At 35.5% G+C, this 72089-nt stretch overlaps 4 protein-coding genes across 6 annotated transcripts in view; 1 reads left to right on the top strand and 3 right to left on the bottom strand.

Moving 5' to 3' along the window:
* The first annotated feature begins 14686 nt into the window (after positions 1 to 14686).
* On the top strand, positions 14687 to 15352 carry LOC145675392 (uncharacterized). The gene has a single exon (XM_081745795.1). The coding sequence runs from the start codon at positions 14687 to 14689 to the stop codon at positions 15350 to 15352; it is 666 nt and encodes a 221-aa protein (XP_081601921.1).
* Positions 15353 to 20708: 5356 nt separating this feature from the next.
* LOC145676188 (uncharacterized) lies at positions 20709 to 33629 on the bottom strand. 3 transcript variants are annotated; one of them, XM_081747099.1, is made up of 3 exons: positions 27012 to 33629; positions 25700 to 25984; positions 20709 to 24175 (listed from the first exon to the last, which is right to left on the bottom strand). In XM_081747099.1, the coding sequence occupies exon 3, from the start codon at positions 23144 to 23146 to the stop codon at positions 22550 to 22552; it is 597 nt and encodes a 198-aa protein (XP_081603225.1). In that variant the 5' UTR covers positions 23147 to 24175; positions 25700 to 25984; positions 27012 to 33629; the 3' UTR covers positions 20709 to 22549. The 3 variants fall into 2 exon arrangements, with proteins under 3 accessions (XP_081603225.1, XP_081603224.1, XP_081603227.1); XM_081747098.1 differs by lacking the exon at positions 27012 to 33629 and having other exon boundaries at positions 25700 to 26761.
* Positions 33630 to 33695: 66 nt separating this feature from the next.
* On the bottom strand, positions 33696 to 47715 carry LOC145674763 (uncharacterized). Its single transcript, XM_081744952.1, has 2 exons — positions 46922 to 47715; positions 33696 to 38165 (listed from the first exon to the last, which is right to left on the bottom strand). The coding sequence occupies exons 1-2, from the start codon at positions 47284 to 47286 to the stop codon at positions 37706 to 37708; spliced, it is 825 nt and encodes a 274-aa protein (XP_081601078.1). The 5' UTR covers positions 47287 to 47715; the 3' UTR covers positions 33696 to 37705.
* A 24180-nt stretch (positions 47716 to 71895) lies between these two features.
* Positions 71896 to 72089, bottom strand: part of LOC145675393 (protein GVQW3-like) — a 375-nt gene continuing 181 nt past the window's right edge. Inside the window, exon 1 of the mRNA XM_081745796.1 lies at positions 71896 to 72089. This exon is cut by the window's right edge and continues 181 nt beyond it. Within this exon, the coding sequence (XP_081601922.1) occupies positions 71896 to 72089 (194 nt within the window).

Raw genomic sequence — 72089 nt, forward strand, 5'->3', positions numbered from 1 at the left:
TGGCATCTTTTGTACCTTCTACGTCTGCTGTCCCATTGCATCGGCGGTAAAGACGTTGAATCCGCTCCCTGAGGTACTCGGTTCAATAGAGTTGTTTACTGTACTGCTACAGGTTATAAATGGATGTGGAGAGACTGTAGTTCGGTGTAGAGACTGAAATCTTAAGAATCCGAATGAGGGAAATAAGCGCGAATGAACAGAATGAGTCAGAGTGAACAAAATGAACCAGAATGAGCCCCTGTGTGTCCTTTTCAGGGATTTTAATAATTTCTTTGTGGTGGACAACACTGTCGTGTGTTATCTTCGTCACCTATTGTTACTTCTCCGAGTCTTGTATTCTTGAAATGTTCAGTTTAAGAAACCTAAACGTGACTTCATGAATGTCCAGTCAGCTTACTATATTCTTTCTCTTCAAACAATCACCTATTCTCAAGTGTGTTTCCGTTTCATTCTTACAAATTGATAAAAGAGGTCCTGTTTGTTACTTTTGTTTCTAAATTCAATTCTAAATAAGACACCTGTATGACCATCTTGTACTTCAGTACTACACTCCGACTTCATCATCTTTCTGAATCTAGCTGGTACACTCGAGGACAAAACTTGGGTCCTCGACAATATTTTAAACAGATTTACTGGGTATCTAATCAGCCCTCGAGCCATTCAACGAATCAGCTTAAAGAAGCGAAACGCATAACTTTTACTACAAAGCAGAAGTACGTATTACCCTTATATGATATTTGACAATTATTAAAGATTTATTTAAGTGTGTAATAAAGGGCTGCATTATAGGTGGCATTTGCGTTATAATACAGGGACCTATCATTCGCTGACGCGATTAAGAAATCTATTAAATATCCAGTCTAGTTTCCTTTTACGAAACTCAAAATCTAGTTTTCATTTACAAACCCATCAATTATAAAATTGCATACTACTTACAGCCTAATCAACCTAGTTTTAGCTTGGTGCAGCCAATTGCCTATGTTTTCTTTCACTTTCTCATCAGTAGTACTAATGTACACTTTCTTACACGCATGTCAAAACAGAAATAATTAATTTTATAAAATTGTATTTGAGTATACACAGCAATGCAAGACACTGGTAAGGACGAAGTTTTATGAACAAGTCTACATCAATATATTCACATTTTTTCGTAAGGACAGAAAGATCTGGAATTATTTATTCATATTGTAAAAAGCAGCTTGGACATGGAGTTAATTCCATCCCTTTGTTTTTCTCATTTTAAATGAAAAATACAAGGTAAACACCACGGACATTGCTGCAGAGTTTACAAACTGTAAACTATAGCGCGAAAAAATATATATATATAAAATTTATTCATACAATATGTAGTTCTATTGGCTGTGAGAATTAAAAACTAAATTCTTACAAACAACTATGCAAAACAAGTTTAAAAATAAAATAAAAATTAAAAAAAAACTTTCGAAAAGAAAAGCGTGGAGAGCATTATCATTAGCATATAAATATTTATTATTTCATTTATATGAGAGCGCCTCCCACGATTCTATCTTTCAAAGAAAGATCAAATTTGAAATTCTAAAAGCGAGAAAAACTCGCAAGTTTTTTCTCGAATTTCGATAATCGGACCTTCTTTGATATATATATATATATATATATATATATATATATATATATATATATATATATATATATATATATATTCTCTCAAATTCGTATTTTCGAGTTAGAAGCGGATGTGTTTACGTCTTCGTTAGTGACAATATTGAAGCGCCTCTAAAGGCAAACAAAGCCTCGAATCAAGGTAAGTTACCGGATCATTGTTGTACATGGGAGAAAGCACTTCCCAACCCTAACGTCACCGCAGGCGACAAGCGAATATTTCAGCAGTAAATTAGCCTCGAAAACTTATTTAAACGGCAACAGACAACTTCTAAGAGCCAAAGGTCGTCTTACGTATAAAGTAACAAAAAAGAATAGGAAAAATGTAAACTTCCAACGACACATTTTGTTGAAAGAAACTCGGACTCGTCTTACAGGTTTGTCATTTGTTAAAAATTACGACTAAAAAATCAGGCCCGATATTGATAGCTACACAAATTTGCAGAGATTTCCACATTTCTGGTAAACAGACAATATATAGGTAAAACTGAAAAATGTCTTCCTTCTGGTGAGTAAAGCGCAATCCTATATAAATATTTTAAAACTACATTTAAAATTTTTAAGGAACCTCTTTTCATACTAGGGTTAAGTCATAAGTCATGACAACTATTTCAATATTTATTTAAAATGAAATCACGCTAAACAGCTGCCTAATTCAATAATTCGGATATAGCGTCAAAAATCACCGATGTTCCAAAGTTAATTTACTCCCAGCAATTATTTCAGTTTCTTTCAGCAACACCTACCTGACATCTTAATGAAGAATTGCCATGTTGGTGTCTTGCTGCAATATACGATGTGGGTGATAGCATAACAAAGTTGCAAAATCTTTCAAAAATTTTAAAATGCATATTATTTATAGCTTACTGCCCTCACCTTTTAAAATCTTAGACATATTCACAAACTAAACTTGAAAGAATGTATTTCTACCTCTTGGGCATCTACGGGTCAGGCCGGGATAAGGGAAGGGAAGGATGGGGACAGGCAGAGTCCCAGAATCTACCATCCCATCATTCGTCTGCTGGAACTGAAGACATAAGGGGAAACCTCATCAGGTAGTCCGATCGGAGCAGTGAGATTTATAGGTATCAGTATAAAGAAAATTTTATATAAAGTACTTACGTAATACAATATTCCCAATTTGTGTCCCAATGAACGCTTTCTTATCCAATTTCTTCGTCGATCTCCCACTTAACGTGAACATCTGGGCCAATTCATCATGTAAGAGGCGTCGGAGCATATTATTGATGAGCGTCTTCTCATCACGACCACCAGTACTGATTAACATTTAAACCTGAAAAAATGCAGATATTTAATGATTCTATTTTTCACAATAAGCAACTACAAGCTTACATATTACATGTAAGAGACTAAAGTTGTCTTATTAAGAACTATCTTTTTCCTCTAAAACGTGTTTTTCCCACTCACATTAAACAAAAGTGGCTATTACAAATTAAAACATAGAGAGTATAAGCTTGCAAAGAAGGCTGTTCCTATTCACATAAACGATTTCATGCGTGGCGCATTGTGATTTTCTATTTTGTTCATTCCTGCAACAATTTCACTGTTGAATTATTTGCTAATCACGAATCAGTCAACTGATTTTAACAGTGGAGAATATGGAAAATAAATAGAACCCTTTGCATGGTTATGAGCTTCCTTCTCTGAAATTTTGAACCAAGTTAAAAAAAATACAGAGAGGTTTCTGTCATCTATTCGTAGAGCCATCTGGTATATAAGCTCTCTTTTTTGGTGCACAAATAAAATCATTACGAGTGAAGGCCATCAGCAGAAACTGAAAATCGGAGATAGTTCCTTGCCCTTTTCAAGCAACAGTAAAGGAACTGGAGCTCGGTAATGTAATAAAAATTTTCAATAGAGAAATTATTTCCGAATAAGCTTCTGCAGGTTTTGCAAGCATGCAACAGAAGCAGCTAGATCATTAACCTATTTAAGAAAGACTATACAGAGATTTCAACTATTAGTTATCTTTTCACTTTTCTCGTAAACTAAAAATATCTACAGAAATAAAATATCGTATTTGCCTAAAAATAAGCATGATCCAATTCTATTCGTAAAAATCTAGTACGCAGCTTACATGACATGACCAAACTTTCAAACAATCATCATCATCATCATCATCATATACAATACTTATGTCAACAATATGGTGCTTGTTGCTCATGATATCACTAGCATCTACCAAAGAAAGATAGAAGTATTCCATAATGTATTAGGCACTAATAAATTTGATTGGATAATTCCCACGTGCCAATCTTTGCCCTTCTGTTTTTCAAGCTATAGAGGAAACTGTCGAACTCAAAAAAATCTTGGGTTTACTAACCCCCGTCTCTCCTCAATGATGCACTTAGGAAATGTCTACGTGGAACTATATAAAAACTTTAAAAAAAATCAGGATGACTATAAACGTAATTAGAACTCACAACCTAGCGAATGATTACCCAACGCTCCACACCTTCTAAAATTAACTTTCAATCGATTCCGTCGACTGTTTAAGGGTAACATTGCTTCAAAAAGAAATTAAGCGAAATGAAACGAAATATTTAGTTTAGCTCCCCATGGTTGTGCCAGCTTAGGGTGAAGGAGACGACAAAGGATGGATGAAAGAAATGGTGGAATGAGAAAGTAGAAGGAAATGGGAAAGCCCCGATAAATCCCACGAGCACGACGTTGGCAGGGGCTGCGATCGAACACGGATCCTTGAAACTAGAAGTGAGCACTCTACTACAGAGCCACCATGCGCAACTGGTTCGAACAGGCCCACGTAAACAGTACTTTGAGGAATACGGTTTACCATACAGCATTAGATGGGAAGCACATAATGTATGTGCCAAGTAGTTTCAAACTGTATGAGAGAACGAAATATCGGGGAGGTTCCCCATGACTTCTATCAGTGAATAAAAAAACATAGATCAAAGAAAGTAGCATTCACTACAAGCTAGAAAGGTATAACCTATAAATATAAAATAAAAAGCAACGCCTGACATATCGATGAACAGGTGAATACCTGTAGAATTAGGATCTCAGAATAAACTCCAACTACAATATAATATACACACAGCTACATTCAAAGAAAAATGTTGCTTACCAATTTCAATCTGAGTTTAGAGTTGTCCTTCAACTGTTGTTCAAACTTATGGAAGTCTTTCAATGTTTTCAACGGTAGCACGCCCAAAGAAGCAAAATGGTCGTCATTCTCGTCTTCTTCTGATACATCCTTACTGCCTAGAATATTATTCACCTTTTTATCCAGATTGTTTACACTGTTTGATAAATCTATCATCCACTGTTGTAGAATACTCCACTGTCGATTCGAAAACGATTCATGTACTGCAACAGGTAATTTCATTTACGTCAGTGTAAAGTTGAATAAATCGTAACGTTCACAAAGCGTATACATTCCGTGAAATTATATGAGCTACCACTACCCTTTTCCTTTTTAGATTTCTAAGGTATATATATACTGTATATATAGAATAATCTTAGTTTACAATAAAAGTTACACCAGCAACAAAAAGCTTGGTGAATGTAATTACGTTGAGAAAAAAGGGAACTAACAATAAAGAGAATGTATACAACTTTTTATAGAGTGGAATTTATGTGGTTGAGAAGTGGATCGATTGGCTGCGCAGATGGCAGCACATCGGACGTATGCTCGAAGGTCCCAGGTTTGATCCCCGGTTCATCACGTAACTTACACTCCTTAAAAAAATAATTTGCACCTACAGGGATTTGGCATATCAAAATCGGAAGGTTAACCGTTATTACGAGAAAAAAACATTATGGCTCTTATTCACCCACATTTTACCACGCCTATTTTAATGGAGCTGACAGGAAAATGACTGAACCATCTGAGTGGCAACAGCTAATAAAGATACTGTAGCAAGGCAAACACAATAGGGCCCTTCAGAAATATGTCAGCCAAACTTGCCCGTTAGAGATTACCAATTAAGGGTCGAATTCGACCAACTGAAGTCCAGCAGAATTCCCCAATACAATGTAACAGTTCAATTTTTACACTATACGAAAAACAAACAAACGTTCTTTGGTTGACCCAGCATAATATGTAATGTGTTCTGTTGAGATTTAGCCACTGTATGTGCTTTAAATCTCCAAGTTAGAGAGAGAAACACTAAACTTGAGTGACAGAGTGATGGCCATATTAGATTTAGTTGACATTTTTGCCACACCTGGGAACTTGAAGACATATCAAGAAGTCATTCGGCCCAACTAAAGATTACAAATCAAAGATCAGCTCCGACAATTTTTTTCCCACATCTCCTCTGGTCCCAATATATAAATAATTGAGATAGTAATAATAAATTGAATAAAATTTCTCTAGTCCTTTACGCATACAATCCTTAGGGAAAGGGGAAGGTCAAGGATCGTGAGATGCAGCAGCCATGGCCTTATAAAAGGTACTATTTTGGCATTTGCCTGGTGGCACTGAGAAAGTAGGAAAACTTCAGTCAAGACGGCTGCCCGGAGCAAGCTTGGTGCCCACGCTCAACCTACCGAACGATGCTTGGGAACCAGACACACTATCCCTACATCATCAGCTGAGTAGTAGTAATAATGAAAGAGATCAGGCTATATAACTTTAAATACGAATGAAACGAACTTTTAATAAGAATGAAAGTAACAAATCGATTAATGGCAGATAATGTATTCTACTATTCCGTTTTCCTTTTTTTTTTTAAAAAAAAAAGCTGTCCACACTAGTATTGAAGAAAATGCTACAGTTCAATAGTACCGATTCTCGTATAACGTTGCGGAAGTTGTTTCGATTATTAACTTTCAGATATCAACAAAAAATGGTACTTCAGTACCCGAAGTATTTAAGCAAAGACTCCTGTACTCAGAGAATGAAATTAAATATTGAGTTTAACGTCCCAAAACTTTTCTCCGAGGCTGAGAGAGACGGTGATGATAAGAATGAAATGGTGAAATGAAGAAAGTGGGAGGAAACGGGAGAACCAAGAGAAAACCCTTACACATGGTGTTTGTTCACCACAAAGCCCACTTAACGCAAGCTGGAATAGAACCAGACCCCACGCACAAGAGGTGAACACTATCGCTGAGCCACCGCGGCCCCGTACTCAGAGAAGAATATGGCAGTATTATATCCCATAAGCCTGTAAGGGTCTGATGAGACAGTCCACAAAATTAACTTTAAAAAAGATGGGTTTATGCGGAGGCGGCTCCGCGTCCTAGATAGGTGCTAGTATAGAGGGTTATAAGGTATTTGTTTCAGACTTCCTTTAATTCTTTTCAAATGAAAGTAAAGCTTTTTTTTAAAAAAATATAACATATTAATAAATTGTAAAACCACAAGCGCATATTAGAATGCCATTCTGTGTCAAACGATACGATGCTTGCCGAACTACTTGAACGCGTCAGATTATGTCACTGTCAAACAGTATGTTCGTATCAGGAATGCCATCGAATTGATGGCGGAAAGACAGGGTCACCCTATGCGACAAAATAGATGAAAACTTGTAACTAATACACAGGGTTTGCCCAAGTGGGCGCAGCCCGAAAAAACCAGGTGGGTTTTTTCGGGTTGGACCCACCTGGAAAAACCACTTTAAAACCCACCTGGGTTTTTGACCTGTTTGTTAGTATATTATTGGTACAACTAAGGTGATCACATTGTAAGTGATTTTCATCAGATTTTAGACCTTCCTTGGGCGAATTAGAGGCTTTCACGTTAAGGTATACAATAACCTTCAACATAAGACCTTTATAAAGTTCTGAATGCACTAAAGGATTTTTTTTCAAACTTACCTTAGCTTGAGATAGTTATACAACAAATTAATGTATGGGTTATGCTTATAGCCTATTTGAAGTAAAATAAGCGATTTTGTACTTTCAAAAATATTTTCCGTGAATAGTATGCTCGTCGACTTGGCGACACCGAGGGACATTATCACTCATACGTTTGACGGGTTTACGGTCATAGGTGCCGGTACTATTAGTACACATGTAAATACATTAGTAAAACTACTAGTATTATTTCTTACTTTTGATGTAAAACACAAGTTTGTTCAACTAAAATTTGGTTCTCCAACAATAACAGTTTAGTTAAGTCATTTGTTGCTACTCTTCAAATAAGCATTCTGTAGAATCAACACCAGCAATAGCGTAAAAATTCTTGTCAAATTTAAGAAGCTTAATGCTCGGGGTTTCGAAGACTATGTACCGCTTACTATTTCAAGTGCTGAGTTCAAATTTCCGTACTAATGGAAGTTTTGATGTACACGCCGTGAAAGAAGTGCTCGGGAAATTAAACGCAGAAGGATGGGAAATGAATACTTCAACAATAAAACTATTTATTTTACGCTTAAGCCTGCCATACGTCCCATAAAAAACGGGACAGTCCCGTTTTTGGGCCCGAGTGTCTCGCGTCCCCGTAAATTTAGTCGTGAGAGGAAATGTCCTGTATTTTAACTCCGTTCCATTTCTGCTATCAATATCAGCTTATTCGAAAAGTGAAAAAAAAAATTCTGACTTGCTGGAAATCCTGTAATTAGTGAATGAACAGTGGGCTGTTGCAGGTAACAGTTTCGAGGAAGTTATTACACCACCCTAATAGCAGGCGAAATCCGACTTGATAGCGAGCGAAATTTGCAATGCTACTTTTTCCATTGCATTTTATGGAAACTCGGATAATTTCCGGAACATTAAAAAAAAAAAAAGATACCAACGTAAAATATCAAAATGGCGGCCATTTTTTCAAAACAGCGAGTATCAACGATACGAAGCGCAATTTTCAGTCTTTTAAGTTGAAATTTCGACAGTAAAAGCACGAGTTAAGCTAAATTTGCTGTACAGATTTTCTCGGGAATCTAATGTAAAATTTCAAAATGACGGCAATTTTTTCAAAAGAGCAGTGAGTAGAAAATTGTTGCAAGTAGTGACAATGACAATCTTGAAATATAAATTACACTTTAACACTTTTAGCCCAAAGACATTGAAAAATTTCGAAAAAACCTGACAACCCCCAATTAAACCCGATAAACCCATATGGGCCCAGTTGGGTTGGGCTTTTTCAAAAAAGCCCGGTTTTTTTTGAAACCCTGCTAATACATAGCATATTAGTTATTTATTTAAATGTGCTGTGTAAATAGATGTGATAAGAGTTGTTGTAGCTAAAATAACTCACTATGATTATTTACCCTGTATTTTGGAAAATACAAATAGTTCACCTTTTGCTGGACCTCGTTCAATATCTGTTAGATTTAACAAACCCGGTGTCGTTCTTAAATATTAGCACGTACCGCTCGGAAACTTCCCACAATCCAACGATGCTGTAACATTCCGCTAAGTAATTCCATCACCACTTATGAAACAAATACATCTTCTCGTATTTCAAGCATACAAACGACAAATTCTCCATTTCGCACGGTAATTTTCTCAAAACTTTGACTAAAATTAACACATGTCCCCTTTCCCGGTTTCCTATGGTGACTCGATCATATTGTGCTTCTGTTTGACCTCGGGTAATTTGGAAGCGAATCCATCGTTCCCAAACAAATTATGAGCTTCAGTTAGCTTAGTTCGGGGAAGGTTTTAGAACACTGATCCTCTCACTTGAGTCAGATTCACTGCTTTCTGTACAACAAATCAATACTTAATCCACACGCGCTATTGCCGAGCGAGTGAAAGCGCGTTTGAAGCCCCGCAGGGTACGTTGCTTCTACGTTTATTACAACTCAATGGAGAGGGAGTGTGTTCTAGAACCTTGCTTCTCGCCCCAGAGCAAGCAGGATGGGGAATGGTGGCTTCGGCACTTTTGTGGCAATATATGTCGGCGTTCCGGGCAGGCGGTTAATACACTTATGTCGTTTGGGTGATAAAGAGTGTCATATTATAAAGTTTTTGCAGCGTCATGGTGTGTTAAAACGTAAAATCAACTATGTGACGTGTGGAAAAGAAGTAAAAATGCAAAACAAACGAATTTCTCCTCGCAGCGGGCCATTTGTACCCGGGAAACCAGCGAAGCCACTTTGAAAGTAAGAGTTATTACAATTATTTGTTTTTGAAGATGAAAATTATTGCGGATGTCTTATGTATTTTTCCACTATCCTTGTTTATGCGTATGCCCCCGTCGCTGACGCGCCTGCTCCCTACGGACGCACCCCTCGGTACCCCTGCTGCGTTCCTGCCCTGACTCGGATAGGTAGCATTCGTGCTTTTAGTGGCCACCTAGCACAAATTAGTTCATGGTTTATGCATTAGCTTCTCATTTAGTGCATGCCCTGCAAGAAGAAACCGGAAAACGCAATAAATGTGTGAAAATTTGGTAGAGCCGTCTGCTCGAGTAATGCCGCAGCTTTTTGCACAGTGAAACTGGAGGGGCGTTCCTAGACTTCTCCATTATTTTGGATTAACTTTAGCTACTCCCCTTCATTTTGACAAGACATCTGCGAAATTTGTAGAAGAAATGAGATAAGGAATGGTAATTTCGAGTTCTTACTACTACTACTACTACTACCACGGTAATGAATTTCAAGAACACAAGGAGCGTTGCGGGGCTACTAACCCACCTTCGTTCGCTCGGCAATACTGTGTGAATTGAGTAGGCTATTGAAGTTTTTCGTAGGTTTGATAGATCAGGGATACATCTAAAAGGTAATAGTACTCTGTGAATTAAGTATTTCGATTTTTTGATAGTGGAGGGGAATAATTAAAATTAAGCGATTATTTGCAATTATCATCGGTATCTTTCCCCGTTCTCGATTTTAATGGAGTGGAAATCAGGATCAAAAAGCTACATTTACATAAGTATTCAATTAACTATCAATGTACACAAGGGCAAGGTTCTAGATTACTGGTCCCCCTTCCCATTGAGCAGTAATAAAGACAGAAAACAACGTGCCCTGCGGGACTCTAACCCGCCTTCACTCGCTGACGCTCGCTCGGCAATAGCCTACTGTATAAGTTAAATGTATAAACTTTAGTACAGAAAAAAACCTACCCAGCTACTAATCTACATGGGGGACCAGTAATCTAGAACCCTCCCGTACACAAGTAAACTTCACATCAAATCTTCACTTGCAGTAGCACACACTCTGTGAATTATGTATTTCGATTTTTTTTTCTAGGTTTGATAGTGGAGGAGAATAATTAAAGTTGAGCCATTATTTGCAATTACCATCGGTATCTATCCCCCGTTCTAAATTTTAATGGAGTGGAAATCAGGATCAAAAAGCTACAATTACATAAGTATTCAATTAACTATCAATGTACACAAGGGTATTATGCAAGTAAACTTCACAGCAAATCTTGACTGCAGTAGCACGAAATTGCAGTAGCACAGTATTTAAACATCAGTTCGAACACAATTCACATTGCGGCCAATGTTACAAAACATATTTTTACATTGGTTTTATTAACCAATATATAGTAACATCGAATGATAGAGATGGACCAGTGATAAGTTATTTTGAATTTTTTTTTTTTTTTTTTTTTTTGTCCTGACTGTCCAGTTCATAGTAACAACTGAAAATAGACAGTAGGAATTACGGCTCATATCAGATAATTAAGATATGCGTGTGTGTTTTTACGCATATAAAGACATATTCTGCTGTACAAACTGATTAATTTTGTATGCCATTTACAAACCCATCATTCACTGTAGCTATACTAAAATACAATCAGTATATTTTTCTCAACAACTTAGTCAAACATTACACGTTTAAAATATAAATTATCTCTACATCTGGATACTTACGTAATTATCTTAATTATTCACTTCTACCTTCACTTAGCACCTGTACAAATGGCGACCTGTCGGGCAGATTTCTAAGATTAGATTTTGTGCCACCTCTTGGTAGAAACTAGAACTGATACATTTGCTACAAAGTTCCATCAAACCTCCGAGGCTAGTAAAATCTAGCAAGTGAAAATCAAATTACGACATTTGCGGGTAACTCTTTCAAAAAGCCTGCAGCAGGTGTACAGTGCACGGAAAGTCTAGCAAGTTAAAATCAAATATAATGAAAGACTTGCTGCAAACCAACATGCTATTAGGGTATATGCCTTTTTGTTGATGTCCTGGACATAGTCTTCCATCTGAGGTATCTATCTATGGTGTGTCTTAAGTATTAACAGTTTTGGAGATTGTAAGACGATTGTCGTTAACAGCGATGGAAGTAAGTGTGAATTACTGTGAAATCTGGAGCGCTTCTTAGGAGCCAGAATTACTATAGTTTCGGTTTTAGCAGCATTGGATTTCAGTTGACGTTTATTGCACCACAGAACAAACGTGTGTATTATTTGTTGTAAGGCTTTGTTTACTTAGTGAATAATACGGCAAACTGCAAGAAAAGCTGTATCATCAGCGTATGGATATAACAATAGTTTGTGGGGGAAGAGGCATGTCAACAACATAAAGTAGATATAAAGAGGGTGAAAGTAAAGAGCCTTAGATATGCCTGAGTGCATAAATATTGTTTGATATGACTGTTGATTAATGTATTCGTAAGTTCGGTGGCCAAACAAGAAATTGTAAACAAAACGGATATATGCGATTAGAAGGCAAAAATGTAGCAGTTTTGAAAGCAAATCCTAACGCTACACGTCAAAAAATGCCTTCTCTAAATTAAAGAGTACCAGACAGGATGACTTGGTGGTATTATACTGCTTATGGATGCAGTTGAGGAGATGCAGAAGCTGATCGTTGATGCTAATTTGTGGGCGGGAGCCTGCTTGATGGTGTGGTAAAGATGGTAATGAGAAAGATGAACATAAAGTCATTTGACGATATTTTTTTTCCTAAAATTTTGGTGAAGATTCTGTTGAGCTGTATTGGACGGTATTCTTGATTTTAAAAAAACAAGAGAAATTTGGATGATTTCTAAGATTGAGCAGTATTGGTGGACTTTGTCTTACATGTCGATAGATGTTATTGATTTCAGGGTCATTATAACATTTATGATAGATGACATTAGTCATTTGCGTGGTAGATATGAAGGTAGTGAGTGCTTTGTGAGTAGATATATTGGGTTGAAGATGAATATGTGGTGAATTGAAGTTGAAATGGTCTACAGGATGATAATTAAAATGCTAAGTGAATGATAGAGGTATGAAAATCTCCTATAATTAGGAAGCAAAGGTTTTAGCTTCTTCTTGGTCTTTGTGCAATTCCTGATCGTGATGTAAGAGAGGATAAAAGGTTTGAATAAATTTGCCAGCTAATGCGTTGAAACGCATCTAATATTGCGAAGGGTATGATATGGCAGAAATTGTGTATCAAATTTTAATCCATTGTCGTATACGTTAAGATAATTAAACACTGTTCGGTGGAGGGCCCTATGATGCTAAAGAGCTTCGTGGTTGCCAGTGCAAACATATTCTGTATAGATTTGACGTGAGTGTTTAACTAGACGAAAGTATCGCGGAGGAATTTTAGGATGATGAGGTGATATATATGCGGTTTGAGAGATGAACTGCTCAGTTGCGAGTTGAATGATTGGTGGTAAAGATTAGAGTGGATTAACTCTTAGAATACCAAGCTTACAATGTTAGGTAAAGTGAGTTATTTTGACCCATTCCTGCCTCTTGTAAAAAATATATATGAAGTTTCATTCAGGGAGTTAAAATTTCTAACGTACAATGGAAAGGGCAATGTACCTGATCGTTCTTTATATTACAGTACATTTTATGCGCAGTATACACTGTCAGTGGTGGCTCGTGATTCTTTCAAACAATACTTGAATTATAGTACGGTAACATTAGAAATTTATACATAGAAATACGCTGTCTTTGTTAGGAATAAATTCTGTCACACATTGTATTTTGATTACACCTGACAGTCCTTGCAGAGCGGTTTGCTGGTGCAGTGCGCTTTGAAAGCAAGCATGTGACAGATTACATACTTTTGAGGAGTAAAGAATCACGTAGCTTGCGGAATGGTTAATGGAGGAATACCTAAAACATTAGCCCACTACCTCTCTTTGATATTGTAGTATTTCTTTATAAAACATCATCTGGGCCAAATTGATCCAGTCTTGGTATTCGAAGGGTTAAATTCATTTTCAGTAAAAGGAGGATATGTCGCTGACATTGTATGAGATTAGTAAGTTTAGTAGCGATCTACATTCCAGAGGATCTAGAATGTAGATGAAAAATCTGTGGGCGGGAGATCATGTGATCACTATGTCAGGAGTAGTATTAGATCAGGAACGGATTGGTTTTGGTAATGGGTGAATCAAGCCTGTAGTGGAGGCAGTGATAGAATTGTTAAAAGCAATTTCTCTTGGTCTGAGCGGCTATGGATGTTAATATTGGAAGAGATCAGGTAATGTCGGAAATTATTAGAAATATATTGGAATGGGAGGGGAATAGGACGACCTGGTAGAACATACATGAATGTCACTGTGACACATAAAAATTTGTAATAAATAGTTGTGATTAGATGCTCTGGAATATTAGATGGAGAGTCAATGCTATACCATGTGTATACCAGTTAAAAAGTGACATTAGTGATAGTTTGTTGATATTTACTGGGGATATAGTTATGAAGAGGCTTGAAGTGTGGGAAGAGGAATTTAATATGAAAGTGAAGAAAATATTAATGGAAAAGGGAAGGCGGTTAGGGTGGAAGTCAAATCAGGAGGAGGACATTGAAAAAAATGTGGTAGTAATAGGTGATGTGACGTTGCCGGATGATGAGAAGAAAGTGTTAAGTTTAGGCTATAAGTTTAAAGTGAAAGAACAAAGATTGGACGCAGAAGAGGTTATATACTCGGTAGAGCAAGCCATAGTTCAAGTTCAGGACAAGGAGATAAGGGATGAGATAAGGAGAAAGGCTAAGGTGATTGTGGAAAGGAACATAAAGAAGCCAAAGGGGAACCTTTCAAAACACGAGTACAGTGTGTTGAAGGATATAAAGAAGCGAAAAGACATATGTGTGCAACAAGTGGACAAAGGTGGTGCCAATGGGGTGATGGAAAAACAATGATACAAAGAAACATTGAATGATATCTGTGATGATACTTACGAGGTGATAGGTGAAAGATCTATGTGTGAGGAAATTAAAGAAAAAGTTTTAGTATCACTAACAAAAGCAGGTTTTGAAAGAGGTCTTAATAAAGAAGGTAGGATACCGGTAATGAAAGGTTTTTCAAAAGTACATAAGGAGGAGGTAAAACTGAGACCAGTATTAGATTGCCGAGGAAATATATTTGAATCATTGAAGGAGGAGTTAAAGAAGGTTGTGGAAATGTTAAGGAAGCAACAGGACAGTAGCAGTGTGAAAAACTCGGTTGAATTTAGAAGAAGGTTGGAGGAAGTAGGACAGAGCAAAGCTAAAACAATCATTTTCAGTGTCGATGTGAAGGCTATGTTTCCAAGTCTAAGAAGAAACAACGTTGTTAAAGTCATCACTGAATTGATGAAGGATAGAAAGATCAATGGTTGGAGTGGAGAAGGACTGAAGGAGGCCCTGAAGATTATATGGAATAACAGTTATTGTGTTATAGGTGATAATTTATTGAAAATCAAGGAAGGACTAAGCATAGGTTCCAGGTTGAGTCCAGTGCTAGCAGAAATTACTATGAACGACTGGGAGAAGAAAGAAAGGATGAAAGGAAGTGACAGATTAGTATTTTTTGCTAGATATATGGACGATTGCTTGGGGATTCGGAAAGGAACTGTAAGGCAATTGGAAAAGTTTGTAAGAAATTGAGGATATAGAGAAAGGCATACAACTGGAGCTAGAGGTAGAAAAGGAAGAGGCTATAGTTTTCCTGCATATGAGAATAAGGAGGGAACGGGGAGTGATATACACAGAATGGTATCAAAACAGTTGCGCGTCGGGAAACTATTGCCACGCCCGAACTGATGTAGATTACTCGACCAACAGGAATTTCATCATTAACATTTAGAATAGAATTAAGAAAATAACCAGTGAAAGAGACAAGGCGGAACAGAGTATACAGTCATTCCATAAGCAGGTGGAGAGTAATGGATACGATAGAAAGAGGCTAAAATACAGAAGGAGATGGGAGAAGATAAACTAAGAAAAAGAAATAAGCCGAGAAGGAGAGCAAAGTGAAGGAGGAATAGAAGAAAGAAGAAAAATGTGGTGGGGGATAGAAAGTTTGGGAGAAGAAACAGAAATCATTAAAAGAATGCTTAAGAAGATGGGGGCATCTCAACTTATAGAAAAGGGAGCAAGAGGCTTCTGGATGTAATAAGGGAAAAAAGAAGGAAGAAGACAGAAGAAGAACAAGGGGTAATGATGGAGAAAAAAGGCTTGATTTTTAAAATTCAGTGCGGTGAGTGTGATATGTGTTATATTGGGGAAGCTGGAAAGAGACTAAGAGAGCGTATAAGACAACATAAGGATGACGTTAGGCTAGAAAGGTACAAAAATGCGGTCTACAAACACGTAAGGGACACGAGACATTCAGTTAATTAAAATGAAGTAAAAATTTTAGGCCAGGAAGAAAGAGGCATAGTTAGGAAATGGAAGGAGGCACAGTTTATAGAAATTGAGGGTAATAAAGCTATGAACTGGAACTCAGGACTGATCATCGACCAACAGTGGAATAGGTTTTTGAAAAAGCTTAAAGTATAAGATATGAATACACATATCTATTATATTGTGGTATATATATTGATTGTCTTACACGTGTTTATGTATTTATTAGTCCATATTAGTTATTTCTATATACGTGTGTGTGTATATGTATATATGTTATAGTATATATATTTATATATAGATATATATGTGGTTGTATAGTATACGAGTATATTATAGAGATAGGCAAAACCGGTTTTAATAAAAACCGGAAACCGGTTTCTAAAAAACCGAAATCCGAAAAACCGACATTACGGCTTTTCACCGAAACCGGCTTCGGTTTTCTACAAAACCGGTTCGTTTTTTAGGAATCTGTTTCGGTTTTTTCCAAACATCGGTACGGTTTTTTCCCCAAAAGCGGTTCGGATTTCTAAAAAAACGGTTCGGATTTAAGCGAAACTGGTCTCAAGTTTCTTCAAACCCAGTTTCGTTTCTCTCCAGAGTGGAGTTTCGTTGTTCTCCGTAAACCGGATCCGTTTACAACAAAAGCAGTTTTTTTAAGGTATTGGTTTTTAAGCCTTTTCTGTGTTCTTCAAGTTATGTTAAAAAACCATGCCTCAAAATGGCATGAGGTTTGAAATCAGTATTACTACGAGTAGAATCCAACCCGCGGCTACAGATAGACGTTATGTATGCTAGCTTAAGCCTTCAGTTCACTGATCAGGAATATTAATTGCACTACCTAAAATAAATATACAATTAATATATATATATATATATATATATATATATATATATATATATATATATAGAGAGAGAGAGAGAGAGAGAGAGAATTTAATTTATTAGACAGTACATACTACATGAATATGTTACTTCAAGTTATCGGGTAAAGAGAAAGATAAAATGCAGTATATGTTGGTTTGAGTTGGCTTCCGCCAAGTAAATCATTTATCTAGAAAAAAAAATATAAGAATGCTTTACACTAAGAGTTGAAATGACGAAGGCAAGTACAGTTGGAAGGAAGTTTGACAGAGATATTGCTTTTCACCAACTTCTACAGGGTTTTCAAACCAACACCGACAACGTTTGGGAGATGACTCCTGACATCAAGATGAGACGAATAGTAGACCAACCTGGGTGCACAAATGCTTCCTTTCGGAGTTATAGGCTGCCGAAAACATGAACTTTAAAGGCCCATAGCTCCTAAACTATGGGCCGTCCTGTAGTCGTGTCAAGACTTCACTTAGGAACTAATATGTGGCCTATCCAAATATCCATGTTTCAGAATCCTGGGGCATTTCCGCAACAATTTTTATAGAGGTAATTGGTGAGTACTTGAACTTATATGCCTCTAGCCAAACTCTCTCTATAAAAATTATTGGTTGAGTACCTTAGGATTTTGAAACATGCATTTTTGCATAGGGCACATATTAGTGCCTAAGTAAAGTCTTGACCCGACAACCGTACGTCCCATAGTTTAGGACCTATGGACCTTTAAAGTTCATTTTTTCATGTTTTCGGTAGCCTATAACTCCGAAAGGAAGCATCTGTGCACCCAGGTTGATCTATACTTTTCGTCTCATCTTTGTGTCAGGAATCACCTCCCAAATGTTATCGATGTTGTTTTGAAACACCCTGTATATTTAGAAGAAACACCAAAAAAGTATTTCACCAAAGATGACATTTTCTAGTAGCTAGTAGGCAGGAAATTTAATTATATTCGCTTTGCAGATGCTATGGCAAATAAAGTAGTGATGTTACCGAGACCAAGACTTTTATATACCGAGACGAGACAGAGACCGAGATAAACCTCTATAAATCGAGACGAGACTTAGGTCAGTCTCGGAAAATCGGTATCGTCTCGAATATTGATAGCTATTAAAATTGCTTTTACTCAAAATTTGTTTCGTTGCTGCTAGATAATATGGGAACAGTTGACTCATGTACAGTAGCGTATTTAGGAGTGGTTATCGGATTCAACCCCCTCCCGAAAAAAAATTGTGATTATTTTTTCGCATTACACTTACAACACAAATATTTTTACCCGTTCCTTAAGCCTCTCTCCAAACAAAATTCACTGCTGATGTAAATAGACTTCTCTCTCTCTCTCTATCTCTCTCTCTCTCTCCCTATATATATATATATATATATATATATATATATATATATATATATATATATATATATATACCTCAATACCATGACCACTCCCTTTACTTGTTTCCGCAAATTCTTTGCATTGCTTGCATTGTTTGTCATCAACATTTCTACTGGAATGGGATGTTTCATTTTGGCAAGTACATCGATTTTCCTGGGAAATTTGTTGCCGAAGACTGATGCATGGTTGAGTGCTGGGAGAGGGATGAATTCTTGCCTTCCGCTGTTGTTCTATCAACACTACGAGGAGATTTCACTCACTGAATAAATGGAGGGAGAGGAGGGAAAGTCACCTATGAGATGATCACTAATACTAGAGTTTTGGGACTGTGTTTGTTGTTCGTCTGGCAAGTCGGAAGCTGTACATACAGAAAAGTTCGCTTTCTCCTAAGGAGACCCCTATTTCTTGAATTCTGCCCCAGGCGACACATTTGCGCTTGTTCGTTGCACACCACTATCTGGAAGGCTGATTTGAGGGGGGAGGGGTTGTTTCGTTATTTCCCAGTTCTTCCAAAGTGATCTTTTATAATTAACATATGGATATTTGAAACTAAGTTAGCAAGTTTTCCATCCTTATGCTCTTCTTGCATGTAGTGGCGGGTCGCGGACATAACCTCACCGAGCATAAGTTCACCTATATTAATGCAAAAGCGGACAAAAGTTAACCGGACATAAGCTCACTGTATATATTCCGGTACATCATTTCTATATTGATTTTAGAAAGACTTACGACCCGGTTAGAAGAGAAGCATTGTACGACATTCTTACATAATTTGAAATACCGAAGAAACTAATTAGATTAATTAAGGTATGTTTAAATGAATAACAAAGTAAAGTCCGGGTAGGAAAATTTATATCCACGAGCTTTCACGTCGAGAATGGCCTGAAACAAGGAGATGCGTTGTCGCCATTATTATTCAACTTTGCAAGATAGCAACCAGGGCCTAGAGTTAAATGGGATTCACCAGGTTATGGCGTATGATGATGTAAATTTAATTGGGGATGATAAAAACAGTAGAAGGAAATGGAGAGGTCTTATTAAACGCTTACAGGGTCATAGGATTAGAAGTAAATGCAGAGAAAACTAAATACATGGAAGTTCGTCAGGATCGTAATACTGCAACTTAAGGATGCGTAAAAATATGGAATAATACTTTTGATAAAGTGAATACTTTCAAATATCTGGGATCAATATTAACAGACGAAAACCATACTCACGAATAAATTAAATGTCGATTAAAAGCAGGGAATACGTGTTATTATTCAGATCAAAATCTCTTGTCGTCGCGAATTCTGTATATATTACTATGGGTAATGGGCACATAGAGGCGCGAAAATTGAATTTGGAATAAACATTATCTTCTACGGGAAAAGTACGCAAATATGCAAAAATTTACTTGTTTTTTTTTTCTTTAAAAAAACACGATGTTTGAGTTTTTATTATATTTTTCCATAGTATTTACTAAGACCTTAAGAAGGAGCCTATACTCGCCTTGTGGAAATATACCATTAGCGAACTACGGATAATCAAATTTGGACCAAGTTGATATTTTAAATATAAAAGCCTAATAAGAGGCTGCTTATCACACAAGACAGATGATCGAGTGGTAAACGCAGTTGTACTGCATGCCAAAGGTCTTGGGATCGAACTCTATTCCCCCCCTTTTGAATTGCTTGTAAAGATAAATAAACCCAATCGTTTAGATGTTCTAGTAAAAGCCGAAAACTTGACTAGACAATCACGACAGCTCGTCAAACTGAACGAAGCGCAGTCTTGAGAATTTGTACTGTTAAGTCCAAACGATGTGAAGCGCTTAGATGGGAATTACAAGCTACTACTAGCAAAGTCCTACTACGTAGAACATCGGTTCAATGGAAAATACAAATTCTTCATTGCTCAAGAAACCAGCGATGCAAATTATGGTGATTATAACCAGAAAATAAAACAGATGTAGGTTTATTTGCAAACAAAAACATAAAATATTGTATTGTGCAAGCTCCGTCAACAATCCAGTTAAACCTCACCAAAAAACAAATAAATAAAATTATAAAAAATACGGTGAGTATCGCTAAATGTGAGGTAAACTTTTGAGGTTACACACATGTAATTTGAACCTCTCATTTACAACAAACAAATACGTATTTCAGCGTTCTTTGATTTTAGCTACGTAGAATGGATTAAAAAAAGTCAGAATGGTTCGCTAAGATATCCTCCATACGTGGTGTCGTGGAGCCATTTGCTAGTACCTTCATACTTCTTTATGCGTTTAAATTTGCTGCTCATATTATCTCTTAACCTACATGCTCTTAAACAAGTAGAAAGAAAGTACGAAATAAATTACAAAACTATTTAGAAGCTTCAAAACCGGTTTTATTTGTCTGCAAATTGTGGAGTTTTGTGTTGAAAGATACAAGAGTTGTATTATTTTGTTTTTAAATATTTATATATACTGTTGGTACACTTTAGAAGTTTATTAGGAAGATACATACGTAATAGATATATACTTCAATTCAAACTTTCTACATCTAGAATCAAAGCAAGATAAAAGAACCTCTCACTCGTTGACATTGACAAAATTTGTGAACTCCAAATACATCAAGTTTCTAGAACTCGAAATAAATCAAGTTTCTTCATTACAAAGAAATGAAGTTGGTATTTCATTTTATGAAAAAGTTTCTTTCTAAATATTAATGCTGTGCTATGTAATTAGTTATTTTATTTTCAAAAATACTTAACACAGAAAAAAATACACTACAAGAAATTGATAATTATACACAAGTAGTGTCCAGCAACCAGATTTCTTAATAAATTTTACAGTCACTCACGAAGATACAATATGAAGCTCTGAAAGTCACTTTTAGACAACTGAGGTTTTGTTCTAAAAATGCACTGATAATGAAAACAAGAACTGCTTCTTTACATATACAAATGTTTTTGTTTGCATGCAAATTTATGATTACAAGCCTGGGAATGTCATTATTTGAAATAATGTATAAATAACATAAACTTGCCAAAATTCACCAAAAGAGAAAACTGAAAGACATCTCACAGATTCATGGATATGTCATACCTTTATTCTTCTTAACGACATTAGATCAAAAATAGCAAAAGCGCCTCTCCTCTGTTACAAGTTTCAATAACAATGTAACATTACTAATATTACTCTTATCTTACTTCATTATCCACTAACATACCGTATATGCGGCGAAATAATAAAGCCCTATGCAAATATTTCACATGCATCACATACATCAATAGAACCAAGGACTACACTTCCGTTTACTTACGCAGCGAAAAAAAAAGATGCTGCAGTTCTCACCCTGAGCTTAAACCAAAGTTTGATATATAAGCTCCCTAAACTTATCTGCAGGTGAAGCATTTGCCATCCGCCAATACTAGTCAAACAAAAACAAATACAAACTGTATGTATATGCATTGATTCATTGAGATTGAAAGCGATAGAAACAGTTAATTGAAATAAGAAAACGTTATGAATGGATATTATTATTTATTACGGGTTTAATTTGTACTTTATGAAATTTACCGTATTCATTCTGTATTTTATACATACTTTTCCCATGTCAACTTAAAATTCAATGCAGAAATCGACGAAATTTCTCGATCTGCGACACTGCTTAAGTAGCATCAATCAAACTACATGCTTCAAATTTCCATATTTTGCGAAAGTTATAAGTTAACGGACAGTTGTAGTTTTCTTTTAATGAAGCAAGTTCAAAAATGTTCGGTAACATTCAATTGGAAAATAATAGAATGTTATCAAAAACTAAACAAAGATATCAATAATTATATTCATTCACCTAAAATTGAATACTTTACTTACGCCAGTAACTAAACCTACATAAAATAAACAATAAGTACAACGACTTTCATTAGATAAACACTAGTGAATTCTATCAATTCAAAACAAGAAAAGAAACATAAAAAAATGTGCCGAAAGGAAACTTAAAATGGTATTGATTGATATAGCTTAAGAAAAACTATCACTTTCACTAAACATAAATTTTACGAGTTGAGTTTGATTGTGAAATCATGTTTGCATATTGCATTTTAAGCGTTTTTTATTTAAAATTTAATTCACCAGTAAAACTTGTGCCAACCTATTGCGGTTTGCAAACGACAGTTTTTAGATTTTTGTTCAAAAATATTAATATATCTGCATTTTCAGGGAGAAGTCTAGATCACCATGAATTTCTTTTAGCAAGACATGCTAATTTTTGAAGCCGATGTTCGTTAAGTTTCCACCATTCAAGGCTGTTGCCACTTTGCGAAAGACACTGATCTGATTTATAAAGAGTAAGCTCATCTGTTACATTAGGACTTTTTGAACACGATGGAAATATTCCAAGCAAATAGTCTAATGCTGATGACCCACCGGACGATTGCTGTGATAAATCATTTTCTGATCCTTCAGATTCTACGAGCACATCATGAACCAATCTATGGATCTTTGTTTGTATTTTAAAATTCAGAAATGGTAATGATTTGTACTTTGGGTCCAAGAATGTTGCTAAGAGGTAACATTTCAGAACACTATTTGACAAAAAATCTGATGATTCAGAATCGGATAATGCATCGAGCAGAAGACGCTTTCCTAAGTCAACTGATATTGAAGATTTCAAGTTCTTAACAATTTCAGAATCTGAAGGACATTCCTTCAGGTGGTTAGAAATAAGACCATAGCCTAATGGTAAAGCAAAAGAAATGGAACACTTTTGATCACACATAACTGTTGTAGCCATTTGCAGTGGCTTCAGTACTCGAACAATATCTTCCATGATTTGCCATTTGTCTTCAGTTCATTGTAAATTCCTTGCATCCATAGGTTTAGTGACATTTCTATCAGAGAACACTGCATTTATTGCTTCTCTTTGTTCCAGCAACCGTTCGATCATCCAATATACACTGTTCCAGCGAGTCTTTGTATATTGAATAAGGCGATGCTTTGGTAACTTCAGAATTTCTTGTTTCTTTTCAAGCGCGACTGAAGCAGTGGTGCTATGTTTGAAGTGCCCTACCACTTTGCTACAGATTGAAATTATATTTGTTACCTCGCTTTTCTCTAAACTGGTCAGTATGGATCGCTGCAATGTATGTGCCAAACATGATACATTGTAAACCGGCAACAAACGTCCAGCATTAATCATATTCGATGCATTGTTGTGAACTAATGCAACTACTTTGTCTTTGATGCACCATTCCTCCATACACAGTTTAATAGCATTAGCTACATTTGCAGCTGTATGTCGTTCTTCTAGTTCAATTGTCTTGAGAACAAAATCTTCTGTACAGAAGTTCGTATACAGAGCATGACATGTCACTGTAATGTAAGAATCTGTTGCTCGAGTCGTCCATATATCTGTCGTAAAATAACTACTTCTGCTTTTTGTAGCCTCTGTTGTACTTGCTCTTTCAGTTCAGAATAAAAAAGCTCCAAGCGTCTCCATAGTGTCCGCCTAGACGGTACGCTATAATTTGGTTCAAGAAAGGACATTAACTCCCGAAACCCTTTCCTGGGAGTAGATCTGTTACTATCGTGTTTGCAATCCTTTACGCAATCTGTTCTTCATGTTCTGGTGTGCACGGCCGGCTATTTTTAAGATAATTTACTATTGATCTTCGTTCATTCGTTCGCTTTTTATTGTGTTTGAGGAACTCTAATTACATCATCACGCGTTTCGTCATTGGTGACAGTTTCACAGGAAACTTTCACAGTAGTATCTTCTGACATATTTGTGGCCTCAACACAGCCTGATTCTCCAGGAGAATCTTCAGAACTATCCGAATAGGAAGCTTCCACAAAGGTACTGTTGAAAAAGAAAATGACACAATATTATGTTTAAGCAAAATCACAATGTAATTCTATGAACAAATTAAATATAAACTTATTTTAAAGACAAAAGCAAAGAAATTATGAATATAAGCATTGAAACTTGTTTTAGTGTATTACTATTTGACTCATCAAGCCACTAATTGGGTATGCATGCAACAGTTGTTTTGACAAATTTGCCTCAGGAGATTTGTTCGGACTTCCGCTGTCTTGAAATTAGGGTGGTGGGAAACTGGATGCCGTTCTGGTCACCAGCATCCTTGTGGTAAGTTATCAGAGAAGGAAAAATATCTTCCATAAAAAAGGAGATTCCATTCCATCTCGCCTAACGATTTATCAGTCACTGATATCTCCAAGAGAAGAATGTCAGCTATTTTAGGTGAGATGGGAATTCACATCTTGCCTAATCCCTTCTCGCCTAAAATGGCGGTAAGACACAAGGAGGGAATTTCTGCACTAAAGAGAGAGTTCCTCTACTAGCATTTTAACCAGATATTTTAATCAATATTTTCAATTTCTGTCAACTACAATATAAATATTTAATAAGTACTATACAACAAGAAAGCATAGGGGAGGGGGACGATGAAGTGGATGTAGTTCACTTTTGGTTTGTTTTGGGAAAACTGGAAGGTGCTTAGCAGACAGAAGCTAATCAGAAAAAGGATAGAAATATACAGGATAGAAATATACAGTGTTTCAAAACAACACTGACAGCGTTTGGGAGCAGATTGCTGACACCAAGATAAGACAAAAAGTATAGACCAACCTGGGTGTACAAATACTTCCTTTCGGTACTATGACCAGCGAAAAATCTGTCGGAAGATGTAAAAAAAAATTAATAAAATAAAAAAATAAATAAATAACTTGAGAACGAAATGTCGGATCGAAGTTGGGGGAAAAAGAATGTTTATTATTTTTAGCCGTAGTTTCCATTAATACACAACTCGATGTGGTACAGGGCGAGGGCAAGAGTCACCCCAAAGAAATTGAAGAAATCCTGGGATATTTTATTAAACGTTGAGTATAATGACATACGATTAAACTAACTAAAACTAAAGACGATGTTTCTACTAACAAAAGTCTTAGAACGTGGTCCAAGTTACAAGAACCTCGTTAGAATTCGAAAAAGGAAATATTACGAATTTAAACATTGCCCTTACTGTACATAACACTATCCCTTAAAGCCACTTTTAAGGTAAAATAAAATAACGAAAGTTTTGGTTTGTTTCAATTTACCGCCCCACGGTTATGCCATGATGACTAAAGGAGACTTGGACTTACTGATTATAATGAAATCTGAACCACTTTTTCCGTTCAACTGTATCCCACCGGGAACCGAATCCACGCGTGCCGTAGGCAAGCTTGTTAGCCACTAGACCAAGCGGATGTCCAAAATAACGAAAGTTAAATATTAAATGAAATATTACATGATAAAACATACGACGGTATCTATCCCTTGAATCAAATTACATAAGATAGAAAAGTGTTTAAATCTTCCTACCTTAACGTGATGTGTTTTGTAGAACCAGAGATTCCAGGATCGTCATCATCTTCTGATTGAGTGTTCCGTGCAATCACTTTGTTAATACAAGACATGTGTTTAGTCCTCAAGTGCGATAATAAAGCACTTGTCGATCCTCCTTTGCATCTAAGTACTTTTTTACACAAGAAGCATTAAGCTTCTTCTCTAGTCTTGGCACGTTCAAAGTATTTCCACACTTCACTTCGTGACATATTGTGATTTGCTTCACCTTAATTGCTGCTTTCACCCTTATCTTGCAGGTCACTGAAATGAATATTAAATGCTTGCTCAGTGCGTTTGCACAGTTGACCTTGACAATCGTTGCACTATATGCACCTGCAAATGTTTACTATCAAAAGCTCGACACATTATAGGCTTAAGACTTTTAGGTTCCAAAACGTTCAAATTAGAATAAAGTACATTTGAGGACGTTATACGTTATCAAAAACGTTCTTTAGCATTTTGTTTTATATATTACAGAAAATGACATTTTCGTACATTTGATTACCAGTATATTTTAACAATGTTAGCTATTGTGCACATCGAAACATCTTTTAATACAACAATATTTTAGTTTTAAGCTAACATCTTTTAAACAAAATAAAATATTAATAGAACTTTCCGTACCTGGAGTTGTTAATCAAATCTGGTACAAGTAACATTGCCAAAGGGGGCCAAGGAGGCGGGCGCTACCCGTAGGCTATACCTGCACCCCAGACTGGTAGTATATATTAATATTGCGCAAATAATGTGAAATTAACCTTTTCAGTATAACCCCCCTCAAGTAAAATGGATCCAGCCTTCGATTGTGTCCCCAAGAAATTAAATCTGATACTGTAACTGGTGGTATAGCATATCATAGCCAGTTTAGAACTACAATGAACCTAATATTTTTATTTTACTTATTTAATTTTTTTAATTTTCTTATTTTTAAAATCAAATGCACTTCACTTTCCTAGAATCACACTAAGGGAGAAAATAATACCTATATGAGGAAGAACATACCGCGCAGAGGGAGCCTTGTTATTCCATTGTTCAAAACTGTTTGACGATGAGAGGCTAAATCAATATTTCGTGCGTTGATATATATATATATATATATATATATATATATATATATATATATATATATATATATATATATAAACGGCAACTTAGGGTATAGATTCTAAACGCGGGGGGACTCCGTCCCGACTTCGAAAAAATATGTAGGCATCGCCCAGTTCCTAAAAAAAATGCAATGGAGAAATATAGGAAGGGGGAACAAGCGTGACGTCATGCTGCTACCTACCGTCCTCCTACCTTTTCAGATCCACTTTTACCCCTTTTTATGACTCCCAAATTAGAACATTTTAGATGGTTTAAAATTCTTGTATTTTTGATCATAGCAACTTGACCTGTAAAGAAGACAAAATTTCTCCATTAAATGTACAGGAACGAAATAGGATCATCCTTAAGAATCTGAAGCTTCGACATAACACTCCATTTGTGATGTGTGTCACTGCATGAGACCACTGCGTGGTAGCGATTTGTGTTCATGCAAAGCAAAATGTGCGTACATCAGCACAATACAAAACTGAAAAAGCTATTTATTAATGCTTATTTTCATTACGGCAAACTAAACGCAAATATTACGTTGTGTCAAGCTCGAAAACCGCTAGTGAATGAGGGCTCAAAGCGCTTGAAAAGATTGATTTACACAATAATTTTGTACTCTGAGTGCAGGAAATGAACACCAATAGGCCTACATACATTTCAATTTCTTACTGGTAAATAGTTATCCGGACTTTTGGTATCCAGCTCTCAAACAAGCCAAAAAATTCGCTATAGTAGATTAATTCAACGACGGTACTAAGAAAGAGCTGTTTCAAAGAAACAATACACAGTAATTTTTGAAAAGGCGGTTGATGAGCCTCCAAAGGAATGCCTCCGTCTGTCTTTATTCGTGAAGACATTAATCAAGCAATCTTTGTACTAGTATTACCATTTCTTCTATCTACTACATAATATTACGCAACTCTATCATACAGGGCATAGTGTTTCATTTCAGTATTCTCCCCATTAAATTGATCACTTGAGACTAGAAATATCTATATATTAAAATGCTAGGTTTATATGTTTGTGTGCAAAGAAAAGTTTATATGTTTGTCTCCAATCCTTTTGACAATGAGATCTCGAAAACCACAAGTGCTAGAATCGTGCCAGTCTTGCTGGTCGATTCCAAATTTTGTGTAGATTGGCCCAGTTCCAATTGAATATTTAAAAAGCATGGCCATTATTTCTTTAATACATTTTTTAGGGTACACTGGAAGTGTTGACATTTTAAAAAATAACACATTCTATAAATTATACACTCCAACACAACATGTTTGTATACAGTGGTTGTATATTTCTCAGGCGTTTGTTTCATGACCAGGAGGCGCGGTGGCTCAGTGGTAGAGCGTTCACCTCCGGTGCTTGAGGTCCTTGGTTCGATCCCAGCTCGCGCCGTGTGGACTTTGTGGTGGACAAACAACGTGCTCGTGGGTTTTCTCGGGGTTCTCCCGTTTCCTCCCACTTTCTTCATTCCACAATTTCACTCATCTCTCATTATCACCGTCTCCTTTAGCCTAACCGGCATAAGCGTGGGACGTAAAATTTAAAGATTTGATTTCATTTCATTTAATGACCAATTGATAATGAAAATCGAAGAAAACTATTTCTCGAGTGATGGAGAATCTTTAATATTTAGAATGTTTTGCTAGTGAACACCATATATCAGTGGCATTGTAATAAATTGTGTAGGTAATATATTTGCTTATTACATACTGCATGCAAGAAGAAAGAAAGCACTGATCATATATGAATTAGAAATTCCAACCAGAAGTAGGCTCAATCTTGCAAACGGTGCGAGATATTGAAAAAATCTCTCCTTTGTGGTACCCCTTGCCGATTTTTATCAAGACGTCTTTTATTTGTGTCTATAAGGGGACATGTACAGATGTTGTGAGGAATGACAAGGAGATCCATGCTCATATGTGAATGATGCGCTGTGTAGAGAGTGCAGGTTAAGCTAGTCTAATTAAAATAAATCCAGGTTCTGAAAATCTATTGATAATAAGGAAGGTAATTGTATTTGAAACAACTAGAGATTTACAGAAGAGTGAATATTGAATCGAAGAAAAAAAATGTTGTTAAGCGTAACATATAATAATAATAATAATAATAATAATAATAATAATAATAATAATAATAATATTAATAATAATAATATTAATAATAAAGTACCGTTATAACAAAAATCCCAACTGGGTTTTGATGAAAGTTCAAACTGGATTAAGGTAGAAGCTCAAAGGTAGTTCTTGATGAAAACGGAAGCCAATTTTGATTGAAAACTAAGCCGATTTGAAGATCTAAGACATATATAGATTCTCAAGGAACCAATACTGGATTCGGTAAACATCGCAATGGTTTTAGTAAAAACTAAAACTCAAAACTGTTCTGGAAAACACATAAAATTGTCTGTGGAAAGGAAATGGGCTCCGGAGAACAACGAAAAATATTCTGGTCAGAAATGGAACCATTTTTGAAAAAACTGATACAGGTTTTGAAGAAAAACTGAACCGACTTTGAAGAAAACCGAAATCGGTTTCAGTAGAAAAACCGTACCGGTTTTTGAAGAATACAAGAACCGGTTTTGGAGAAAACCAAGCCGGAAATGAAGAAAACCGATACCGTTTTTTTTGGGAAACCGAAACCGGTTTTTTGAAAATTTTAAAAACCGGTTTAGGTTTTCTTTGGGAACCGGAAACCGAAAAACCGGTTTCTGTGCCTACCACTAGTATATACTCTGTGTGTCGCCTTTTTAAGCGTATGAGTAATTGTATGTTTATCTGTTTATTTATATATTTATTTATTTATGTGTATTTATATATATTTATAATATTATTTAATTATTTATGCCAATTAATTGTTAGTTTAGATTATTTGTGCTAAGATCGTCCTTTTGATGTGTGTGTGTAATTTACAACAGATAGGAAGCCTCGGTATAGGTAAATACGAATTAGAATACTTGAAGTGGATTGGCTGCTGCCAGGAGCCAATCAGAAGCAAGATATCTCAGCTCTTGTGTGTATATAAGACTGCACGTTTCTCATGTATCTCATAGTGTCTGATGAAGCCAAAATGTTAGTTGGCGAAACTGTAATATGTATGTAATATTTTTATGTGAATATACTGTTTTGCTCAGCAAATATTTTGTTTGTGTTTAAGTATATATAAAGCAAAGCTTCTACTTATGGAAAATATTACATGTGTAAGAATAAAATAGTATTGTAACGCCGCTAGTGGCGCATCGAGCCGGAAGCTTCATATCGTGTGGAATGAGTTGATAGCCGGTAAATTTGCAATTAAGTTTGGGAGTGAGATGCGTTTTACTGATAAGTAATGTGTCAACTTGTTCCTCGTGTAATAGTTGTTAAAATATGAGTTTATGAGGTAAGTACAAGAGAATGTTGAGAAATAGAAATAAAAGTCATAGTCAAATAACTAGATACATGATCACTATGAAGTTCAATAATTTTTTCGGGTGGAGATACATGAAAGTGCACGCACGTCTCACCTTTTCGATTTTGAACATAATGAGTCAATAGTGGTACTACAAGTTTCGGCCTGAATTCTTCTGGAGCAAGCCGAGACTTGCAATTGTAGCTCTATCTCGGAGGCGGGAATTGATACCAAGTTTTGCAGATTGGGACTTGTTGCAGATTCGGACAGTTTTCATAGGAAAAGGAAAAGTGTGCACCTCTTTGTAGGATAACAGGTTCATAGGTTGTATCTGTTAGTAGGATGTACTTTGTTTTCTTGACAGCGTTTACCTGAGAGCAGTGTTGCCACACTTGGTACAATTGTATCAAATTCAACCCGTTTTCATTCATCGGCCTGTTGGTACCACGCTGGCATTTTCAGCCCTTTTTGTGAAAAAGTTGGTACAATTCTACTCAATTCAGCACCATTTAACAAGTACTTGTCACATTTTCAAAAGTGTCAGTAAGACTTTTCCTACAGCTCACGTTACTCATACCATTGTGACTTAAAATGATTAATAATGTGTTGTGATGTCTTTCAGGGAAGGTTCTAGGACCCTGAACCGGTTTTACATTATGTCAGTTTACTTACCTTATATTCTCCTTACAGTCTATTATCCTCCTTCGGTCTTAACATAAGCGAGAATACGGTGGATAAATATACTTTATTATTTTATATTAACGTACTGTTTACACACGAACTCGGAGATGATAAATTTGTTCCTCGTTTTATATATATATATTTTTCATATATGACCAGAATGCCGCTTTGGTTTATTTCACTTTGAAATAAAGGCGGGTTTGATCTTCTTACAATACATACCGAAGATAACCGTTTTACCAGTGGCGGATCTAGCCTGATGCCGGGGGCCTAGCCTCCACTTTTTTAGGTGACAAAAATAATTTAATCTATTACATATATATTTTTGAAAGTTTATAGTAAACTCATCATATAACTACTTATCATAGCCTGAGTTCTGCCTGGCCCCCGTTTTTACCTTCTACCTAGGTAGATCCGACACTGCGTTTTCCCTTTTAATTTGCGGCCTCTGTTATATTTCCTACATGTGAGAAAAGTTTCATTTACTTCCACGGTTTTTCGGGGCCCTACGTTTTGGATGTCTTTGAGTTGACTTTGAGTTTAACGTCCCGTTCAGCAGCGAGGCTATATGAGACATGGACCTACTGATTAACGTGGAATTCGAACCATATGAGCTCCCGCCGGGAATCGAACCCAGGTCTCCCACGTAAAAGGCGCGTACGCTTACCGCTTAGCCACGAAGGAGCTCCTTGGATGCCTTTGAAAATTAATTTTTAAAAAGAGGTTTATTGATTTGTACTCTTGGAAAAGGGGGGTCTTCTAGAACTTTACCTCATTTAGTTTCGTGTTATAGAGCCATGTATCACACTGGTATAAAGTAATTAATTCAGCCCTTTTTGTTCCAATTTGCTACTATTTTTCAGCCCGTTCCAGAGCTAGGACTGTGTCAACACTGCCTGGGAGAGGAATTGGTCGTAATGAGCAGGATTGTTCAAATCGGCGTCTCTTCTTGAAAATTAAGATTTGTTTATGCAAAAGGTCGTTGATAGTATCCTGTGATGTTCTCAGAATTCGAACTATGTACGTTGGTCCCTGATTGTTCCGAATACGGATGCATTATTAAAGGTGTATCCCACTTCAGGAAGTTCAGCCTATATATCAAGTGTTATAGATAGAGGGACCCCTCGTAATACTATTGACATGGTATGTGGCTGAGGTTGCTGGTGTCGGATGTTGGTGAGAGAAGTTAAAGTTTCAGTTTTCCTGAACATTTCGAAACTGGATTGTCACGAATTATTTTGCGAAGTTAGCCGACTGTGATTTAATGATGAATTCATTGTTTTGTTTCTACCATTTGCGAAATATCTTTGCGTTGCCGATACTGGAGAAGTTAGAGAAGTAAAACCTTCGAACTAAAGTACATTGGATTGTAGTTTTGCTCTAGCCAACTGTAGACAGGCTGCAGAGGAGGATAAGCTGGTTGAAGTCAGAGTCGGAGCTCAAGATGCTATGTGCATTTGTATGCTTCTTAAATGGTGGTGAACTCGTTGATGATGCTTGGTGGTTGCCACTGATCGGAGAACGGGAACTCTGGGAACTTGGTTCAGTGTATGCTGAGCATGAATGAAATTGTGTAATGAAGAAAGTGGGAGGAAACTGGAGAACTCCGAGGAAACCCAAGCACACGGTGTTTGTCCACCACAAAGTTAACTTGGCGGGAGCAGGGTTTGGACCCGAGACCCCATGCATCAGAGGTGAACGCTTTACAACTGAGCCACCCCGGCAATTTTATCTTCAAAGGATGTATGAAAGACTTTCCATCGTCAATTATCATATGCGGTCTAATAACCGAACTGAAACAGTATCCAAAACTATGAGATGAGAACAGGATAAGAGTGAAAATGATCATAATGATGATCAAAAATTATACTACTTGTGTACTCCAGCCAGTACGCTCGTGAAAACTCTCAATTTCTTGCAACCTGTCGCCTGTTAATGAATTAGCATCACTGTGCGCCCACATGAGTGCAATAAATAGAGTCTAGACTTGGCAGCTACGCCTCACTACATGCGCGCCAGCTGAGAAAGTGTGTGAATGCACTACGTTTTACCGGCAAACCAAAGTGGCTAGCAACCTATGAGAAGGTTACGCCCTCTGTAACGTGAGTGATGGAAAAGAATTAATTTACAAAGTGTAAGTGGAGATCTGTGCTCTATCGAAATTTTACAATTATACGGTATAAAAACTAACAAAAAATCAAAAAGAAAAAGAAAAATGGGCGTATGGAACTTTGATCCTTAGCATTATAATGAAAGTAAACATATATAACACAACTTAATATAGACAGATTGATTCAATATAAATACAATACAATTAGAGGAAATAAAAAATGAGTAAAGGGGTAACGAGGACGGAGAATGAGGAGAGGTGCGAAGCACAAGTTAAAACATGTGTATTGTTAATCAGAAAAATGAATGTGTCTTTTGCGTAGGGTCATCTCTATGTGATGATGGGAAACTGATAAGCCAAACTGAGCAGAAAGTGATTACTGTGCAGGATATGATGGATGAAAAAGTGCAAGATGCTAATGAATAACATAATCAGATATAACCTTCAGCCCCAGATTAGCCCCAATTCGTGACTTTTTTTTGAATTATTTGTAAACAACTGCAACATCAGTTTTCTTATTTGGTATGTTAGCAACTTTGGGTGAGACACTTGTCGGTTTCCGGGGAAGATGTGGATTTCGTATTTATATGCCTAAAAGACCTCCAAACTGTGGAATTAAAATTTTTATTCTTGTTGGTGAAACATTATGCTACACAACAAATATAGAAGTGTATGTGAGAACACAACGAGAAGGCCCGTTCCAGATAGATAACAAACCTGAAGAAGTAGTGAAGAGATTGTGTCAACAGATTCATGGTTCATCTTGCAAAGAAACTTTTTACAATAATCGGTTTACAAGCTGCAATTTGGTTAAATAAATGGAATGAGACAGTAAGTTAACTATTATAGGGACAATTCGTAAAAGCAAGAGAGTTGCCCCCGCGTTTGTGAATGCCAAACGGAGGAAAGAATACAGTAGTGTATTTGGTTTTCATTAGAACTGCACCATTGGTTCGTATGCATCTAAGAAAAATCTGTGTTTAGTGCTGATCTCAAGTATGCCCAATGACGTCAAATTAGATGAGAGTACCAGAGATAACAGAAAGCCAGATATCGTCACATTTTACAACGATACTAAAGGTGGGGTGTACATAGTAGACCAGATACCTACTGAATATGACGAAGAAAGAAGTACTACACGATGGGAAATAACGTGATTTTATCACTTCTAAAATGTAGAACCGACTAATAGTAATGTTATACATCCAGCGAACACAGCAAGTTTTTCGGATTGACTCTAGAAGATGCTTCTGTAGCTCCTCATGTAGGAAAGCGAGGACGATGTTACATGTATAAACACAGTAAGGCCAGATATCTTGCCAAAAGTGCTGTAAGTGGTTTTGCCTAAGTCACGCAAAAATGATGTGTGGAGACTGCTGCAGAATTGAAACGTGAATATACCGCTATTAGGAGAAATCCTGGTTTACTTCTTTCTAGTTAATAAATATTTTATTTTCAGTACCGGTATTTAAGCAATAAAATAGTCACATAATTATCGAACTTAATTTTAACAAGAAAGGTATTGCCTCAATAAAAATGTACAGTTTCGCTTAAAGCGCATCCACTGTCTGGTGTTTGTATTTAATAATGTAAATATAATACAAATTTAAATCCTAGTTCACATCTTATCAGACAAAAATGTTCCTGGGTCAATGAGGCAAAATGTTACCATTCATAAATTTTTTTTTCACCTTACCACTATACGGTTAGAAACAATGAATCTCACGAGGGTAAAATGTACTGGCAGAGCGTAAATATTAGGGAAAAGGAGTATGCTGATAGCGATTTGGTGTGGGGTCTAAAGTGAGGTAGTATATATTGCATGAATAAAGGGTGCTGAGTTTGGAAGCGTTTGTTGATATACGAGAGATTTACTTTTTCGATATATTACTGTAATATGGACAAGTTATGCATTGGTATAGCTCCAGAGTGGGACTAGGTAATCGGACAATGAAAGGTATGTGGAGAACTTTTGGTTAGAAGGTCAACAGTTTTTTTTATAGATTTTGAATAATGAAGCTATCCACACTGTAAATCTGTATGTTAAGTTTGGCAGTAAGAAATCTTTGTATATACTTAGGATCGTGTATGCATAAAATACAAAAAGACGGCATCAAACGGCAGAAAAGTTAAAGTTCGAGCTACTGCTTCGCGAAAAATATTTGAGCTATCTCTATGCTTTATCATTTCCATTGTGAACCCAGTAGTAAGGCAACGGCTAGAGTCTGCGTTTGACAGTTGGAGATGCAGTGAAATATCGTTATCATTTATTGGTAGAGAACACTCGATTAAAATAATTTACAATGTTCAACTCAGGTGGCAAGAAAAGAGTGAGAGTGACTTGGACAACGTGATCCCACGCTAGAGAAGTGTGCCAAATCAGATGTTTTATATTCTGCTACAGTCAGATGTACAGTAGAATGCTGCTCAAAAGTGCAGTGAACAGAAAACCACCTTTAAACTATACTACAAAAATGTACAAAGTGTTACAAAGAATTTTACAGACTCTGCCGTAAATATATCTGTTTAATATTGAGCAAAACATGTCTGAAAATATCGATAAGGAACAGTGGAGAAATAAGACCGCAAGACCATAAAGGCGGATTGTTTGTAGTATTAAAATTAATGGGGCAGCAGACCACAGAATGATCTCGTATGTGAGTGTGAAACTATTTGAGCAGAGGTGTGTCCAAAAACAATCTTCGTCGGGTGTTTCTGCAGACCATATAGGAACAGTGCTCAAAGTTTACTTGAAAGATGCCACGAATCATTTCCAGATGTTGTCAGAAGGTGACAAAGTTGCTCATTTTGGTGACTATAACTTGAGCTTAGATAGGGATCTACAATAAACATGGGATAACGTCAGACACAAATGACATCCGTTTGTCGACCATTCTACTCAAGCACTCAATTTGGAATAGTACAATTTTCATAGCACGAGTAAAAATAACAGCTTAGGTTATACCATCTCTATTCCTCCAACAGAATGCGACATCTCATATAAACTCTCCGCACGTGTGAGATTTTTGTCTTTTGTGGATTATGATTTAATTTGCAATATGTGAACCTTGAGTAAATGCCTTGCTAAGCTCTTTGCATCTCTTTGGTGACTGACTTGTGTTCAACTGCATTTCAAGTTTTGAGCGTAGACTATATCGTCTTCCACACCTTCCACGCGTGACGTTTTGATCCTGTGTGGTTCAGCACGTATGAACGTAGAATAAATTATAATCCAGGATTTTTGCAAGGTGAGATTTTGCTACTGTGTGTATTCACATATGTGTAGCCAATTTTGAACGTAGATTAAATGCCTTACCACACTCTTTACATGTATGATGTTTTACTTTTAAGTGCATTAACATGTCTCTAGCCAAACTTCAACGTATATCAAATTAGATACCACACTCAGGGCATATTAATGCATATTCTAATGGCTATTAACATGTGTAGCCAGAGTTGAAATTCGATTAAACTTCTAACCAAACTCTTAGCATACGTGACCTTTTTTCCTGTATGGATTAGCATGTGTGTAACGAAACTTAAACGATATTTAAATTCGCCATCACACTCGTAGATTGTGTGATATTCTGTTCCTCTGAGAATTAACATGTGTGTAGCCAAACTTGAAGGTTGAATTAATTTTTCACCACACTGTTGGCACGTGTTTGGATTAACATTTTTGCAACCAAACTGGAACCTCGATTAAATGCCTAACCACACTCTTGGCATGTATAATTTTTTCCTGTGTAAATTAAATAAATGTAGCCACACTTGAACGTAGTATAAATCCTTTACCACAAGCTCGGCACGTGTAAGTATCTTCTGTGTTAACTAACATGTGTGCACCTAAACTTGAACAAAGACAAAGTGCCTTACCTCACTCTTGGAAGGTGTGATGTTTTTCTCGCGTCAGGTTGTTCTCCTGTGTGTATTAACATGTGTTTAGCCAAATGTGAACGTTGAGTAAATGCCTTACCACACTCCTGGCACATGTGACTTCTTTCTCCTGTGTGGATTAACATGTGTCTAGCCAAATCTGAACGACGAGTAAATGCCTTACCACACTCCTGGCACATGTGACTTCTTTCTCCTGTGTGGATTAATGTGTGTCTAGCCATATGTGAACGACGAGTAAATGCCTTACCACACTCTTGGCAAGCATGAGGTTTTTCTCTTGTGTGGATTAACATGTGTGTAGCCAAATGTGAACGACGAGTAAATGCCCTACAACACTCTTGGCAAGTGTAAGGTTTTTCTCCTGTGTGGATTAACATGTGTCTAGCCAAATGCGAACGACGAGTAAATGCCTTACCACACTCTTGGCAAGTGTGAGTTCTTTCTCCTTTGTGGATTAACATGTGTTCAGCCAATTGTGAACGTCGAATAAATGCCTTACCACACTCTTGGCAAGCGTGAGGTTTTTCTCCTGTGTGGATTAACATGTGTGTAGCCAATTGTGAACGACGAGTAAATGCCTTACCACACTCTTGACAAGAGTGAGTTCTTTCTCCTGTGTGGATTAACATGTGTTCAGCCAATTGTGAACGTCGAATAAATGCCTTACCACACTCTTGGCAAGTGTGAGGTTTTTCTCCTGTGTGGATTAACATGTGTTCAGCCAATTGTGAACGTTCAATAAATGCCTTACCACACTCTTGGCATGTGTGAGTTCTTTCTCCTGTGTGGATTAACATGTGTCTAGCCAAATGTCAACGACGAGTAAATGCCCTACCACACTCATTGCACGTTTGAGATTTTTCTCCTGTGTGGATTAACATGTCTCTAGCCAAATTTGAACTTTGAGTAAATGCCTTACCACACTCTTGGCACGTGTGAGGCTTTTCTCCTGTGTGAATTAACATGTGTGTAGCCAAACTTGAACATACTCTAAATTCCTTGCCACATACTCCACATATGTGAGATTTTTCACCTGAATGCATAAACTCACCACTTGACATAGTTGAACGTTGATTAAAGCGTTTATCACTATTATGGTACGTACGACGCTTTTCACTTTCCTGCGTCACCATATTTGTTGTCAAACGTGATCGACGAAATCCTTTGCCAAACTGCGTCGAAGTATCAGATTCCTCATAAGAATGAAAGATGGGTTTATTCAATGTAGTAAACATATTCCCTTCTCCGTGGAAATCAAAGATGTTATCGCGCCTGTAACAAATTCAACAAACAGTGAAATGTAAATGGAGATAATGAATAAGTAGCAAGTAAACATGTAATCATTCGCTACATTTCATGATAAAGTTACGCTATATTACATGTTTTATTACATTAAATATTGTGGAAATATGAAACGGAGTACCATATCACTATTGTCTCAAAATAAGTTGCTGTAGTTTGTTTCACTATATCAAATTAAACTATCATTTATATCGTGGCGGACATAAGTCTATGACCAGGTATTGTCGGCTGCCTTCACACAAATGCACAGCATGAGAATTAAATCTGTCTTATCTGTAGTTTCGTGTGGAGAAAAAAACAACTTGCGATCCAAAGGTTTAAGAACAACTCAACGTATTAATAGACACTGTACGGAAGATCATTCACTTATGTCATCATAAAAGGAACACGAAAGGCGTTTTGAAACCAATTAAAAAATTACATACAACTTTCCAAGCTGAGGCAGAGAAATTTAAAGTAACAAGACTAAAGACGAATCATTTACAGCGTTGTGATCGTGGTTCAGTGGTCTAGTAGCTTGACCAGTTATCTCGAAGATCTTCGATCGAATACACGTCAAGCATTTTTTTCTTACTCTAGGAATTTTGATGGAAATAGAACGGCGATAACACACGCTTCATTACATTCAAATATTTGAATACTCGTTTGTTTCAGCACTTGAAATATCAAGTTTTCAGGAGTAATACTAATAATAATAACATTTATCTCGAAGAATATTTAAAAATTAAAAACTTATTATCGCTCAGGTCGTACCATTACAAGCAGAAACGTGATATTAGGCAAAAAAAAAAAAAAAAAAATTAGTTTTGTGTAATGTTGCCCATGAAAAGACGAATTTCTCATCTCGATTCTAAATCAAACCAAACAAGATCGGGATGAAACATTTTCATTCGAGACGGGACATGGTTAACTCACACTATAGTCATGCTTTGGAGATGAGAATCGAGACGAGACCAAAACTATCGTAAACATTTCTGAAACTTATCTCGATTCTAGAAATAGTGTAAGCAACAATTGCTCTGTAGACAGAATCTTATTCATCATTTTGTTAGTTTGTATTTCAGAGCTCACTGAATTATGATCTGTGTATCTATTTTTGTAGCAAAGCTTTTTTAATTACATCTGCAAACTTCACAAGTTACTTTATTACAAGCTTTAGTTTTCAATTATATTCAGTTCTTTTTTTTTACAGTTTTTTTCCTGAAAACGTACAGTAGAATATATTCTACACGAAATATTAATGGAAATCTTTCGTTTAAATTTGAGTAGCTGTAGAGGTGTCTCATGATGGTACGTAACCCCTTTCCCGAAACCCCTTCGACATCTTCTGTAGCTTAGCCAGCATAACCATTACTTAAAAACAAATGTAATTACGGCTCTTGTGAGTTCAGAATCCCTACTTTCTACACGAAAATTATATCGAAACTTTCCGTTATAACATGTACCTTTCCTTTATAACATTTAGGTCGTTGTAGGGAAACTTACCGTTTTAACATGTAGCTAGTTGTAGGGACGTATCGAGAAAGTATGTGCTGTTGCTCCTGACACTTCTCTCCAATCCCGACTATTTTGTAACTTATGCCTTACGCTACGGGGTATTTTACAGGCTTTAATACAATGTGTCCTCATACGGAATTTGTTACCTATACTATTATTATTATTATGACTATTACTGAATATTTGAGATCTCAATATTACGTCCCCCTACCGTAGCAAAGCTGGGATAAATGCAATAAACAAGTGACAAATCTTGGGAAATAGACGAAAATCAATGTGAAGGTTACGATTATATTTACAAGAATCTAACAACTACCAAAAAAAACGATTTCAAGCACATGGCGACCGTTTTCCGGATTAAATTATAGCAATCTTCCCACAACTGCTTTTACAATACCATTAGTTATACAGATAACGTGTTGAGTTTTGAATCTGATTAGCCTAGTGTCGACAGTCAATTTCCATCAGATCTTCGGCGAACACAATTAATTAAAAATAAAGCAGAGTGACAGATAAAAACAAGAAATGAGTAATGTAGATTTTTCATGTAAGTTAAGGAAATATGTTTTGACCTTGAGGGCAACAGAGAGATTAATGTAGCTCATAAAAATTTTTCTTGTTGATTTTTAATTCTATGTAGATGTGAGTGGATAGCAAACAGCTGATTGGGTATACACACATACATGTTTTACACTATGCACCTTTATGTGCATTTATGAATAACAGTAAATGTTTTAATACTAATACACACTGAGCAACGCTATTTGATAATATGTAAAAAGAAAACAGTATCACGTGACAGTTTCAACACATTAACTGTGCAAACAAACAGAGAACATACAGAGAATGTTTCGGAAAGCAGGAATTAGGACGTACAGGAAAAGAAGACGCAGAATAATTGAACTAGTCAGAAGAAAAAAGAGAAAAGCAATAGGGAACAAAGATCAAGGGGGAGTAATATATAAAGTAGGATGCGAGGAGTGTAACAAAATTTACATAGGAGAAACAAAAAAAATGCAAAAAAAGGATTAAACAGCACCAGGATGATGTAAGATTGAAAATGGACAACAATGCGATATACAAGCATCAGAAAGAAACAAACCACAGGATAGGGTGGGAAGGAGCACAGGTCATAAAAGTAGAGAACAGGACTTTGGTGAGAAAATAGAAGGAAGCCAGAGAGATTATGAAAGCAGGAGGCAAGGTGATAACTGGAATGCAGGATTCTCGATAAATAAGGAGTGAGAGAAGATTCTGCTTAAAGAAGAAGGAATAAAAAGGAAGAAGAAAGAAAAAGAAACAAAATAACAGGAAAATAAGGATAATTAGAGGACAGGACGCATCCAGCGGAAAAAAGTAAAACTTTAATTAGACACGTGTGCAGCTAAAAAGTGAAAGTGAAAACCAGACAAGTGTTACTTTTTAAAGAAGGGGCGGAACCTAATAAAAATTGATCTCCGTACAATATATATAAGTGATGACCAACTCCTAGCACCCGGAAGGAGTGGAAGTCTGATGAAGACACAGTTATTGTGTACAAACTGTCACGTGATACTGTTTTTCAAATATTATCACATGGCCTTGCTGAGTGTGGTATTGTGTATTAGTACAAAATGGAATCAAGGACTGATAGAATAGTTATAGAAAATATTTTATATATGGTTCTAGTTTATATCTGTGTTAATTTTATATTGAAGCACTTCGCAAAGTGAAACCTGAGTTGTGAAAAGAAGGATTGGTTGGTAATGGTCGTAATATCAAAATTCATAGTGTTTCATGTTTTAAGTGCATGTTTCTTATTTTCGTATTAAACTCAGACATTTATATTTTTGTACTTTGAATTAGTTGCTCGTAATTCAAATCAATATGGAGGCTAGTGTTTTAGAACAATTTCAAGCAATGTTGACAGAGGAATTAGAGAAACAATTAGAAACCATTGCTCAAAAATGGTAATGAATATTGGATGTCTAGGACAAAAAATACATGAATCAGTAGGTGAACTTCAAACCCTGTAACAGAAACGATTTGGGAGCATATGAAAGAGCGAATTGAATGCGAAAGCAGACAGCTTACTTAATGATATCAAAGTAGCCAATAACTCCTTAACTGAAGTACGCTCTGAATTAGTTAACGCGGCCAATCATGTTGATTCAGTAGCTGCTGAGTTTAAAAATAGTGTAGCGGAATGAAAGAGAGGTCTCACTGTGTTCTATGAATACATGCGAACGGCACAGTTTGAGTGTAGGCAAACCAACAAATTAAAAGAGTGGAAGGCGAAAAGAAACCGTAAATACTCTTGAATTCAAGGCGGACCAAGTTGGGAAAGATATGTGCTAAATAAACCAGAAAGTCGATTACAGTCAGGAAAGGGAAATATGCAGTGTATAGATAGCTAAAAAGAAGAATCGTTACGCGTACCTCTGGACAATTGTTTCTAATGTAATTGTTTTGCCGGAAAGGAATACCGATGTTTCACACATGATAAGCGGTAGCGTTCAGGTTGCGCGTATCCGCCCTCTCGAAAAAGCCAGGGAAGACTAGAGAGTTCAATTGATGATTTTGTGTGATAACGAAGTTACAGTGTTGTCGGTTTTGTGTCGCAGCAAATGGTTTTGCGCGACTTAACAAATTCAAATTTGTCTTTGTAACAGTGTATGTCTAAGGTAAGTTGCATTTTAGTGCTGCAAATCTATTCCGACTTTATCAGCTTTGAGTATTGTAGAAGGAAACGACTTCAAATTCACAATAGACCCGCCAAGCGAATTGTGTTTTACGTAGTGAAGGTCTCGTATATAAAATATCGGTCGGAAATGTTTACCGTAAAGAAGCGTAAAAGTAACACTTCCAATAAAGCACACGTAGTCGAAAGTATATTTCCGTTATAGAACCGAAATGTAACAGCAAGGTTAAGAAGAAAATAAGATGGCCAATGATACCCAGTTGAGTTTTCGTAATACATTATTAACGTAAACTCGATTTCTAGGAGCATAATCAGTAGAATTAAAATGAGCAGACGTGATCATATCAGTACATCAGATGCAACATTTATTAATTTTCAGTTGCCGAAATGTTTGAATTTTCAAACTAGTACTTCACTTTTCCGAAATTGTAAAGAGCGAAAATTTAAGTGTAGTGCTACTCAAAATGTAGACAAGTTGATTGCTCATGATGAAAACAATGTTCGTCGACCTCCACGTACAGCGTATTCTGAGCACGCACAACCACACATTAGGCGTGCAGTAAGAAATAAGTTGAGAATAAAAGGAAAGAGCCTTGGTAAGCGTAATTCGGAACGCACTAAACTCGGTCAAAGACGAACTACATGCAAATTAAAGTCGAGCTGTAGGCGAGGTTATTTCGTGTCAAACATGCGGAAGAAGTATATATGGACTCCGAAGAGCACTAAAAAGCTTAAGCGAAAACACGTACGAACATTGTATAGTAAACTACATGGCAAAATATAGTAATAGTAAGAGCAAACCTAAAAAGAAATTTATGACAGGTATCGCAATGCAGCGTAAATCCAAACGTCGTAAAGGAAGGTGTGTTATTACGTGGAAGTTTAGTAAATACGCTGTAAAAAAGGAGAAAAGTACCGAAATTAAACAAACTAACTGGAAAAGTACACGTAACCGTGCTAAATTACAGCTCACAAGCGTAACCGGCACAGATGGAAAATTAAAATCTTGGCACAAAAAAAGCGTGAACTTCACCCGAACTCGGGCTAAACCCCGGAAGAGATGAGAAATCAGAAATACCGAATTTGAACTTTTAAACTTTTAGATTATGAAAAAAGGATTATTGTTTATTTCCCCGAATTTCGAAGGTTACTTTTCGGAATCAAAGTGTGTGCCCACCGCCACTGACGCACCAGTCCAAGAAACCATCAAAATCGCTCTACAACCAGGTACGTTTACTTAGATGTCATGTTTTATGGTTTCCTTACAGCTTTTGGAGATGAAAGATGAATGTGGAAAGGAGAGGAAAGACAGCATTGAAAATTTTAAACAGGTAATTGATTTAGAACGCGATTTCGGACTTTGAAATTGTAATAATACCGCACCAGTTTTGAAAAGTATGGCTGTCCCGTTTTGGATGCGGACCTTCAGTATCGAATTCTTATTAGGATGTTTAAGTTTTGTATTTTTTTTTCAGGTCTTTCCAGTTTTGGGAACCATACTTCATCATAAAATTTTATTATCAAATTTTGCTTGAGTTTTTAATCATTCTCCTTTATGCTTATATTAACATTAACTGTCCCCATACAATCAAGCATTTAGAGACATGTTAGGCAATTAGAGATAATTACGAACATAATTAGAGAAGTACTAGTAATACCTACAATTAATCATAAAGTTAAAATTTTGGATAATTAAAAAAATGTGCTCTTCAGATAGTGATTTTTTTCAACTGATGTTGTGATTGTATAATGAGAAAATATGCGAAATTTGTAATGTAAGATTAAGTGGCCGTCAAAATACTGTAAGTTAAATACAATTTAGTATAATATTGAAAGTAATTGACAATAACCTTGAATTTGATAAAGTTGCTCGATGAGTTGTTCGTCGTTCGATATATATATGCAGTTTACTATGAAAAGTCAATGTCCATTCAATGTGACTAATGATAACTGAAGTTAATTGACTTCAGAGAAAGCGATATTATAAGTTAAGAAGAGTTGAAGGTTAAAATATAGTTCATCCCCTAGGGACATCCCTACTTTCGTTATAAAATTAAAGTGATGAAACCAGTGCGACGCCTGATTGGGTCCCAGCTAATATGCAGATTCGGCAATTGACTAAAATTTCAAAATTTTGTTCTAACTTTTAGTGTTTGGCATAATTAGAGAAAAGTATAATAGTAATAAAATTGATGTTCGGATTTTAGATTTTGATATAATAATTGATTTTGATTTGGATTTATAGAAAATAATTAGGGTTTTGATTTGGATTTAAAGAAAGTAAATTAAATGTTATTCTTTTTGATGTTTGAAAAAAACTCTTGTATTCTTGTGCCGGGAATCATAAACCGATCTAAAGAAAAAGAAAAAGGGAAGCCCGTTTACGATTCCACGGTACCCTTTACTACGATAAACACCGGATACTATGATGTATCGATAGTACGGAGTGCCTACGTCAGTTAGACAGTATATGGTAAAATTAAGGTTTATGTTATGAGAACATATTAAGATTGCTACGTACGAGTAGGCCCTCGACAACAAAAATGTTTAATGAACAAGTTAATATTACTGTTATCTTGTGTTTCACTATTGTGACAAATGCTCTCGGATGTGACTTTATTCTCGATAAAGATAAGTGCAATTGCTAGTAAGTCACACATAAGTATTAGCTAGCGCTCTTTAAAAGGTTACATTTGTAAACCTACCAATTTTGTAGGTACGAGCGGGCCTGAAGTAATAAAATTGATTAAAAAATTGATGAATTGAAATGTGGGGCTGTAGCATTAAATCTCCTCCCAGGGTGTATTTCTTGTCGTCCTCTTCATTGTATTTATTTTCTTAAAATGCCTCCTCAAGGCCTGAATGTTGACAGCCCAATTGGGGTTCGGAAATTAACCCTGATTTGTCATGACTTGAATGCCGAAGGCATGCAACTACGGTGGCATGTAAGGTCTTAGGGTAGAAGCGATTCATTTGAATCGTCAGTGACCCTGCAGGTCTCAACTGTAAGAGATTGTCAGCACCGTTGGTTTTAGGATCCAATTCATTTATCTGTATTTTTTATGAATGGCTTACAACCTGTGTTGTCAACTAAATACGCACAGAATGGCGCTTCATAAAGCCTAACCGCCGTTTAACTAATTTATTTGTATTAAAGTATTCAAACGGTTATTAGTTACGTTGTATAATGCAAGTTACGTTGTATAATATAACGAAAATGACTTAACATTAACGGATATTCTTTTAAAATCTGGCGGTCCTTACAGTGACTGCTTTCCATACCAACACAACAACAAACTCTCCCTGTAACTAGAACTGATGCTGACCCCCAACATTAAGACCAAAATAAAGTTACATGTTCTATCGTAGGTGGTAGTTGAAACTTCGTGTATACAGTTCATGGTTTTACTGACGGAGGACTGTGAAACTCTCTTCATATTTTGTACGAAGTAATGCCCGATGTGCAAAGTAACCCCTTGTCAAGGTAGCTAGTAACCACTGTAAGCGAAATGAAGTATCAAAATTTAGTGTGGCAAATCATAACATGGAACTATGAAAATGTTTGGGAATGAAGGGATCCATATAATTAAGAAGTTACGTCCCTAATGTATTGTGTTACTTTGGAACACAAATATACAAGCAAAGAAAGCATTTCAGCATGTTACCTATAAAATACTTAGGAACGTACAAGAACACATTCAACACGTAAGACATCCTAAATACAGAATTTTGCGCTATCCTTGTTTACCCACATTCTGCGTAATGCCCTAATCTGCATAGCAATCTTATTTTTACCGGTCATCTAGCACATGCTGGTTAGCGTTGTTTTTACAATAATTTATATATTATGTACGTTCACCAAGCCTTTAAAGTGATCCCATATTGAGAAATGCAGGTCCATACCCTAAAAAAGATTCCTGGGAATGTAAAAAGTCGACTTCCTTGAAAAAATGAGTGCAGCTATGAATTGGACTGATGTATGGACCTCTACAAATAATGAACATCCATTGTTGGTTAAAATATTCTTTATCTTGTCTTTTACTTATGTCTTTCTAAGCCCACCGGAAAAATGAGGCTAGACCCATTTGGGCTAAATTCTAAATAAAATCACAAACGTCCATAGTTTATGTTCGAATACATTACAGGTTTACATTTGTAAAATTTTAGGATAATTACCATTCTCATTATTTGTTATTTTACATAAGTCTCTATATAAATAAAACAATATCGTCGAGCACCCATATTTTAAATATGTGAAACAATTAGTGAGAAATGTGTAACCAATAATAAAGAAATAATTATTTTATCAAGATATGAACTACATAAGAATTGTATGGATGGCATCTATCTTGTTATTATTTTTATTTGGTATGCAGCTTGTCTATGTGTCTCATGTCATTTCCAAATTGTAGGCTACTATCTTACGTTCATGATATCTCCCATACCTAAATATTTGTCGTGAAGTATTGCATTTAACCAACAAAATTTCCGAAGCATGTAACCGTATTATCAATCTGAGCCAATTAGTTAATGAAAAATTGAACATTACCTTTCTGGCCGAACTGAATTTAAACTTTTTGTTGTTAATTGTTGGGAGTCATTAGAATACGACGCGCAAGTCTCCTGAACCACAATTTTTCTTAGCGTTTCTATATTAGTTTCAAATGCAGGATCTTCTTCTAGTGCTAATTCTGGTTTCACCCTATCAACGTTTAGTTTCACATCCAAAGAGCACATAGCACTATCCTTGTCCACTGATACCTCTCCTTCCGTTGTAGATAATATTAACTCTTTGTTGTCATTCTTTAGTTCGTATGTCCACCCTCTCCCTTCGAGCGGATCATCATGAGGTAAGTCATAAGCAATTTCTTCTTTGCACATCAATTCCAACTTAACAGAGGCCTTACCAGCCATTGTGAATTGAAATATAATAAGAATTTAACACTGTTCTCATACTCCCCTTATATTTTACGTTGCCAGTGTTAATGAAATCATTTACAAGTACGTTCACAAAAGCAACTTTATATTTCCAAACTCTTCTTCTTCCTCTTATTCTTATTCATCGGCCACAATTGCTCTCTGGCAATTGATTGTTTGTTTGTAGTAAGCATCACAAAAGTTTTTAATAGTATCATTATCACTGTATTGAACAAGAATATCGGCAATTTAGAATGGTAATTAAACGTGTAAAATGTAAAGATTAGAATAGTTGAAAAATGATTAAAAAAAAAAGTAACAATATGTGTACAAAGTCATAAAACAGATAGAAAGTAGTAAGTATGATAAAGCGAAAATACGTGAAAAAAGAAGTGTCGCAATCGGGAAAAAGTCAAATTTCAGGTTCAGGTTCAGTTTCAAGGTATTTTCCTTCCTTCCCTTCGGAAGTTTGGTTCGGGAAAAAAATAAAAAAAGAGAAAGTAAGTACTGCTCCTTTTTCATTTAGAGTTTTCCATTTTCTTTTTCCACCAAAATTCAAGAAGTTCTTTGTTTTTTTTTATTTCTTTCTCACTTAGTTCCCTTGCATTTACATTAAAGCCTAGCCTCCAAGCAAATTTAACCAAATTTCCTTCCTTTTTCATTTCATCGATCCATTTCCATTTTCCCCTGATTTTTAGGGTTTCTTCACATTTTAACAATAAGTGTTCTAATGTTTCATCTTCTTTAAAACATAATTGACATTTTTCGTTCACTTCTTTAAATTTTTTTCAATCTTACCCCTGTTTCAAGGCTCCCTGACCTGGCTTTGAAAAGTAAAATGCTTCGCAAATCATTCTTCATATAACTTACTTTCTCATAACGCCTTTTATATGTGTATATTCCTTTCAAACTGCTCTTCTTGACACCTTCTTCATACCACTTTTCCTGCGCTTTCTCTTTAATTGTTTCTTCTGTGATTTTTTGGAGAGAAGTATCGTACAATAGGAAAAGGTCAGAATAAGGAGAGAATTTAGAACAGACAAAGAGGGCTGAAGGCCAAGTTCAACAGAACAAGAAGTAGAGAAAAGTGAGGAGTGTAAAGTGACTGGGAAAATGTGAAGAAAAAAGAAGGGAATGTATGAACGTGTAAAGGAAAGAAAAAGTGTGTAAGTTTAGTAAATATGTATAGAAAACCCCACACAACTCTCGTCATCACAGGACACACTAAGCACGATGCACTCGCCATAACGGCCACTCTACTCGATATTTCAAGGATACTCTCCCGGCAATTATAGACGGTACTTGCAATCAAATATACGATCAGGTTTTAATATGATACAGAATAATTGCTTATTAAAAAAATTAGTTCTTCTTCTTCTTCTTCACAAATATAAAGCCCGACCTGACATAGACCATTAGAAATTTATAATGTGTTTAAAGCCACTGTTGTTTACTTCTTGAAGGCAAGAGCTACCACTGACTTTATATATTATTATTATTATTATTATTATTAATAATAATAATAATAATAATAATAATAATAATAATAATAATAATAATAATAATAATAATAATAATATGCGTAACAATGAACGAAAAGTGGTTGGTGTTTTCTTTGCACTTTTGTTTTGATATCATTATTGTTTTCCACCGTAAATTAAATTGCACTAGTTATTTTTTTCGTTTATTGTATTTGTAAAATGTTAACTTTTACCAATGTCAACTCATTCAAGAGTAGTGATAGGCAGTGGGAATATTTCCGGTGGAAAGGAAAATAAAAAACGGGAATATTCCCGTTTTGTTCTCTTGCATTACAATTTCCAGGAAGGAATTTATTTCCTTTTCTTTATTTTATTTTCCAAATTATAAGAAAAGTATGACAAATTACTTTATTTTCATTTATTATGATATACTTCTAGGATTTAAACAATTTGTAGGTTTAAAAAAATTATAAAATTATAAAAAAATTCATTGACTATTTTATTTAACTAGTCATATGATTTTTTCTAACAAGGGACATGCTTCGGTTAGAACGCGATGATCGGCATAAAACTTGGTATACATATACAGGACTAAGTACTGAACACTGTATGATAAGTCATTCCCGTGTAAAACTCCTTCCCCGCCGACAACGCCAGCTATCCTTCGAAACACTGGCAGTTAAATTCCCCGTTATAGGTGCTGAGTGATGGATCAGTCTGGCGGGTCAGTGTGTCGTTGTAAGCTCGAATTAGTGTTAGGTCAGTGTGGAAAAAATGGGGCGGGCTGCTGGCATTAACCTCCTTCATGTAAGTAAATTGTTAAAAGACAAACTGAGGCGCAGATTTAAGAATCAAATATCAGTTGGAGCAGAAGATGAGTGATTTGCAACACTTTGATGCAATTTAATTATCAATGAGTACGAAAATGAATTAGAAATGATAATACCCGTCAGAGATGATAAAGAAAACTGGGCCATATGCAGAGTCCTTCTGGCTTGTGATTAGTACCATACTAAAGCGTTCGTCTTACATATGTTTCCTGCAGATGTCGGGCGTTTAGCATTACGCTAATCATTTGTCAAAACGACTTTGCATAAGGCGGATTAAATTTCTAAATGTTATAAACATGGTCGCTTACTCTGAGGGAAGAACATAGACTGAAAGTATTTGAGAACAGGATCCTGAGAAGAATATTCGGGCCCAAGAGAAACGAGAATGGGGAATGGCGGAAGCTTCATAACGAGGAACTACATAGTTTATACGGTTTACCCAACATTGTGAGGGTCATCAAGTCTAGGAGGCTTAGGTGGGCAGGTCATGTAGCTAGAATGGAAGAAAGTAGAAACGCTTTCAAAGTCTTGACTGGTAGACCCATAGGAAAACGACCATTAGGAAGACCTAGGCGCAGATGGGAGGATAATATTAAGATGGATCTCACAGAGATAGGAATACAAAGTAGAAACTGGATGCAATTAGCTAAGGATAGAAGTCAGTGGAGAGCTTTTGTGAACGCGGCACTGAACCTCCGGGTTCCATAGGCCATAGAGTTAGTTAGTTAGTTAGTTAGTTACAAACAATTTAGTTTGGGTAACTGCCAGAACGCAGATACCCCACCATTTTGTCAACATTTGCGCTTAAATATGTATGTTCACAATATTTGCATGTCTTTCCTTTTTTTTAAATTTTGCATGTAACATTGCCACACACGACCTTTCTTCCTGCCTATTTCTCGAAATTCCATGCGTGAATTCACATGTAAGTTCGAGTACCTCTTCAGAAATTCGAGTCAGAGAGAGGAGACAGACTGACGTCTATTAAAAACGGCAAAATTTGATGCAAATATCTTAGAACTGTTATATATATATATATATATATATATATATATATATATATATATATATATATATATATATAGGGTGCTATTCTCCAACTCGTGTGTGTCCATAGAGAAGAGGCACGTTAGCTGTGGTGTGTATACGCGTGCAAGGTGTCGAAAAATACTAATTTGTTAAAGGTGTCCACTACAAGCTAGTTTTGATTACAATTAGAAGCAGTGAACCGTTTCTATGGTTACAAGTGACCTATATAATTTCTCTTAATATTGCTGTTCCTTTCTAGCTTGACACGTTTCAGGTTGTAAGCCTGTAACAGCACCTCCGAAAAGAATGAAAAGCACTTCATCCTTGACAGTCCACAATTGTTCCTTCTGTGAAGATTACTTTGTACATAGTGTTCGTATTTGCTGTGTCAGTTCTTCACTATTACTTTTCAGCTGTGTCGCCTGAGTGAAGTAACTATTCTGCATACTCTTTTGTTGTGACGTGACTGATTTTACTTGGAAATTTCAAAATACTGGACCCCTTCTTCATTTTAAGCATGTGTCATCTGATATCGTAAAAACGGTTTTATGCAGTGCGATCCATTCCTACGCGATTGTGACTCAAAGCTACTTGTTGAGACCGCCTACCATAGGGTATGGGTGTGTTTCTCAAACTCTTGTTATTTTCCACATAAACCTATCATTTTCATCTCGCCTACTCCTAGTATTACACCCGAGCTCAGTTCCTCAAATTCCCTTTGCTTTAAATTGAACTAGATATAATAATAATAATAATAATAATAATAATAAAAAAAGAACCACTTCTGGGCATCTTGCAGTCGTGTGCGTGATTTTCGCTCTTGAAGTCTTCATGCTATATAGCTAAGTGTATATGCATGCATATTATAAATTTGCACACAATAGATGCATAATACTCAAAAAAATAAGAGAGCAGAATATATCAGAAGATAATCAGTGATCTTTCTGTTGCCATCATTTACCTTTGTTATGGACATGCGCTAACCAAAACAAATCATTATGACAATAATTCGTGAACAAAGAAATTTATTGCTTTTTGGTGATCTTTTACGAATATCATGAGACTTTCATAGCATAACGGAATCAAGTCTTCAGAAAGCTGAGAAAGTGAGAAACCTGTTTGTAGGTACTTTTATGTACATGGTTAGAACCAAAACTTTTTTATTCAAAAGGTATTTACAATATCTTCATATGAAACTATAAACAATGAAAGGAACTTCAATTAAATATCTCAAACATGAATTGCATCTAAAAGGAACAAAAACCAAAGTACTTGATTCTTTTGTACTCTCAATGCACCATATATGACATACAACAAAAACTCAAAATATTTATATGAAAAAAACTATATTGATATCTATATGGACAATTCCAGAGAGTTCTGTATGTAGTTAATAATAGCCTGTGATATATATTTAGAATTTCACTCTCCTAAGAGTAGTGTGAATAAAATAAAGCCGTCTAACATGTTAAAGCTAGCTAAAGCAACTGCAGGATAGAATATGCATATCATGTAATGCCTCTGAACATTTATTTCACATTATATCCCATCGTCTTACTTAGCCGACGGGATAGAAGAATAGAATGAGAATACTAAAAATGCAATACAATCAAATAAAATAATGCCATTTAAAAAGGTCAAACTTCGAAGATTCAAAATAACATTTACATACATTTCAATAGACTAATTTTTTATTTCTTTTTTATTTTACAATCCAAACATATTTCACATAAAACGTTCAATTTCCATGGCCTCATCATTATAATCACCACTACCAAGTTGTAATTAATGTACAATAATATATTTTGCTATGAAGCCAAGAGTGCAAATCTGTTACACGTTAATATTCTTTCAATAAGCGTATTGGTTTACTCTGCGACTAGTTTAAATCAATTTCAGTCTATAAAGTTAGTACAATGTAAAACTTTACAATTACTGTTTCTACTAATACAGACAACTCCTTCTTAAAACACGAAGATTTACTTTTCACATTCCAAATAATCTCACGGCTACATTTGTTGTCCTCTTGTGAATAATTGTTTATATCTCCACTAAGCCTCTCTCTCTCGGACTTAACGATTGGCGTCAGTGTTCTACACGGTACCCATAGTCACAGAGTAGAGGACACCGCATTCAATCTTCTTCCAAATTTCTTTTAAAGTACTCTTTTGGAAAACTGCTGTCACGCATGTTATTGAGATACATGCAATACTGTCCATGGTATCCATTCCGAAATTCCCCACTGCCTGAAAGGAATGAAAAAGATATAATACACATTTTGAGTACAAAAGTAATATGATACATAGAATTTCATATTTTCAAAAAATTAAGTATTAGAAAATTGAATCTACTTTGCATTACATCACTTGAGATTTATTAAGCAATGTACTTCAGGCACTCCTGGAGCCACATATTTTATCCACCAGTACATTGATAAAATATTCTACCACTATTCTTCCACTACATTGATCATTAGAACATGGCTATGAAAGACAGGAAAACACAGCGGTAGAGCACATACCTCTGGTGCATAGGGTCGTTGGTTCCATCCCCGACCAAGTAACCTTGTCGTGGAGAACATCGTGTCCGTGGATTTTCTCGGGGTACTCCCATTTCCTCCTTTAAAAAACGTTTTATTGAGCGGTATAGTAGTAGAAAATACATTGATAAAGGGCCAAGAGAAGACGTAAAATAATTTGCTGTTATGAATCTCAAGTCCTAAGATGCAACAGAGGCATTTTTTCACTATCAGGTAGTTCAAAAGTAGTGAGCCTTTTGCACAAAAGATGGTGTGAATATCCCAAATCTCATGGTATATAAGTCTCAGCGAGTAAGGCTTAACATCATTCGTTAGCCGACGGTTGAAGCAGGTATATGGAAAATGTATCTAAATTCTCGCATTCAGACGTAAGATATGTCGTGAAAGTATGTGTGCTTTCGGCAAAGCTGCATTACATCTTACGATTTTATTGCGATAAAGATGTAAATGCTGCGAAGGCCTGCAAAGAAATTAATGTTGTTTATGAACAAGATACGTTAAAAAAATAAACACATACTTCAGTCGCTTTCGTTTCAGAAATTTTGATGTTCAGAATGCAACTCGCTGTGAGCGCCCAACCACAGAAAAAGTGGATGATATTCTGGGAAAAGTCCAGAAATGTGATCGGCACTAATGACATTACCAATGACCTAATATCCACCATCAAATAGTAATAAGTCATTTGGATAAAGCTAGGTAGAAAAAAGAGCACGACACTTTAGTGGTATATGAGCTGACTCAAAGAATTATACACGATTAAATTTTATCTGAAAATCTTACTGAAACGTAACGAATTCGAACCATTTCTGATACAGTTTATCACAAGTGATGAGAAGCTGATAACCTACAACATCAATATACGGGAAAGATTGAAGTCAAAGAGACCAGAAGTTCTACAATCTCTGGCAAAGCTTACACATCACCACGGTAGATTAAGCTGTGCGTTTTGTGGAATTGAAAGAGTATCTTGCACCACGAACTGATGATGTCGGGCAGAACGACAGACTCGGACATTGTCGACACTTAATACGAGTGTGCCTAGGAATTCAAATTAAACGGCTGGAACTTATCAACAGCAAGAGTGTAGTAAACCAGGCTAACATCATTAGTGCGCTTACATACTTGACCTGTCAGAAACTGAGAGAACTCGGTTCAGAATAGATGACCATACGAGAAAAGACAACTTGCAATCTGCATACTGTAAACTTGCATTGGAAATCGGTAAGCTTGCATCCGGTTTGGCTGGAAAGCCTGCAAGCATACCACAAACTGGTTTCCAGTAACAAAGTTACATGGGTGACACCTTGCATTCAGTGTTCCATTTAAGCTTGAGTCAAGAGTTTTACGCTGGCAGCAAGCCAATAAACTAATGAACTGCCAGTGATCCTATGACGCTCTGCGTATCATCTAAAATATTGCATGCAAGTACAACAAATGGCAAATTGTATGAAAGCACGTGTTAATACAGCAAGCGTAGAAATCCTAAACCACACACGCACCACCTTGCCGAAAGCCGTCTTGCTACCGTATAGCACGGACATGGCACTGTTAGACTATTGTTTGTTTCTATATCTGGAAAACTCCTAGTGCAGTGTAACTTAAGATTTAAAAAGAAATCTGTTGAAAATTGTGTGTCACAATTTTTGACCAGAAACTACAGAAGGTTTTAGCAACGGGATTACGGTGTTGCCGAAGAAATGACAAAAAGTCATTGACTAAACTGGTGCAAATATGGTTTATATTTTCTAATCACAACTAACATACTCTCAATTCTACCCTACAAAGCCTCGATATTTTTAGACTACGTGAAACTTGCAAGCAACTTCCTTTAGCTGTATACTTACTAACATGTTTTGAGTTCGGTGTCTACAGCTGCTGCGTACACATTTTGCTCAGTAATGCATACCAACTGGATTACGTTATAACCCGACTGGGTTCGATTCTCGTCCGTTTCTGTTCGGCAAGCCATTCTTATGACCGGCCAGGTTCGGTTTACCATTTTACATCTTGAAGGGGTCTTAGTGGTTAGAACAAATAAGTACTTCACTCTGCAGGTGGTAGTTCTTAAAGTAAAAATCATGCAAGCCTCCTAATTAAATCACAAACCAAAATAAATTCAAGCTGAGGTTGCGCTCGCGCGTACCCACCATCCTTGGCACGCCAATCTTTATACTTATAGAGTGTACACAAATACCTGTACATAATACCAACAATTCCTGTAATGATTCATGCAAGAGACTCGGAAAAGATAACTGGAAACAAAACATATAGATAAGATAAATTTTATTTGATCAAAAGTAATTCACATACTATATTTACTAACGTGCACCCTTTTTAAATATATTTCTATTGATAAACTTGTTTCGATTTATTTTTAAAACCTTTTACCCCATATTGAGTAAAAAAAATATAAAAATGATGTAAGATTAATTGAAAATGCTGTAATATATTATTGCTGGCTTATTTTAAGTTTGGTGATACACTACCACTTAGTACACGTTGGTTCAGTGAACAGATCACTGCACTAAACTTCAATTACAGGACATTCAAAGGGTGAACTTGGAGTAATTCTGTTTAGAAGGAAATCTTGCAGCTTTGTCTTCTTAATGCGGCAATTACGAATTCATCCCTACATGCGGATTATGTTGTCTCACGCTTCCTCTTTGCAGGATTTACTGTCAAATTACTTATAATCCAATAAATTCAGATAAACTCCACCGCTTGTGTTTCTGCGAATATTTTACTATACTTTCATTAATATTAGGATTATTTACTAAAGAGATTAGTTATGTTAATCGACCGTATTGGTACATCATGAACATTCAGAATGTATAATCACATATATTGTTCACACTCGATTTTTTCGTTGACTCATTCATTATACGCTGCCATTACGATTGATATTCACGATAATCGTTCTTGTGGTTTCGAACTAAATTGTATTATTTCCGATACATACGTTAGTTCTCACTAAAATTTTAATTCGATGAGCAACACTAACTCGAAAAATTACTTATTCAATACATTTTGCCACAACGTCAAGGATTATCAATCTTTTTACGGATTTTCTTCAGTATCGTCCCAAACGCTTCCTAATTTTCTTCATGGCGCCGCGTGAATGCTAATCTTCGCGCTTTTAGGACAAAGCGTCTGTCTTCATACGCCTATTAATCACGAAGAACAACACCAAAATATTGAGGGAAAATATTCCTTTATATGTAATATACACACTAATGAGTTTTATATGTGTTTTCCATTAAAATAAAGCAATTAAAATATCAAAAACAATAGAAACGAACGTCGATGACGTTTAGTATTACTGAATTAGTTTTTCAAATATTCACGGCAACTTCACAGCCCATTGTCTCCTGAGCACGTGATGGAAGTCACCACGGCAAAGCGTTGGCAATAGGTTGAAAAAGACAGCACCATATTATAAGGTTCCCGTTAACGTATTGTGCAAAGAGCCTTATTCCACTTCAGATGGGGCTGACTGGGGAATTTAAACAAATGGAATGGGGTTGAGGGAGGACACACGCTCACAAATGGCGCGGGAAGGGACGATGATCTTGTTCGAAGATTATCAGAATCCTGGAATCTTGAGATATTCCTCTTCCTAAAACATTTTTCTGATGATTATTCCTGTGTTTTTTTGCAATATGAATTATTGGTATATTATGGTTCATTAACACTTTACACAAACGTAGATGGGCTATTTATTTTTATGCGCTATTCATTTTAAATGGGCTTTTTACACAAGATAATATCTTTGTTCATAACAATATTTTGACACAAATTGAATAACATATTTATTATATATTATATTTTTATTTTATATAACCTATATATGATTTTCATGTTATATTTATTCATATTAAATGACTTATATAGCTCGTACACGATTATATAAATCATAAAATTTTACCCTTCCTTCATTGTATATGGAAGTGTCTGACTCGTGTTATTATATCATAAACTAAATATTTTTATTATATTACACTAAATATTTTTAATTTTCAACATTTTAAAGAAAATGAAATACAACATACAAATTAAGTATTTTTATGTGCCTATGCACTTACCCGTAGCTAACTTTCAAAATAACCTTCAATCAAATATTATTTTCATTATTCGAAAATTTAAAATACATCATTGAAACGAATTAATATCAACTTATTATTTAACTTCAAATATAATGCAATAATACAGTAACATGAAAATACGAAATAAATTTTCTTATTAGTAAATAAATTTTCAAAACACATTACATACTTTATTTTCAACATAGCATTGAGTATTATACTTTTATCGAGATTTAATAAAGTTTATCGGCGCATTCAATATTCACAGCTAATTTTTTACACTACAATAATTCAGTTGTGCTTCTCTCTGACTACTCGACAGGGCCTTCCTTACTAAATTTTGAAGATACCTACCTACAATAAATCATTCGTTTTCCTCTCCCGAGATGAGGCCGGAAGATAAAACATAAGGTTAAAACCTAAAATAATAAAGAATGGGACTTTCCAAAATTGCTTACTCAGAGCTTTAAAGAAGTATTGTATTTCCCAAAATACATGGGGGGAACCTCATCTCAATGACTTGGCATATATCTTTACTGGTTTTTCCATTACTATGGAAAAGAAAATATCAACGGCCATCTGGAAGTCGCATCGCTGGTCACAGATGCCTGCTTACATCATATCAAACAACTTCTTTTTTACATTCCTTGAGCTCGCTCATTCAATAACACATAAGGATTTTGTAAATTTACGAACGCAAATTCCAATACATCGGATGAACATAGATTTTTACAGTACAGAAAATTCAAATATTTATCAACATTTAATAATTTTTCTAGAATTTTGTTTATCCGTTTTTTATTACTTCTTGACTGAACCTTTTGAGACAAACATACAGGTATTGTGGTTAATGCATTGCAAAAAACAGCTTCAACACTACTTTCTAAATCTGTATTTTTAAACTAACTTGAAAGTACTTCATGATACTTTTCATAACTATGTTTTACAGCTAAATCTAACCAAATCTTTCGAGTTTGTTTCGTAGGTTTTCACACCTTAAGTCGGTCCGCAGAATGCGAGCCATTCGATTTACCAGTTAAAGGATCTAACAATTTAAAAACTTTCTCAAATTCTTATACGGTTCTAAAGATAAACTTTAAGTTCTTTTTTTTGTAATTTTTGGAAATTTTAGATATTGCTAAGGGTAAATTTCCAAAATGTACACAGTACGGTTTTGTTGCAAACATATATTTTTATCCTACTCCAATTCTTAGTTTCTCGAGCGCAATAAGAATTTTGAATTTTGTTCCCAAACATTTAATAAACATGTCTTCGCAATTAACTGTGTGATTTCTGCAACAAATATTTACAACAAGTCCTAAGATGCAACAGAGGCATTTTTTCACTATCAGGTAGTTCAAAAGTAGTGAGCCTTTTGCACAAAAGATGGTGTGAATATCCCAAATCTCATGGTATATAAGTCTCAGCGAGTAAGGCTTAACATCATTCGTTAGCCGACGGTTGAAGCAGGTATATGGAAAATGTATCTAAATTCTCGCATTCAGACGTAAGATATGTCGTGAAAGTATGTGTGCTTTCGGCAAAGCTGCATTACATCTTACGATTTTATTGCGATAAAGATGTAAATGCTGCGAAGGCCTGCAAAGAAATTAATGTTGTTTATGAACAAGATATGTTAAAAAAAATAAACACATACTTCAGTCGCTTTCGTTTCAGAAATTTTGATGTTCAGAATGCAACTCGCTGTGAGCGCCCAACCACAGAAAAAGTGGATGATATTCTGGGAAAAGTCCAGAAATGTGATCGGCACTAATGACATTACCAATGACCTAATATCCATCATCAAATAGTAATAAGTCATTTGGATAAAGCTAGGTAGAAAAAAGAGCACGACACTTTAGTGGTATATGAGCTGACTCAAAGAATTATACACGATTAAATTTTATGTGTGAGGAAGGCTGATATCTTCGATTTGTCAAGGTCACTTGAGTTCCGGCGGCTCTTAAAGCATGAACATCTAATTCCATCTTAATTTTTATTTTTTTTATTTTATCACGGCACCTTGCCACGTCTTCTGCTTTCACGCAAAACAAAATTTATTTCTCTCGTAGCGCTCAATTCCTCTACCAGCGTTGCCAGACTCACAGCTCGGAATTATTCCAAAACCTGATCGAAATTGTGCTAGATTTTGGCAGGATGCTAAAAGCAAGATGCTAGATGCTAAATACATATAAATTATGCTAGATCTAGCATCATTATGCTAGATCTGGCAACGCTGTCCTCTACAGACAACTCTCCTTCGCTAGTGATGGGTAAATTCCCGGGAAGATATTTTTCGGGAAGATTCCCAAAATGGGAATTTATCCGGGAATTTATGTTTAACCGGAAATAAAATTGACTTCTATTACTATATTATGATTTCAAAGTTGAATTAATTTTTATATCATAGCATATTATTTCTGTTGTCCGCAGAGGATTCTTTAAAATGTACATTCTGAACGATACTATGTTACTTTATTAACACCTTATTATATTTAGAGAGTACGCATAAATGTATATGTATTTACAATATGTTCTTTCAATTAAATATGTGTGAAAAATTATATAGTAAATTATATAGTAACAGTTTAAATTTATATGAAGTGGATTTGCTCATCTTGACTATTACTGATATTATAAACACATTGAGCTTTATGCAGAGTCATTTTGACGCGTGATTAGAACCATATTAAAGAGTTCGACTAACATATATTTCCTGTAGTAGTCAGGCCTTTAGTATGACGCTAATCAAACTTCAAAACGACTCTGCATAAGGCTAATTAAATTTATAAATGTTATAAACCAATTAGATTGTTTAAATGCTAGAAGATACATGTCTCACCAATTTATCAACATTTGCGCTTACATATTTATGTTCACAAAATTTTCAAGATACTTATTTATCTTTATATTTTAGCACGTGACGTTGCCATACACGATCTTTCATTCTACCTATTTGTCGAAATTTCATACGTTAATTCACATGTGAAAGAAGTCCGAGTACTTCTTCAGAAATTCGAGTCAGAGAGAGGAGACAGACCGACGTCTATTACTAATGGTGGTTCAGGGTTTATTAATAGTACTTCATCTCTATTTCTACATAATAATAATACATAATATTTCTAAATTACTTTACAAAATGGTTCCTTTTCATCATTTGTAAATTAGTACTTTGCTAATTTTGGATGTTCTTTAGCATTGCGGGCCAGCTTTTGCACCTACTTTTTTGCGATATTTTATTCCGATGCAGATGTTTTATGGTTTCATACGTTAAATTACGTTACCAACATTAAATTTAGAGAGCGTTGGAGAGCGAGCGTCAGCAAAAGAAGGCGGGTTAGAGCCCCGCATGGCACGTTGTTTTCTATCTTCGTTGCCAACAATTCACTTTCTTTTCTCACATAAAACACTTCCATTTATCTTTCCGTTTTGTAAATACCCTACTGCCCTAAAAAAATGTTTCTTTCTTGACTACTTGAAGATCACTATCAACTCATCCGTAAATCATCGTACCTTTTTGCTAGCTTTGGTCCCCCAATTCTAAACAATTACCGTCAAATAATTTTAATTTTTTTAACCTCCAAATTCTTTAAAACCTAGAAGTAAATCATAATATATTAAAATAAAGTAATTAGTCATAAGGTTCTTATAATTTGGAAGATAAAGTAAAGAAATGGAAATAAATTCCTTCCCGGGAATTTATAGGCCAGGGAAAAAAACCGGGAATATTCCCATTTTTAAATTCCTTCCCACCGGGAATATTCCCACTGCCCATCACTATCCTTCGCACGTATTTGGACGAACAATCCCAAGGTTGGGATCATTCGAATCTTTTCGTCGGTTTTCGCAATTTGCTGGTCGGAACTAGTCGAGGCCTCTCTAATTTATTTACATGTGCTGGGAAATTCGCATTCACAATCGAATTCGGAAGTAATAGAGGCGCGGCCTAAAGGACGTCCACATGTCGTATCTCCGTTATATTTGTTACCATTATTTAACGTAACAAATGACGCCATAATTCTTCGCTTGATGTCTTTTGGAATTTAAGGACCAACATTTGACGTTGTTATGACACAAGTGTGCTAGTGATTGGGCCGGGTTCGAATCCCAGCGGGAGCTCATTTAGTTCGGATTCTACGTTAATCAGTAGGTCCACGCCTCGCTGCTAAAAGGGACGATAAACTCAATATCAACTCAACAATATATATATATATATATATATATATATATATATATATATATATATATATATGTGTGTGTGTGTGTGTGTGTGTGTGTGGGTGTGGGTGGGTGGGTGGGTGTTTTTGTGGATTTGTTCACGTTTGTATGGTTAGCATATACGCCTTAGGCACGGGAGACAATGGTTCGATTTCCGCTGGGAGCTTATGTAGTTGTTATACAACTTTAAACTGTAGACCCATGTCTCAAATGCGCACACATATAAAGGCTTTTCAGGCTATGCCTTTGTTACACTTATGTTCTTACTTGGCAGCCGTCGAAAATTTCGGAATACAGAGTCCCGTAGACCGAAAAGTAAGAAGCATGGGTACAGTATAAAACTGCTATGGAGAAAGCTTTTTAGGTTATGTTAATCCTTATATATAATGTACCTAGCTTGGCCAAGTTAGAATGGAGGAAATGCAATCACCTTCAATACTCTGATAATAGAAAATATTCTCCAGGTATCATCACCCTCCTCTCCTGCAGAATGAAAGCCCTGACGGAAACGCAATATCATTTACATATCACCACAACCATATTTTGTGTAATATAACAAACAGTGGCAGTTAGAATCCAGTGGTTTTTTTTTTCAGAAATCCTTCCGAGGGTTAGATTCCATCTCCCCCTCCCCCCAAGGACTAAAATAAATAAACATTGGGATTACTTGTTATTTTTGTACAAGGGACGCAATTAAAGTCCCAGTTCAGCACATTGACACTTAGACTTTGATCCTGGAAGAAAACCTGTTAGTATTGTCTCTTGGTTTCTCATGTGGTCACACATACATAAAGTACAAGAGTGTAGAACTTCATATGACATCGTTAACGGATTTTTTTCTGAAATCAGGAATTGTTATACGGACAAAATAAAAGGATGGAACATGTTTAGAGAATTTGCACGTGACATCCAACTATAGTTCTCAACAAATGTGTTACAGATGAAAATATCTGTATTGACTCTATTTTCTGGTACTTACGTTTTATTTATTTATGTTCCTCAAATTCATTGGGAAGCAAGTAAAAACTGTGCCTGTGTGCGTGATAAAACGCAAATGTACCGTATAATCAAGGGATTTTTTTTTTACTTTCTTAAAATAAAAACTACAATTTTAGTCCATCTCATATCTGCTAACAAAAGTAGGTAGCGGACCAAAGATAGATACTGTTTATTAAAGGTCGTTAACAGCAGGGATTAGGGTTTCAGCACATGGCGGAAACAAACGTAATAGTTTCGCAATTCAAGCTTATAATGCAATACTAAACACGTATTTACTTACTTTGTAGTTCCTTAATTAGCTACTATAATGAAAATTTTGCCTACTCATACTCATTTATCGTGAAACTTCAGATTTCTCTGACACTACCAAAACTTGCAAGTCACTCAAATCACAATGCCTACTGATTCTCAGCCCCCAAAATGTGTAGGATTATTTCTAATATCAGCGCCTTTTCTTAATCGGAATAAGTAATGTGCCCAGCACAACACTTGGCTGTTTACGCTTCACAGAGACTGGGGCGCCGGATTAGGGATAGGGGGTATTTTATTTTAACTGAATCATATATTATGAGAATAATGTAAAAGTATTTCTTTGATACATAATAAAATACTATCAGCTAAAAGCACAAACTATATTTCATAAACATGATAGTAAACAGTTTCTATTCATTTTTAATATCTGTTTTAACTTTTTTCATTAAACATTAGATAAAACATTCTGAAAATAATTCTAAAATACTGTATGAAAATATTTTATTTAACCCTAGGAAGTCCAAGGGAGGGGGCTTCTCGAACCCACTCGTTTGTATTTCTTGAGAAAACCCCGCCGTTGTCTTGGTGAAAATATTGAGAATTTTATTTATTGTGTATTATTACTTCTTTGATAAATCCACATCATTAATGTGCATTTTTATTTAGTAACTTGTAAGTTAAAAATTATTTCTAAGTAGTGGGCTCATCGAACCCCCTGCTTGGACTTCCATGTGACATAATTTCTACAAGTATATTTCCTGAAAAACTCCGTCGTAAATCTTGATTAAAATATTGAGAATTTTATTTGTTGTCTATTATTACTTCTTTGATAAATCCACATCATTAGTGTGCGTTATTATTTAGTAACTTGTAAATTAAAAATTATTTCTAAGTAGTGGGCTCATCGAACCCCCTCCTTGGACTTCCATGTGACATATTTTCTACAAGTATATTTCTTGAATTTAGATTTTTTCGTTTGTGTTTAACAAGGATTGTGTTCTTATGTTGGGAAACAACATATCAGCCACGAGTAAGTTCTGAATGCTTATTCTATATTCATTTGTTTTTAGATGGCATTATGTGAATGATAGTATGTTATACTATGGGCTCGAGGAGCCTCCCCTTTGACCTACTTGAGACAAAAAACATTCTTGGACTTCCTAGGCTTAAGTTACAGGAGAAGGTAACAAAAACATTTCCATACAAAATTAATAGGTGTTTTAAAAATATTTCTGGAAAATATTTCTCATATTACGAACGAATTATTTTTAAAATATTCGATACATTTTTAAAATTATATTTCATACGTTTCCCGTAACAATAGAAAAGACTGCAAGTAACACGTTGGACAACATTTGTAAAATCTATGGAATATATTTCCTATTTTTTTATATCATGTATGTAAAACATTTTCAGTATTACTTTGAAAACATTTTCTCTCTCAACATTGAAAACATATTACAATACATTCAACACAATAGTAGAATTTGTGAAAATTTTCCCTAGATTATTTTCCTTCTAACGTTCTAAAAAATGTACTTATTGTACTTCATAAAATGTTTTCCAAACATTTTAAAAAAAATATTTCCGGTAAATATTTGGGATATTTCTCAGATGTAACAAGGAATATATTTTCTCCAGTAACGGAAGAGTATATTCTGAAAACAATGAAAACTATTTCTATAATATATAAGAAAATGTTGTTAACTAAAAACACAAAATATTTTCTAAAACATAACGGAAAACATTTTCTATTCATTTTTAATAGGTTTTCTTTTCCCTGTTTTAAAGTTTTATATTCAAAATTCGATAAAATATTCTGGAAATAAGACTAAAATATTGTACGAAAATATTCCGTTTAAGTTATAACAGAAGGTTACCAAAATACCTTTGTTAAAATTAAGTAAACCTTTTTAAAACATTTCTGAAAAATATTTCTTATATTACGAAAGAATTTATTTTTAGAACATTCTAAACGTTTTAAAAATATATGTTCAATATATTTTCTTGTAAAAATAGAAAATATTTCAAATAACCTATTAGAAAACATTTTTCAAATATATGGAATATATTTCCTTTCATTGTTTCCCATATCATATATTGAAAACATTTTTATTATCATTTCGAAAATATTTTCCTTCTCAACAGTGAAAACATATTCGATTATATCCAATAAAATATTTTTAATACGTTTTGTGAATATTTTCCTGGATATACTTTCCGGCTAACATTCTCAAACTGTACTTTCGGTAATTTCTAAAATGTTTTCTAAACATTTTGGGGAAAATATTTTCCGGAAATATTCGGTATACATTAGGGAAATCAGCATGGAAATCTCCAGAGAAGGAAAACCTTTTGGAAACCAAGGAAAATATTTTCTTTTGGTTGAGAAAATATTCCTTGCTGTGTGGGTGCCGTAGCGTTGGCTACCATGGTTATGGTACGACTTTTTTCGAATGAATAGGAACGAAGTTACCAGGGCTTGAAAATTTGATTGTTTTTAAAAGGCTTATTTCGAAAAAATCCTAGATAAGTATCATGTCTAGTTACATGTATGATTTGCAATAAACGTACAAATTATTTTACCGTTTACAGCATTTCGATATCTCAAACCGTACCGGCGACATGATAAACATTGATGAAGTTCGCAACATTGTTCAAAGTGGCGTATTTATGAAAAATATTTAAAATGATTGTTGCTTTCTTTCCGTTTTACAGCATTATAGCAAAAGCTTTTAGTAGTTGTAATTACAACAAATTCTCGCAAAGTGATGCAAACTTCAACTTTGCAAGTTTGGATGTTTGGGATACTATAACATCCTTAGTTTGCAACACTCAGTAATAAATATATTTCGACAGTACTTTGTAGCTATCTCAAAAACAAAACACAACTTTTTGAAACGATTTTTTTAATTCTCCTGTAAAGTTGTATTTTTCTGAGATACGATGTAGCTGTAAAGTACTCGATTTTAAGTTTTCGTTTGACATGTTGAAATACGTAATATGTAATAATCTGACGTAGTGCCATTTGGAAAAATCATAACTGTATATTGAGTTGGCAACACTGTTAAGTGTTTGTGTTTAATATTTGCGAAGATGTCAACCTGCTTATAGTGGCTTCGTACAAAGTTTCGCTTTTTCTCTCTTTTGGTTTCTGCGTTATAGCGGGTGATCAAGATAAATTGTTCACCTTATATATATTGTAGTAATTTATAAATACTAAAAAATTAGTTCTTAAATTTAATTTTATTTTTCTTTTCATTTTATTTGTTTTTTAAAAGTGGAAATATGATGAATGGAAATATGGAATTCAATCATAAATTTTTATTATAAACATTGAATATAATATTAGAGCACAAATGTGTATAATAATGGTTAGAATTGAATTCAGTGTTATACTTTTGCTAATGTTCTTCTTTTCCATTTTTTTTTTGCTTGCGAAAGAAGAACATTAGTAATGGTTGTGTTAATTTTATCCCTCTCAGCACAAAGTTTATTTCACTATTCATGTTGTATTTCGCCCAATTTATTTATATAAATGTAAAGTTCTCACAATTAGGAAAATTCTGCGTTTTTATGTCATATTACTGATTTATATTGTCTTAGAAAGTATTATTATTGTATTAACTATTATTGTTGTTAAGTTTCTTGATGTAATGAGTTTATGTTTTATAATAAATGGTTGTTGGTCTCTGCACACTAGTTTCTGTTTCAGAATCCCCAAAACAAATTTTATTCCTGAATAACTAACGAAATGTTAAACTTAAGGACGCGGAAATTTTTATGTGAATTTAAATTAAAAATGAAAATCACTGAGGAAGGCAATTTTTATTTTAAAAATAATAAATGTGTGTCAGTTTCGGTAAACAACTGACAATATTGGCTTCATCAGACACTGTAAAAACGAGATAGAGTTGCATCTAAATATAACAGGATCCCAGAAGATTGTTCTGAACGCTGATCGGCTGATTAAATCAGATTCAGCCAATCATAAAAGTTTACAAAAATGAAGCTAAACACCTGACGAACAGTGGAGCAAGTTAATGGAAAGACTTGATATGTAGCTTAGTTTTCCACTAGACCAGGGAGGGAAATGGATTTGCGGTGTTTAGTTTCATTTTTGTCAACTTTTGTTATGACTGGCTGAATTTATTTTGACCAGCCAATCAGCGTTCAGAACCATTTTCTGGGATCCTGGGGCAAGTTAATGGAAAGACTTGATTTGTAGCTTAGTTTTCCACTAGACCAGGGAGGGAAATGGATTTGCGGTGTTTAGTTTTATTTTTGTCAACTTTTGTTATGATTGGCTGAATCTACTGTGACCAGCCAATCAGCGTTCAGAACCATTTTCTGGGATCCTGTTATATTTAGATGCAACTCTCTCTCTCTCTTGTGTTTACAATGTCTGATGAAGCCAATGCATTCACTTAGTGGCGAAACTGTCACACAGTTATTAGTTTAAAAAAAAATGTTGCTTTGCTCAGAGATTTGTATTTTTAGTGTAAGTTATTTAAGATAGCAAAGCTAGTATGTATCAGTTATTTATGTGAATACACAATAAAGTAAATGATTATTTCAATTTTATACTTTATGTATTATACACTGCTATTGTTTTGGCACAAAACTGATGATACAGGAAGAAATCGAATATGACATCTTGAAAACCTCATAAAAACCAAGCAGTGACACCCATCAAAGAGCCACATTTTGATAAGAAAGACATAGTCAAGACATTTTGACTATTTTGTGCTTGTAGTTCTGTACTACAAACATGGCATACTTTCCCATAATATTATTAATTCCTTTTTCTGTTTTAAAAAAAAGAAAATCGTACGCGATGGCTCTCAATATTAGTTCCAAATGTATATTGCGAATGCAGAGGGCGATATTTAATTAGTCAGTACTACTATAAAGTGAATTATAATAATACTAAATAAGTAGTACAAACTCTAATTTTGGAAAGCAAACTAAAGAGACGACCATACAAATTTCAGAATAATAGTCCCTGAACACTGGCAAAATCACAATTACACATTAATTAGAGCAGTGCTCATCTTGCCTAATGGACATAGAGATTCCTTACCAAACTACTTCACATTGGACTGATTCTCTGGATGGAATTGTGGCTCGTTCTGACTTCTACAACTATTACAACAGTTTAATCCAAATTTGACACATACAATTCTAGAGAAATGACCAAACTTAATTATGAAACTAGCCACCACGCTGATTATAATACAAGAACGAAATAGAGAAATAGAATTTACTTCGCCTAATAGACGTATCACCGAACTGGCAATTATACTTTTAGCCAAATCATCTACTTTCATATCCCAATTTCTTATAAATTTCGGTTACTTGCTTAATATTTCACTTTAAATATAATGTCTGACTTAACTCTACTTTCTTACCTTTATTCGCTTGCATAACAAATTACATTAATCACCCTCCTACTTTCTTCTCTTTTTAATTATTATAGAGAGAATTATACTCACAAATGTGTCTTCTTTTAACACACGGAAATAAAAGGCAACACGAGGCATTCAATGAATCGCGAACAGACAAGCTCGTCCGGCGAAAGAGGAGCAACATTTTACTCCGTTGCACTAGTATTCAGCAACCAACCTCACATGTGGCTATTCAACACGCGAGTGGTCCATCTTTCGGAGAACCCGAAAGGAGGAAAGAGGAAAACATTGTTGCCTGTTGGAAATTCTTAATAGCGAAAGTCCACAAGTTCGTACTACCTTTAATTACAAACTTGTTTTGTTTATTAAATAATAATTATTTTTCTTATTTCCTTTAATTTAGGATGTGCCTCTTACATGCGTTTTTAATATATATTTCTTTTTTGTTTTGAATGAAAGACGACCAGTGATCTTCGTCCGATTCAGCGATTCAGGGCCGGCTTTTGTTACACCTACCATCTCTTCTTGGGTTTTCCCCTCTTCCTTTGCATGTACTTCCAGTTTTTCAATCCTATTTCCCACATAGTCTTCGTTTATTAGTTGTGCATATCCAACCTATCTCTGCTTGCATTCTTAATTTTTCTTTATTAATTTTTTTTAATACAGTACACTTCCATTATAACATTTTAATCTCTGCCCTTTCCATCTTCTCTTCCTGGTATTTGGATTCTCCAGGTTTCACTTCTTTACATCATGACCTGTCTTATTACCGATTTATATATGAGACTTCTTAAACTGCAACTTGCGTTTTTGTTGTACAGCATCCCACTATCTTTATCCAGTTTAACGAACCAAATAGTATTATGTGTTGGGTTTCTGCACAGACTTCTCTATCTTAAAGAAGTTTCGAGGTTTTATGTAGTCTTCCCTTTTGTAGTTATTGGGAGCTTCCGTCTACTTTGTTGAATGCTACGACCAGTATCTATATCAATCTTTTGAAATAGATCTACTATCAGATAGAGAGAGCTCATGACGTGGCGAGGATCACTGTACAACAGAGTCGAATTACTACCTTTGAGAATAAAACGTTAAATACAGTAGAAATTAACAACAGGCTGACCTAAAGGAATATACAAGAGTGAATCACATGTCTTGTAATATTTCCACAACCCAAATAAGAGACATATGTATACGCAATGATCAATTGTGAGTACCAGGTCAAACTGGCCGAAGGGAAACTGTAGGAAACGGACTATTTAACAGGGAGGCCGCTACTCGGTCAATATTTTCAGTTCGTTTTAGCGGGTGCTCATCATGATCTGATACCTGAACTGTTACTATATAAATTTTGTCTTGGGGATTAACATGGAGCCAGCAACCACAAAAATTGTCTTGTGAAAGGGAGGAAGATGTACTGAGCCACAACATCCTGTTAGTTTCAGAAATTTTGTGCAGGTTGTAAAAATGTCAAAGATCAGCCAAGGTCAGATCGACTCAAGGTTCTGAGGCCATTGTGAAAATCCATCCACTAGTACACGACAATTGCCAATTGAACTTTGCATGTGCTAGTCTACTGTAGTGTATCACATTCGTAAACTAGGGAGAACCTGCCGCATTGTATTACATAACTTGACTCCAGTCAGTACTGTTTTCACCCCGTGCTGGTTGGGGAAGCATCCTTTATTTCAGAGGAGAGAAAATGTGTGGCGACAACTGATGCAAGATGCTCGATGCGAGTTGTTTGAAACAGCATGTCACAAGCGACGAAGTTTCCAAAATCCGAATATGCAAACACAGTGGTTAAACAAGGTCGAATTTCCAGAGCCGGTTGTTAAACGGACCATTCACAGTATAAATTCATGCTCTATGTGTAATGGAACTGCGAGGGGTCAATTCACTTTGAGTTCGTTTCTAATGATCACGTCATTTATACCGATATTTATTTCGAATGGTTACAGTAGAGGACACTGCACTACGCCAAAAAATTCTGCTTGGCTAACGAAAGCGCGTTGCGCTACAAGAGGATACAACTAAATAAACTCGACTCAATAAACGAAAAAAAAACTTGATAGCATTACAAGATTCCACACGCGTCTTGGACCTTTCTCATCGTTACTATCTGCCTCAGTCAATAGCGCACTTCCTGTTATCACAATACTTCATCAATTAACAGGAAGTGGAAACATTAGTGACTGGCCTTTTTGCTCTCAGGACAAAACGTGGTATTGACGTGAAATCGAGGAGCTATCAGGAAGGAGGCTCCAGTCCAACATACGGGGTTACACTCTGAATGCTAGCCTGCTTTCATTGAACTGTGATAAATACAGGTATGTTGCGTACCAGAATATGGCGAGACATGGCTCATTTTTTCAAAAAATCACTATCAGAAAGATCCGGATGTACACTCTGTAGATATAATCTGATTATCATAGACGGCAGAAGGCATTAGTAGTAGTGCCAGAAGCAGAAAGTATATGTGTTAGGGAATGCTAAAAAATAATGTCATAATGTTGTTTATTAATATAACAAGTGGTAAGAATTGTTAAACGGAGACGAATGGAAAAATCAATGAAATTAAAGATAACTATAATTTTATTATTATATGATTTGATTATATGTGGTAAGTTTTACACCCACATGATAAGTGTTGTGCGAAGTGTTTGGATACAGTAATGAAGGTACAGTGTCGTATAGCATTGAGGTGCTTCAGAAAAAAAATCAGACGTGCATTTATATATTAACGTTATTGGTGTTAATATATATTGATTACTTTTTATTAAATATTAGTACATGCTATTCTGGGGAACGTATGCAACAAAATTTTGAGACATTAATATACCACACGTTACAAGCGAACGAAAGTTGCATATGAGTGTTTTCCACGGTCAGTATCAAATTGAGTTGGACTGTTGTAGTCAAGAACGAGCATCGTATTGTCTTCAAAGATTTCATTTACCTCACAGTCACAATCGTACTTGCGAATGGAATCTTACTGAATGAGTTACGGATGTACGAGGGAGGATCAAAGGAAAACCTTAAAAGTACAATAAATGTTAGAATTTAACAATGAAAAGGAAATCTTACCTCTTATTTTTCAACGTAGTCCCCTTGATGTTCAATGCAAGTATTCCACCGTTTGGGAAGTGCATCGATACCTCGGTGGAAGAATTCACTTGATCGAGATTGTAGCCACTCGTGCACCGCATTTTTCACCTCTTCATCAATATTGAAATGTTTGCCGCCCATCGCTTCTTTGAGTGGTCCAAGCAAATAAAAGTCACTGGGGGCAAGATCTGGTGAATAAGGTGGATGAATGAGACACTCAAATTTGATGTCATTGATAGTCTCAACGGTCTAATGGGCAGTATGCTGTCGGTCGTTCTCATGCTGTAGGAGTACTAAGGATCAAAGTTCTCGCCGTTTATGCCTGATTGCAGGGCGAAGTTGATTTTTCAGTATATTTGAATACGAGGCACTGGTTACTGTCATTTCTTTTTCCATGTACTGTTCCAAAATTATTCCATGAGAATCCCAGAAGAGAGTGAGCATGACCTTTCGTGCTCATGGTTGAGTGCGGAGTTTTTTTGGTTTCGGCGAAGAGCTATGCCACCATTTCTTGCTCGCTTTCTTGGTTTCTGGTTGATGATAGTGAACCCAGGTCTCATCGCCTGTAACAATCCTGTCCAGAAAAGCATCACCCTCGGCGTTGACACGACGCAAAAGTTCTTCACAGGCGTCGACGCGACGATCTTTCAATTCAGCAGTCAACTAACGTGGGACCCATCTTGCTGATACCTTATTGAAATGCAGAATATTACGAACAACGTGTTGAGCTGAACCAAAGCTAATCTTCATTTTTGTTGCGATTTCTTTCGGAGTAATACGCCTGTTGTCCTTTACAAGCTGTTCCACTAGCGCAACTATGCGGTGAGCCTGTCCCGGTCGAGGAGCATCCTCCACAG

The sequence above is a fragment of the Thermobia domestica genome, chromosome 18 (genome assembly GCF_964235325.1).
Source record: "Thermobia domestica chromosome 18, izTheDome1.hap1.1, whole genome shotgun sequence".
In the NCBI taxonomy this organism is placed as follows: domain Eukaryota; kingdom Metazoa; phylum Arthropoda; class Insecta; order Zygentoma; family Lepismatidae; genus Thermobia; species Thermobia domestica.

What these genes read in the sequence shown, in the direction of transcription:
- LOC145675392 (XM_081745795.1), top strand. Translation starts at nt 14,687, where the DNA reads ATGTGTGAGGAAATTAAAGAAAAAGTTTTAGTATCACTAACAAAAGCA.
- LOC145676188 (XM_081747099.1), bottom strand. Translation starts at nt 23,146, where the DNA reads ATGGAAGATATTGTTCGAGTACTGAAGCCACTGCAAATGGCTACAACA.
- LOC145674763 (XM_081744952.1), bottom strand. Translation starts at nt 47,286, where the DNA reads ATGGCTGGTAAGGCCTCTGTTAAGTTGGAATTGATGTGCAAAGAAGAA. An exon ending in AATTCAGTTCGGCCAGAAAG is followed by an intron (nt 38,166 to 46,921) that starts GTAATGTTCAAT and finishes AATTTGTTACAG; the next exon opens with GCGCGATAACATCTTTGATT.